General features: G+C 44.8%; 1 protein-coding gene across 1 annotated transcript; it reads right to left on the reverse strand.

Annotated features, from left to right (window-relative positions):
- Nucleotides 1–29,973: 29,973 nt before the first annotated feature.
- LOC138370006 (octapeptide-repeat protein T2-like) lies at nt 29,974–58,183 on the reverse strand. Its single transcript, XM_069333773.1, has 4 exons — nt 58,159–58,183; nt 45,429–46,109; nt 30,165–30,274; nt 29,974–30,006 (listed from the first exon to the last, which is right to left on the reverse strand). The coding sequence occupies exons 1-4, from the start codon at nt 58,181–58,183 to the stop codon at nt 29,974–29,976; spliced, it is 849 nt and encodes a 282-aa protein (XP_069189874.1).
- Between the last annotated feature and the right edge of the window lie 2,765 nt (nt 58,184–60,948).

Raw genomic sequence — 60,948 nt, forward strand, 5'->3', positions numbered from 1 at the left:
GTGGAGAAGGTATAGTAGAGGGGCAGGTATAGTGGGTGGGAAGGTATAGTAGAGGAGCAGGTACAGTGGGTGGGAAGGTATAGTAGAGGGGCAGGTACAGTGGGTGGGAAGGTATAGTAGAGGGGCAGGTACAGTGGGTGGGAAGGTATAGTAGAGGGGCAGGTACAGTGGGTGGGAAGGTATAGTAGAGGGGCAGGTATAGTGGATGGGAAGGTATAGTAGAGGGGCAGGTATAGTAGATGGGAAGGTATAGTAGAGGGGCAGGTATAGTGGATGGGAAGGTATAGTAGAGGGGCAGGTATAGTAGTGGAGAAGGTATAGTAGAGGGGCAGGTATAGTGGATGGGAAGGTATAGTAGAGGGGCAGGTATAGTAGTGGAGAAGGTATAGTAGAGGGGCAGGTATAGTAGAGGGGCAGGTATAGTGGATGGGAAGGTATAGTAGAGGGGCAGGTATAGTGGGTGGGAAGGTATAGTAGAAGAGCAGGTATAGTAGAGGGGCAGGTATAGTAGTGGAGAAGGTATAGTAGAGGGGGAGGTATAGTAGAGGGGCAGGTATAGTGGATGGGAAGGTATAGTAGAGGGGCAGGTACAGTGGGTGGGAAGGTATAGTAGAGGGGCAGGTACAGTGGGTGGGAAGGTATAGTAGAGGGGCAGGTATAGTAGATGGGAAGGTATAGTAGAGGGGCAGGTATAGTGGATGGGAAGGTATAGTAGAGGGGCAGGTACAGTAGATGGGAAGGTATAGTAGAGGGGCAGGTATAGTGGATGGGAAGGTATAGTAGAAGGGCAGGTATAGTAGTGGAGAAGGTATAGTAGAGGGGCAGGTATAGTAGTGGAGAAGGTATAGTAGAGGGGCAGGTATAGTGGATGGGAAGTTATAGTAGAGGGGCAGGTATAGTGGATGGGAAGGTATAGTAGAGGGGCAGGTATAGTGGATGGGAAGGTATAGTAGAGGGGCAGGTACAGTAGTGGAGAAGGTATAGTAGAGGGGCAGGTATAGTAGAGGGGAAGGTATAGTAGAGGGGCAGGTATAGTAGTGGAGAAGGTATAGTAGAGGGGAAGGTATAGTAGAGGGGAAGGTATAGTAGAGGGGCAGGTACAGTAGTGGAGAAGGTATAGTAGAAGGGCAGGTATAGTAGAGGGGAAGGTATAGTAGAGGGGCAGGTACAGTAGTGGAGAAGGTATAGTAGAGGGGCAGGTATAGTAGAGGGGAAGGTATAGTAGAGGGGCAGGTATAGTAGAGGGGGAAGGTATAGTAGAGGGGCAGGTACAGTAGTGGAGAAGGTATAGTAAAGGGGCAGGTATAGTAGAGGGGAAGGTATAGTAGAGGGGCAGGTATAGTAGAGGGGAAGGTATAGTAGAGGGGCAGGTACAGTAGTGGAGAAGGTATAGTAGAGGGGCAGGTATAGTAGAGGGGAAGGTATAGTAGAGGGGCAGGTATAGTAGAGGGGAAGGTATAGTAGAGGTGAAGGTATAGTAGAGGGGAAGGTATAGTAGAGGGGCAGGTTTAGTAGAGGGGAAGGTATAGTAGAGGGGAAGGTATAGTAGAGGGGAAGGTATAGTAGTGGAGAAGGTATAGTAGAGGGGCAGGTATAGTAGAGGGGAAGGTATAGTAGAGGGGAAGGTATAGTAGAGGGGAAGGTATAGTAGAGGGGCAGGTATAGTAGAGGGGCAGGTATAGTAGAGGGGAAGGTAGAGTAGAGGGGAAGGTATAGAAGAGGGGAAGGTATAGTAGTGGAGAAGGTATAGTAGAGGGGCAGGTATAGTAGAGGGGAAGGTATAGTAGAGGGGCAGGTACAGTAGTGGAGAAGGTATAGTAGAGGGGCAGGTATAGTAGAGGGGAAGGTATAGTAGATGGAAAGGTATAGTAGAGGGGCAGGTATAGTAGATGGGAAGGTATAGTAGAGGGGCAGGTATAGTAGATGGAAAGGTATAGTAGAGGGGCAGGTATAGTAGAGTTGTGTAAAAGGCCCCAATGACCGGCAATTTTGCTTTTTTCCCATGCCGGTCATTGGCGCAGGGGTTTTACTAACTTTTTTTCCCATGCCGGTCATTGGCGCAGGGGTTTTCTCGAATTTTTTCTCCATGCCGGTCATTGGCGCAGGGGTTTTACAAACTTTTTTCTCCATGCCGGTCATTGGCGCAGGGGTTTTACGAACTTTGTTTCCCATGCCGGTCATTGGCGCAGGGGTTTTACGAACTTTTTTCCCATGCCGGTCATTGGCGCAGGGGTTTTACGAACTTTTTTTCCCATGCCGGTCATTGGCGCATGGGGTTTTCTCAAATTTTTTTCCCATGCCGGTCATTGGCGCAGGGGTTTTACGAACTTTGTTTCCCATGCCGGTCATTGGTGCAGGGGTTTTCTCGATTTTTTTCTCCATGCCGGTCATTGGCGCAGGGGTTTTCTCGAATTTTTTCTCCATGCCGGTCATTGGCGCAGGGGTTTTCTCGAATTTTTTCTCCATGCCGGTCATTGGCGCAGGGGTTTTCTCGAATTTTTTCTCCATGCCGGTCATTGGCGCAGGGGTTTTCTCGAATTTTTTCTCCATGCCGGTCATTGGCGCAGTGGTTTTCTCGAATTTTTTCTCCATGCCGGTCATTGGCGCAGGGGTTTTCTCAATTTTTGTTCTACAAGTCGCTCTATGACCCCTACCATTAAGCTCAAGGGGATTAAAATGCCGGTCCCTGGCGCATCCAAATTCCGTTACCCCAGCGACCTAGCACAGGCATCGCCAATGGTCAATGACGTCACCAGCTAGCCGCTCAGCGTTCCTGCACAGGCACGTTCAAGGGGATTAAAAAGCCGGCCTGTGAGTCGTGTGTTTTGCGATACAACAGTGACCTTGAAACCTAATGTAAAATACCATCATCCCTAGTCTATTTTTAATTTCATATTTACTTCCAACCATTGCCCATTACATTTATGAAAGGGGATCATGTATGTGAGGGAAGAACATAACTTCAGCACTGCAAGAAGTTATGTGTGTATTTTTAAGTTTGTCCCCTGCTGCCTGTATTTACCCAGGTCTTTTTCCTAAATATATAACTTATCCAATTCATTCCTATTCTGTTTCATGTTTATACGTTTAATAAGTTATTAATATTCCCCTTTACTAAGACCATTCAGTCACACCTCTATCATGTCACCCCTATTTCTTCTTCGTCATCGTTCTAGAGAATGTAATTTGAGCTTTGACAATCTTTCTTAAAGGATCGTTTATTATGCATAGGGCAAAAAATAAAATGAAAAAACTGCTATCAGTCGTTTATAAAAAAAAAAAAAATAGAGGCCTGGGCATTGGTGATTTCAATGCGTGTTCAGTAGTAAACCAATATTGTCCTTAACCGCATACACGTCTGTCATTCGCTCAAAACATACCTCCCACACCTTGCTGTGGCAAATAACAAATAAAAAAAAACTCATTCAGTAAAAGCAAGCCTCTCATGTTTTAAAATAAGGCCTTCTGCGGCGCGAGGTGCGCTAAATGTGGATCCCAGGAGGTTCACACATAAGTGTGAACTCTTAATCTGGCTTAATACCTCAACTGTACTCTGTGCTTCATCAAAGTTGATATTCAGCTACAATAGCTCGTATTTTCGCTCATTTCTGTTATTCATAAACCCGATCAAACCATCCTAACCTAACCTAACCTAACATATTAAATATAACAAACAAATACATTCTACAGACCAGTTATTGTTGTTGTTTAGTGACATCGTGAAAAGCGACCTCAGGTATAGGGATAAGGTATTGCTGGCCATTAGCACATAGGTGTGAAGGTATTACAGCACCTGACTGGTCAACTATGTATGACGTCACCAGACAACCAATGCGACCTTTAGCATCCTACCTGTATATGTACTGTATTTGATGTTATTATTATTTAAAAATGACTAGAGTAACCATCCCCACCTAACCTAATCAGAGGTTTAAGAACATACATTTTAGTCATCCACAACTGTAATCATTATTCAGTGATAAGTTCAAAAGTATAACAGCAGCCCAAATGTCGTACTGCAATTTAAGCAGAATCGTACATCTAGCAGCATAGCAGGTGAGCTGAACATAAGAATAAAGGTAACTGCAGAGGTCCTATTGGCCCATACGAGGCAGCTCCTATATATTTCCACCCAATCTCACTCATGTCCACCCTATGCTGAAAACAACCAAGGGATCCCACTTAAAGCATTAGTTTACAATAATAGTTTTAATAAATAGCTCTTATTCTAGTTTTATACACAACAGCAATTATGAAACCCTATAGCTAGATATTCTACTATAATCCACAAGTAGTTACCACACATCTGGCAGTACAGCGGATTAGTGGCTGTGTTCATAGGCTAGTCAACTGTCCTCACATCCATCAAATAGCTATCCAAATGTCGCACCTCAATTCATCCATCTAGCAACTCAGCTGGATGCTAGTCACTATATTCATAGGCTAATCATTTCTACACCTCAAAAAATCCTAGATTTGCTACGCCAATCAGGTAACTTGTTTCTAAACCAACAGTCGCAAATACAAGCATACATACCTACTCATACTCCACAACCTATACATTCATAGAGAATAGCCTAGTTTTTTGCCACCATTTCCCCATTAATCAGATGCAATTTATGCCATGCACACAGAAAATACAGCATCTACACACCAAATATGCCATTTATTCACAAAATATATTATTTACACTCAAAATATTCCATCACACAAAAATATGTCATTTATAGACAAAAATATAACATTTACATGCAAAAATATGTCAGTTGGACATGAAAATGTAGCATTTACACAATATTACATGGGCACTCAGAGTATGACATTTACACAAAGTACAGTATTTTGCACAAATATATCAAAATGCTTATGCATTTAGACAATAAAAAATGCGCTTTCACTAAAATTACACAATTTCACAAACATAATTTTCACAAAATACCCACACATTGTCTCATAAACCAAAATACACTTACACCATGAATATCTATTTTATTAGATTACAGAGCTTACACAAAATACACAATTTTCACAAACAAATACAGTTGCACCAGTTCCACTTCAACAAATTAAAAACACAACTTGCATAAATGCACTATTATCACAAAAATTATTATAAAACATGGACATTTATTACACAGTTTGTGTAATTATTTTACATCTTTGCACAATTAATACAAGAAAACTTGCTATATAATTACTCAGCTTGCACAATGACAATCAATACACAAAGGTATAAATAAACAATTCGTCCATATGCAATTACACAACATGCACAATTAATACACAACTTATACAAATATCACACATCTTTCATAATTATTACACACAACTTGCACAAATGCATATCTAGCACAAATACGTACAATACATAACTACCCCAAATATGAAAATACACAACTAGCATAAATACACGATTTACACAAATACAATTGCGACATTTACACAACTAGCTCAAAAATATAATCAATACACAACTTACCAAAATATGAACAATACATAACTAGCACATATTCATTAAATACACAACTAAGCAATTTCTGCAAATGCACATACAAAAACATATACAATTAATACATACAACTTGCACAAAAAATACACAATTTATAGAAATATAATCAATACATAATTGCAATAATCATACAACTTATGCAAAATACATAATCTGCACAATTAATACACAAGTATATTAATTGTGCTATATATGTACAAACACAACCAACTAGGTCAAACAATACACAATTTGCATGATATTTTTCTGGGTATATTTAGGACATTAATTATAATATGCTGAGTTTAACCAACTCCCCAAAAGTCAGAATTTCACATATAAAAATGGTGCATATGACTTCCGATGAGCTCAATATATAACACATTCTTTTCCATTAAGATATCAACATTATTAGTGCTAAACTATTCATCTAACATATGTCCACTGTTTTTATGTCTTATTAATACCTTCCTTGTTACATTCTCTCCAATCAGACCACCATATTTATGTATTTATTCAAACCATATAACAGACTTATTTGTTCTAGCCATAGTTATGTTAGGACAGGTGGGGTTAGGTGAAGTCAGTATTTTCTATGATAATTTTAGACAAATTTGCTATATCTTATCAAAATGCATCTTGTTAAAACTTAAATTCATCTAAATCTATAAAAAAAATATACTTATACTACGCAAATTTGACTAAATTCAACCTAGCTAAACTAACTAAATATGAGCATCCCATATCCTCACATACAAGCCTATGTCGCCTCTGTCCATACATTATATGAGTCTGCCATATAGCTCGAACCCCAAATAGGAAAATTTACACTATTTCATAAACATACTAGTTCATTACCCTAAGATATTATATATGTCCTTCCCTACACGACCTCACCTAACCTGACCTGGCATAATCAAACCTAGATTTAGTTCAAGTTGGTGAAATTTAAGCTATGCCACTTTAATTCGACATAATTTATGGCAATTTCCACCAATTATACCCAATGTTGCGTAGCATAGCACTGCCAAAGCCCATTTTCTCCTATTCCATCCTACCCTACACAACCTCACCTAACCTGACCAAGCATATCCAAACCTGGATTTGGTTAAAGTTGGCGAAATTTATGCTATGCCACCTAAATATGAACTAATTTAAGGCAATTCCCACCAAATATCCCCAAATGTTGCTTATCACAGCTATGCCAAAGCCCATTTTTACCTACATTTTCTCCTATTCCATCCTACCCTACGCAAACTTACCTAACCTATCCTAGCATATCCAAACCTAGATTTGGTTAAAGTCGGCGAAATTTAAGTTATCCCATATAAATTCGACCTAATTTAAGACAATTTCCACCAAATATTCCCAAAAATGTTTTGGAACATAGCACGGCCAAAGCTCATTTTAGCTGAGTTTTCACCTATTCCAACCTGCCCTAGACAACCCTACCCATCCTCTCCTGGCATATCCAAAGTCAGATTTGATTATAGTTGGCAAAATTTATGCCTTTCCCACCTAAATTTTACCTAATTTATGCCAATTTCCACCGAATATACCCAAATGTTTTGTATCTTAGCATGGTCAAAGTTCATTTCACCCAAGTTTTTCACCTATTCCATCTTACCTTACACAGCCTTACCTAACCTGACCTAGCATATCCCAAGCTAGATTTGATTAGAGTTCGTGAAATTTATGCTTACTCACCTAAATTCAATCTAATTTAAGACAATTTCTACCCAATATACCCAAAATGTTTTGTTACATAGCTCAGCCAAAGACCATTTTAGCCGAGTTTTCACATATTCCAACCTACCCTACATAGCCTTACCTATCCCTGACCTAGCAGATTTGATTAAAGTTGGGGAAATTTAAGCTTTCGCCATCAAATTGGAGACAATTTCCACCAAATATGCCTAAATGTTGTGTATCATAGCACAGGCAAAACCTATTTTATCCACTTTTTCACCAATTCCAACTAAACCTGGACCCAACCTCTGATGCGACATATACTCAGAGAAGTGATGTTTTTTGGATATGAACCTAAATGCCCGTGCCTAACCTGCAAGAGTCTTGGAGCTTTGTTGAATATTTTATCTATTTTTCTTCGAAAACTGAAGTTTTGGATATGAACCTATCCGCACTGTGCCTAACCTGCTAGGATCTTTGTTGAACATTGTAACCATATTCATAGAAAAGTGATGTTTTGGATATGGACCTAACAGCCCCTCTCCTTTAAAACTTGGAATTGTGTTCAATATTGTAGATATAGTGTTGGGTATGTGTTTTGTTTTTACACATCAACCCAACCGTCCTGGACCTAACCTCCCTTCATCTAACTTCAAATTTATCATAAATATGAAGGAACGTGTTGTTTGTGCATCAACCCAACCGTCCTTGACCTAACCTCCATTTATCAAACTTCAAATTTATCATAAATATGGAAGGAACGTGTTATTTGTGCATCAACCCAGCCGTCCTGGGCCTAACCTCCCTTTATCTAACTTCAAATTTATTGTATATATGGGAGGAAGGTGTTGTTTATGCATCAACCCAACCTCCCTGGACCGAACCTCTGATACACGAATCTTGGTTCAACATTGCATCATACTCGTAGCATATTTTTTTTTCACATAATTCAACCATCCTCAACCTAACCTCTATTACCTGGGGGAAGGGAGGTTAATGAAAAATATGATAATAATGGGAATTTTCTCTACATCAGTTCAACTTAACCATCCTTAACCTAACCTTAGTTAGAAAGGGTTATAACTCACCAAAACTATTTAATTACCATTTACCTTATTTTCCTTTTCCTATTTCCTATTTTCCTATTTACCTGGCTCATGGGTGCACGCATACAGGCGATATATATCACATATAACGAGCAGTGATACGTTGAACAGTGAAGTGGAACGTGTAACACAACACATAAATATGTGGAAAGTGTCGGAGAATTGCACATAGAAAACGTAGAAATTTAATTGATTGTGGAACTCTGTTTAAACTCTGTTTGTGGACTTGTGTCACGAGGCATCACACTAGGCTGTGTTTACACCCACAGCCACGTGGCCTACACAGTGTAGGGGCCGTCCCTCTGTGTCAGTATACTCCCTCAGTGATAATATACTGGCAATATATATATATATATATATATATATATATATATATATAATAGGGAATGTGGATATTGGAGCTAGTAATAGCTTATGTTAATACGACTGCAAGCCGGAAAGTAAGCAGAAAATCCTTAGGATAGTACAGGCAAATAATCAGTGTTATAAATCAAGAAACTGTCAACCGGTGGCATCCAGCCCGCGACCTGGGACACAAACAACGGTCACTTGTTTATGCCCAGACGAGGCTCACCATAGCCCGTGCTACTTGCCCCGCTCCTGTGCCAGGTAAGTCCACTACGGGCTCACCATAGCCCGTGCTACTTGCCCCGCTCCTGTGCCAGGCAAGTCCACTACGGGCTCACCATAGCCCGTGCTACTTGCCCCGCTCCTGTGCCAGGTAGGTCCACTACGGGCTCACCATAGCCCGTGCTACTTGCCCCGCTCCTGTGGCAGGTAGGTCCACTACGGGCTCACCATAGCCCGTGCTACTTGTCCCGCTCCTGTGGCAGGTAGGTCCACTACGGGCTCACCATAGCCCGTGCTACTTGCCCCGCTCCTGTGGCAGGTAGGTCCACTACGGGCTCACCATAGCCCGTGCTACTTGTCCCGCTCCTGTGGCAGGTAGGTCCACTACGGGCTCACCATAGCCCGTGCTACTTGCCCCGCTCCTGTGGCAGGTAGGTCCAGTACGGGCTCACCATAGCCCGTGCTACTTGCCCCGCTCCTGTGGCAGGTAGGTCCAGTACGGGCTTACCATAGCCCGTGCTACTTGCCCCGCTCCTGTGGCAGGTAGGAGTAGGGGAAACCGGGCCATAGACCGGCTATTTTGCTTTTTTCCCAAGCCGGTCTATGGCCCGTGTTTTTTTTTCGATGCCTCAGTGGACCATTCACAGGTACGTTCAAGGGGATTAAATAGCCGGTCTATGGCCCCTGGATTTTACGAACTTTTTTTTCCCAAGCCGGTCTATGGCCCCTGGATTTTACGAACTTTTTTTCCCCAAGCCGGTCTATGGCCCGTGTTTTTTTTTTTCGATGCCTCAGTGGTCCATGCACAGGTACGTTCATGGGGATTAAATAGCCGGTCTATGGCCCCAGGGTTTTCTCAAATTTTCTTTCATAGCCGGTCTATGGCCCCATGTTTTTTCGTTACCACAGTGAGCCATGCACGGGCATTGCTAATGGTCAATGACGTCATCAACTTACCTAGGGATTAAAAGGCCGGCTCCTGGCCCCATCATATTTCGCACAGGCATTGCTAATAGTCACCCCGTATTCTTCTTCCCTGAATAAGTCTGTTTTCTGTTATAGTATGTTTATTCCCATTTTCAATATTTATAGCAAAGGGGGATTCAAATGCTACCTTCTGTCAAGCCTAATGTGCAATGGCGTTAATCATTATAAGCTCGTTTTTCTCAATAAGGTATTGCCGTACTGTTTCCCATTGTCTAAGATCATTTTATAGCTAAGATTACATAATAATAATAACATAAGAAATGACTTCAAACCCTGTTTACAGAACCAGTATTTACCCAGGTCTTTTTCCTAATTCTAAAACTTATTCCAATTTATGTCCATTGTTTCATGTTCTGTCTAGTGTTGATAATTTTAATAGTCTATTAATATTCCCCCTTTATCATGTCCATTCATTCACAGCTCTATCATGTCACCTCTATTTCTTTGCCTTTCTAGAGAATATAATTTAAGCTTTGTCAATCTTTCTTCAGAAATTGCTTATTGAGCATAGGGCAAAATAAAAATGAAAACTTACTATCTTTCATTTGTATGAAAACAGTCCCCTGCCAGGCGTAGTGACTTCAATGCGATTTCAGTACTAATCCAATATTACTGTATAAACTAACAGTACCCTGCCAGGCATGGTGACTTCAATGCGATTTCAGTACTAATCCAACATTACTGTATAAACTAACAGTCCCCTGCCAGGCATGGTAACTTCAATGAAAAGCAAGCCTCTCATGTTTTGAAATAAGGCCTTCGTTTCTGACGTCATCATCCCTAATGTGGAGCGAGGCGCGCTAAATGCGGATCCCAGGAGGTTCACACATAAGTGTGAACTCTTAATCAGGCTTAATACCTCACCTATACTCTATGCTTCATTAGAGTTGATATTCAGCTACAATAGCTCGTATTTTCGCTCATTGCTTATATTTTCTGTTATTCATAAACCCGATCAAACCTTCCTAACCTAACCTAACCTAACATATTATATATAACAAACAAATACATTCTACAGAACAGTTATTGTTGTTGTTTAGTGACATCGTGGAAAGCGACCTCAGGTATAGGGATAATGTATTGATGGTCATTAGCATATAGGTGTGAAGGTATTACAGTACCTTACTGGTCAACTATGTATGACGTCACCAGACAACCAATGCGACCTTTGGCGTCCTACTGGCATGTGTATTTGATGTTATTAATCAAAATGACTAGACTATCCATCCCCACCTAACCTAATCAGAGGACTAAGAATATACATTTTAGTCATCCACAACTGTAATCATTATTCAGTGATAAGTTCAAAAGTATAACAGAAGGCCAAATGTCGTACTGCAATTTAAGCAGAATCGTACATCTGGCAGCATAGCAGGTGAGCTGAACATAAGAATAAAGGTAACTGCAGAGGTCCTATTGGCCCATACGAGGCAGCTCCTATATATTTCCACCCAATCTCATTCATGTCCACCCTATGCTTAAAACAACCAAGGGATCAAGGGATAATAAATAGCTCTTATTCTAGTTTTATACACAACAGCAATTATGAAAACCCTATATCTAGACATTCTACTATAATCCACAAGTAGTTACCACACATCTGGCAGTACAGCGGATTAGTGGCTGTGTTCATAGGCTAGTCAACTGTCCTCACATCCATCAAATAGATATCCAAATGTCGCACCTCAATTCATCCATCTAGCAACTCAGCTGGATGTTAGCCACTATATTCATAGGCTAATCATTTCTACACCTCAAAAAATCCTAGTCTTGCTACGCAAATCAGCTAACTTGTTTCTAAACCAACACTCGCAAATACAATCATGCATACCTACACATACTTCAAAACCTATGCATTCATAGAGAATAGCCTAGTTTTTGCCACCATTTCCCCATTAATCAGATGTAATTTATGCCATACACACAGAAAATACAGCATTTACACACCAAATATGCCATTTATGCATAAAATATATTATTTACACTCAAAATATACCATCACATAAAAAAATATGAGATTTTCATACAAAATATGTCAGTTGCAAACAAAAATATACCATTTACACAATATTGCATGTACACTCAGAGTATGACATTTACACAAAGTACGGTATTTTGCACAAATATATCAAAATGCCTATGCATTTAGACAATCAAAAATTCACTTTAACTAAAATTACACAATTTCACAAACGTAATTTTCACAAATTACCCACACATTGTCTCATAAACCAAAATACACTTACACCATGAAGATCTATTTTATCAAATTACAGAGCTTACACAAAATACACAATTTTCACACACAAATACAGTTGCACCAGTTCCACTTCAACAAATTAAAAACACAACTTGCATAAATGCACTATTATCACAAAAATTATTATAAAACATGGACATTTATTACACAGTTTGTGTAATTATTTTACATCTTTGCACAATTAATACAAGAAAACTTGCTATATAATTACTCAGCTTGCACAATGACAATCAATACGCAAAGGTATAAATAAACAATTCGTCCATATGCAATTACACAACATGCGCAATTAATACACAACTTATACAATATTACACATCTTTCATAATTATTACACACAACTTGCACAAATGCATATCTAGCACAAATACGTACAATACATAACTACCCCAAATATGAAAATACACAACTAGCATAAATACACGATTTACACAAATACAATTGCGACATTTACACAACTAGCTCAAAAATATATTCAATACACAACTTACCAAAATATGAACAATACATAACTAGCACATATTCATTAAATACACAACTATGCAATTTCCGCAAATACACATACAAAAACATATACAATTAATACATACAACTTGCACAAAACAATACACAATTTATAGAAATATAATCAATACATAATTTCAATAATCATACAACTTATGCAAAATACATAATCTGCACAATTAATACACAAGTATAATAATTGTGCTATATATGTACAAACACAACCAACTGGGTCAAACAATACACAATTTGCATGATATTTTTCTGGGTATATTTAGGACATTAATTATAATATGCTGAGTTTAACCAACTCCCCAAAAGTCAGAATTTCACATATAAAAATGTTTCTTATAACTTCCAATGAGTTCAATATATAACACATTCTTTTTCCATTAAGATATCAACATTATTAGTGCTAAACTATGCATCTAACATATGTCCACTATTTTAATGTCTTATTAATACCTTCCTTGTTACATTCTCTCCAATCAGACCACCATATTTATGTATTTATTCAAACCATCTAACAGACTTATTTGTTCTAGCCTTAGTTATGTTAGGGCTGGAGGGGTTAGGTGGAGTCAGTATTTTCTATGGTAATTTTAGACAAATTTGCTATATCTTATCAAAATGCATCTTGTTAAAACTTAAATTCATCTAAATCTATCAAAAATATACTTATACTACGCAAATTTGACTAAATTCAACCTAGCTAAACTTACTAAATATGAGCATCCCATATCCTCACATACAAGCCTATGTCGCCTCTGTCCATACATTATATGAGTCTGTCATATAGCTCGAACCCCAAATAGGAAAATTTACACTATTTCTTAAATATACTAGTTCATTACCCTAAGATATTATATATGTCCTTCCCAACACAACCTCACCTAACCTGACCTAGCATATCCAAACCTGGATTTGGTTAAAGTTTGCGAAATTTATGCTATGCCACCTAAATTACGCCTAATTGAAGGCAATTTCCACCAAATATACCCAAATGTTGTGTATCATAGCACTGTCAAAGCCCATTTTTACCTACATTTTCTCCTATTCCATCCTACCCTATGCAACCTTACCTAACCTATCCTACCATATCCAAACCTAGATTTGGTTAAAGTCTGCGAAATTTAAGCTATCCCACCTAAATTCTATCTAATTTATGGCAATTCCCACCAAATATATCCAAATGTTCTGTATCACAGCACTGCCAAAGCCCATTTTTACCTACATTTTCTCCTATTCCATCCTACCCTACGCAACCTTACCTAACCTATCCTAGCATATCCAAACCTAGATTTCGTTAAAGTCGGCGAAATTTAAGTTATCCCATATAAATTTGACCTAATTTAAGACAATTTCCACCAAATATTCCCAAAAATGTTTTGGAACATAGCACGGCCAAAGCTCATTTTAGCTGAGTTTTCACCTATTCCAACCTGCCCTAGACAACCCTACCCATCCTCTCCTGGCATATCCAAAGTCAGATTTGATTATAGTTGGCAAAATTTATGCCTTTCCCACCTAAATTTTACCTAATTTATGCCAATTTCCACCGAATATACCCAAATGTTTTGTATCTTAGCATGGTCAAAGTTCATTTCACCCAAGTTTTTCACCTATTCCATCTTACCTTACACAGCCTTACCTAACCTGACCTAGCATATCCCAAGCTAGATTTGATTAGAGTTCGTGAAATTTATGCTTACTCACCTAAATTCAACCTAATTTAAGACAATTTCTACCCAAAATGATTTGTTACATAGCTCAGCCAAAGACCATTTTACCCGAGTTTTCACATATTCCAACCTACCCTACATAGCCTTACCTATCCCTGACCTAGCAGATTTGATTTAAGTAGGGGAAATTTAAGCTATCGCCATCAAATTGGAGACAATTTCCACCAAATATGCCTAAATGTTGTGTATCATAGCACAGCCAAACCCCATTTTACTCACATTTTCATCCATTCCATCTAAACCTGGACCTAGCCTCTGGTACTACATATACTCAGAGAAGTGATGTTTTTTGGATATGAACCTAAATGCCCGTGCCTAACCTGCAAGAGTCTTAGAGCTTTGTTGAATATTTTTATCTATTTTTCTTCAAAAACTGAAGTTTTGGATATGAACCTATCCGCACTGTGCCTAACCTGCTAGGTTCTTTGTTGAACATTGTAACCATATTCATAGAAAAGTGATGTTTTGGATATGGACCTAACAGCCCCTCTCCTTTAAAACTTGGAATTGTGTTCAATATTGTAGATATAGTGTTGGGTATGTGTTTTGTTTTTACACATCAACCCAACCGTCCTGGACTTAACCTCCCTTCATCTAACTTCAAATTTATCATAAATATGGAAGGAACGTGTTGTTTGTGCATCAACCCAACCGTCCTTGACCTAACCTCCATTTATCAAACTTCAAATTTATCATAAATATGGAAGGAACGTGTTATTTGTGCATCAACCCAGCCGTCCTGGGCCTAACCTCCCTTTGTCTAACTTCAAATTTATTGTATTTATGGGAAGAAGGTGTTGTTTATGCATCAACCAAACCTCCCTGGACCTAACCTCTGATACACGAATCTTGGTTCAATATTGCATTATACTCGTAGCATATTTTTTTTTTCACATAATTCGTCCATCCTCAACCTAACCTCTATTACCTGGGGGGAGGGAGGTTAATGGAAAATATGATAATAATGGGAACTTTCTCTACGTCAGTTCAACTTAACCATCCTTAACCTAACCTTAGTTAGAAAGGGATATAACTCACCAAAACTATTTAATTACCATTTACCTTATTTTCCTTATCCTAACCTATAACTAAAGGGTTTAGACCCCCCTTTACCTCGAAATTATAGTATAGGGTTAAATTAGGGAATGTTTGGTTTATATGTGAAAATATATTCCTACCTTAAATATACAGTATAATTTCGAGGTAAAGGGGGGTCTAAACCCTTTAGTTATAGGTTAGGATAAGGAAAATAAGGTAAATGGTAATTAAATAGTTTTGGTGAGTTATATCCCTTTCTAACTAAGGTTAGGTTAAGGATGGTTAAGTTGAACTGACGTAGAGAAAGTTCCCATTATTATCATATTTTCCATTAACCTCCCTCCCCCCAGGTAATAGAGGTTAGGTTGAGGATGGACGAATTATGTGAAAAAAAAAATATGCTACGAGTATAATGCAATATTGAACCAAGATTCGTGTATCAGAGGTTAGGTCCAGGGAGGTTTGGTTGATGCATAAACAACACCTTCTTCCCATAAATACAATAAATTTGAAGTTAGACAAAGGGAGGTTAGGCCCAGGACGGCTGGGTTGATGCACAAATAACACGGTCCTTCCATATTTATGATAAATTTGAAGTTTGATAAATGGAGGTTAGGTCAAGGACGGTTGGGTTGATGCACAAACAACACGTTCCTTCCATATTTATGATAAATTTGAAGTTAGATGAAGGGAGGTTAGGTCCAGGACGGTTGGGTTGATGTGTAAAAACAAAACACATACCCAACACTATATCTACAATATTAAACACAGTTCCAAGTTTTAAAGGAGAGGGGCTGTTAGGTCCATATCCAAAACATCACTTTTCTATGAATATGGTTACAATGTTCAACAAAGAACCTAGCAGGTTAGGCACAGTGCGGATAGGTTCATATCCAAAACTTCAGTTTTTGAAGAAAAATAGATAAAAATATTCAACAAAGCTCTAAGACTCTTGCAGGTTAGGCACGGGCATTTAGGTTCATATCCAAAAAACATCACTTCTCTGAGTATATGTAGTACCAGAGGCTAGGTCCAGGTTTAGATGGAATGGATGAAAATGTGAGTAAAATGGGTTTTGGCTGTGCTATGATACACAACATTTAGGCATATTTCGTGGAAATTGTCTCCAATTTGATGGCGATAGCTTAAATTTCCCCTACTTAAATCAAATCTGCTAGGTCAGGGATAGGTAAGGCTATGTAGGGTAGGTTGGAATATGTGAAAACTCGGGTAAAATGGTCTTTGGCTGAGCTATGTAACAAATCATTTTGGGTAGAAATTGTCTTAAATTAGGTTGAATTTAGGTGAGTAAGCATAAATTTCACGAACTCTAATCAAATCTAGCTTGGGATATGCTAGGTCAGGTTAGGTAAGGCTGTGTAAGGTAAGATGGAATAGGTGAAAAACTTGGGTGAAATGAACTTTGACCATGCTAAGATACAAAACATTTGGGTATATTCGGTGGAAATTGGCATAAATTAGGTAAAATTTAGGTGGGAAAGGCATAAATTTTGCCAACTATAATCAAATCTGACTTTGGATATGCCAGGAGAGGATGGGTAGGGTTGTCTAGGGCAGGTTGGAATAGGTGAAAACTCAGCTAAAATGAGCTTTGGCCGTGCTATGTTCCAAAACATTTTTGGGAATATTTGGTGGAAATTGTCTTAAATTAGGTCAAATTTATATGGGATAACTTAAATTTCGCCGACTTTAACGAAATCTAGGTTTGGATATGCTAGGATAGGTTAGGTAAGGTTGCGTAGGGTAGGATGGAATAGGAGAAAATATAGGTAAAAATGGGCTTTGGCAGTGCTGTGATACAGAACATTTGGATATATTTGGTGGGAATTGCCATAAATTAGATAGAATTTAGGTGGGATAGCTTAAATTTCGCAGACTTTAACCAAATCTAGGTTTGGATATGGTAGGATAGGTTAGGTAAGGTTGCATAGGGTAGGATGGAATAGGAGAAAATGTAGGTAAAAATGGGCTTTGACAGTGCTATGATACACAACATTTGGGTATATTTGGTGGAAATTGCCTTCAATTAGGCGTAATTTAGGTGGCATAGCATAAATTTCGCAAACTTTAACCAAATCCAGGTTTGGATATGCTAGGTCAGGTTAGGTGAGGTTGTGTAGGGAAGGACATATATAATATCTTAGGGTAATGAACTAGTATATTTAAGAAATAGTGTAAATTTTCCTATTTGGGGTTCGAGCTATATGACAGACTCATATAATGTATGGACAGAGGCGACATAGGCTTGTATGTGAGGATATGGGATGCTCATATTTAGTAAGTTTAGCTAGGTTGAATTTAGTCAAATTTGCGTAGTATAAGTATATTTTTGATAGATTTAGATGAATTTAAGCTTTAACAAGATGCATTTTGATAAGATATAGCAAATTTGTCTAAAATTACCATAGAAAATACTGACTCCACCTAACCCCTCCAGCCCTAACATAACTAAGGCTAGAATAAATAAGTCTGTTAGATGGTTTGAATAAATACATAAATATGGTGGTCTGATTGGAGAGAATGTAACAAGGAAGGTATTAATAAGACATTAAAATAGTGGACATATGTTAGATGCATAGTTTAGCACTAATAATGTTGATATCTTAATGGAAAAAGAATGTGTTATATATTGAACTCATTGGAAGTTATAAGAAACATTTTTATATGTGAAATTCTGACTTTTGGGGAGTTGGTTAAACTCAGCATATTATAATTAATGTCCTAAATATACCCAGAAAAATATCATGCAAATTGTGTATTGTTTGACCCAGTTGGTTGTGTTTGTACATATATAGCACAATTATTATACTTGTGTATTAATTGTGCAGATTATGTATTTTGCATAAGTTGTATGATTATTGAAATTATGTATTGATTATATTTCTATAAATTGTGTATTGTTTTGTGCAAGTTGTATGTATTAATTGTATATGTTTTTGTATGTGTATTTGCGGAAATTGCATAGTTGTGTATTTAATGAATATGTGCTAGTTATGTATTGTTCATATTTTGGTAAGTTGTGTATTGATTATATTTTTGAGCTAGTTGTGTAAATGTCGCAATTGTATTTGTGTAAATCGTGTATTTATGCTAGTTGTGTATTTTCATATTTGGGGTAGTTATGTATTGTACGTATTTGTGCTAGATATGCATTTGTGCAAGTTGTGTGTAATAATTATGAAAGATGTGTAATATTGTATAAGTTGTGTATTAATTGCGCATGTTGTGTAATTGCATATGGACGAATTGTTTATTTATACCTTTGCGTATTGATTGTCATTGTGCAAGCTGAGTAATTATATAGCAAGTTTTCTTGTATTAATTGTGCAAAGATGTAAAATAATTACACAAACTGTGTAATAAATGTCCATGTTTTATAATAATTTTTGTGATAATAGTGCATTTATGCAAGTTGTGTTTTTAATTTGTTGAAGTGGAACTGGTGCAACTGTATTTGTGTGTGAAAATTGTGTATTTTGTGTAAGCTCTGTAATTTGATAAAATAGATCTTCATGGTGTAAGTGTATTTTGGTTTATGAGACAATGTGTGGGTAATTTGTGAAAATTACGTTTGTGAAATTGTGTAATTTTAGTTAAAGTGAATTTTTGATTGTCTAAATGCATAGGCATTTTGATATATTTGTGCAAAATACCGTACTTTGTGTAAATGTCATACTCTGAGTGTACATGCAATATTGTGTAAATGGTATATTTTTGTTTGCAACTGACATATTTTGTATGAAAATCTCATATTTTTTTATGTGATGGTATATTTTGAGTGTAAATAATATATTTTATGCATAAATGGCATATTTGGTGTGTAAATGCTGTATTTTCTGTGTGTATGGCATAAATTACATCTGATTAATGGGGAAATGGTGGCAAAAACTAGGCTATTCTCTATGAATGCATAGGTTTTGAAGTATGTGTAGGTATGCATGATTGTATTTGCGAGTGTTGGTTTAGAAACAAGTTAGCTGATTTGCGTAGCAAGACTAGGATTTTTTGAGGTGTAGAAATGATTAGCCTATGAATATAGTGGCTAACATCCAGCTGAGTTGCTAGATGGATGAATTGAGGTGCGACATTTGGATATCTATTTGATGGATGTGAGGACAGTTGACTAGCCTATGAACACAGCCACTAATCCGCTGTACTGCCAGATGTGTGGTAACTACTTGTGGATTATAGTAGAATGTCTAGATATAGGGTTTTCATAATTGCTGTTGTGTATAAAACTAGAATAAGAGCTATTTATTAAAACTATTATTGTAAACTAAAACTTTAAGTGGGATCCCTTGGTTGTTTTAAGCATAGGGTGGACATGAATGAGATTGGGTGGAAATATATAGGAGCTGCCTCGTATGGGCCAATAGGACCTCTGCAGTTACCTTTATTCTTATGTTCAGCTCACCTGCTATGCTGCCAGATGTACGATTCTGCTTAAATTGCAGTACGACATTTGGCCTTCTGTTATACTTTTGAACTTATCACTGAATAATGATTACAGTTGTGGATGACTAAAATGTATATTCTTAGTCCTCTGATTAGGTTAGGTGGGGATGGATAGTCTAGTCATTTTTGATTAATAACATCAAATACTCAGGCCAGTAGGACGCCAAAGGGCGCATTGGTTGTCTGGTGACGTCATACATAGTTGACCAGTAAGGTACTGTAATACCTTCACACCTATATGCTAATTGCCAGCAATACCTTATCCCTATACCTGAGGTCGCTTTTCACGATGTCACTAAACAACAACAATAACTGTTCTGTAGAATGTATTTGTTTGTTATATATAATAAGTTAGGATTGGTTAGGTTAGGAAGGTTTGATCGGGTTTATGAATAACAGAAAATATAAGCAATGAGCCAAAATACGAGCTATTGTAGCTGAATATCAACTCTGATGAAGCACAGAGTATAGGTGAGGTATTAAGCTAGATTAAGAGTTCCCACTTTTGTGTGAACCTCCTGGGATTCGCATTTAGCCCGTTGATACCTCGTGCCACATTAGGGACGATGACGTCACAAAAGGTGGTAACTACAGAAGGCTTTATTTCAAAATATGAGAGGCTTGCTTTTACTGAATGAGTTTTTTTATTTGTTAAATGCTACAGTATGGTGTGGGAGGTATGTTTTGAGGGAATGTGAGACGCGCATAAGGATAGGGTCACTACTGAACACGCATTGAAATCGCCAATGCCCAGGGCTCTGTTTTTCATATAAACGACTGATAGCAGTTTTTTCATATTATTTTTTGCCCTATGCATAATAATAGATCCTTCAAGAAAGATTGTCAAAGCTCAAATTACATTCTCTAGAACGACGACGAAGAAGAAGAAATAGGGGTGACATGATAGAGGTGTGACTGAATGGGCATACTAAAGGGGAATATTAATAAGCTATTAAACGTATCAACATGAAACAGAATAGGAATGAATTGGATAAGTTATATATTTAGGAAAAAGACCTGGGTAAATACTGGTAGCAGGGGACGAACTTGAAAATACACACATAACTTCTTGCAGTGCTGCTCCCCTTTGTTTCATATGAATGGATTTCAATGGTTAATATAGGATTACTACTGAACTTGCATTGAAATTGCCAATGCCCAGGGCTCTGTTTTTTCATATATATGACTGATAGTGGTTTTCATTTTTATTTGGCCCTATGAGAAATAAACGATCCTTCAATGAAGATTGTCAAAGCTTAAATTACATTCTCTAGAAAGACGAAGAAGAAATAGGGGTGACATGATAGAGGTGTGAATGAATGGACATAGTAAATGGGGATATTAATAAGCTATTAAATGTATCAACATGAAACAGAACAGGAATGAATTGGATAAGTTTTATATTTAGGAAAAAAGACCTGGGTAAATACAGGTAGCAGGGGACGAACTTGAAAATACACACATGACTTCTTGCAGTGCTGAAGTTATGTTCTTCCCTCACATACATGATCCCCTTTGATAAATGTAATGAACGAAGGTTGGAAGTAAATATGAAATTAAAAATAGACTAGGGATGATGGTATTTTATGTTAGGTTTCAAGGACACTGTTGTATCGCAAAACACACGACTCATAGACCGGCTACAGTATGGTGTGGGAGGTATGTTTTGAGCGCATAAGGATAGGGTCACTACCGAACTCGCATTGAAATCACCAATGCCCAGGGCTCTGTTTTTTCATATAAACGACTGATAGCAGTTTTTTCATTTTATTTTTTGCCATATGCATAATAAACGATCCTTCAAGAAAGATTGTCCAAGCTCAAATTACATTCTCTAGAACGACGAAGAAGAAATAGGGGTGACATGATAGAGGTGTGACTGAATGGGCATAGTAAAGGGGAATATTAATGACCCATTATACGTATCAACATGAAACAGAACAGGAATGAATTGGATAAGTTATATATTTAGGAAAAAGACCTGGGTGAATATAGGTAACAGGGGAAGAACTCGAAAAATACACAAATAACTTCTTGCAGTGCTGCTCCCCTTTTGTTTCATGCAATGACCGATGGTTGGAAGTAAATAGGAAATTTAAAATAGACTAGGGTTGATGGTATTTTACATTAGGTTTCAGGGTTACAGTTGTATCACAAAACACACGACTCTTAGACCAGCTTTTTAATCTCCTTGATCGTGCCTGTGCAGGAACGCTCAGTGGCTAGCTGGTGACGTCATTGACCATTGACGATGCCTATGCATGGGTCAGGCCATGAAAGAAAATTCGAGAAAACCCTGGGGCCATAGACCGGCTATTTAATCCCCTTGAACGGACCTGTGCATGGACCACTGAGGCATCGAAAAAAAAAACACGGGCCATAGACCGGCTTGGGAAAAAAAAGTTCGTAAAACCCAGGGGCCATAGACCGGCTTGGGAAAAAAAAGTTCGTAAAACCCAGGGGCCATAGACCGGCTATTTAATCCCCTTGAACGTACCTGTGAATGGTCCACTGAGGCATCGAAAAAAAACACGGGCCATAGACCGGCTTGGGAAAAAAAAGTTCGTAAAACCCAGGGGCCATAGACCGGCTATTTAATCCCCTTGAACGTACCTGTGAATGGTCCACTGAGGCATCGAAAAAAAACACGGGCCATAGACCGGCTTGGGAAAAAAGCAAAATAGCCGGTCTATGGCCCGGTTTCCCCTACTGGTAGGTCCACTACGGGCTCACCATAGCCCGTGCTACTTGCCCCGCTCCTGTGCCAGGTAGGTCCACTACGGGCTCACCATAGCCCGTGCTACTTGCCCCGCTCCTGTGGCAGGTAGGTCCACTACGGGCTCACCATAGCCCGTGCTACTTGCCCCGCTCCTGTGCCAGGTAAGTCCACTACGGGCTCACCATAGCCCGTGCTACTTGTCCCGCTCCTGTGGCAGGTAGGTCCACTACGGGCTCACCATAGCCCGTGCTACTTGCCCCGCTCCTGTGCCAGGTAGGTCCACTACGGGCTCACCATAGCCCGTGCTACTTGCCCCGCTCCTGTGGCAGGTAGGTCCACTACGGGCTCACCATAGCCCGTGCTACTTGTCCCGCTCCTGTGGCAGGTAGGTCCACTACGGGATCACCATAGCCCGTGCTACTTGCCCCGCTCCTGTGGCAGGTAGGTCCACTACGGGATCACCATAGCCCGTGCTACTTGCCCCGCTCCTGTGCCAGGTAAGTCCACTACGGGCTCACCATAGCCCGTGCTACTTGCCCCGCTCCTGTGGCAGGTAGGTCCACTACGGGATCACCATAGCCCGTGCTACTTGCCCCGCTCCTGTGGCAGGTAGGTCCACTACGGGATCACCATAGCCCGTGCTACTTGCCCCGCTCCTGTGGCAGGTAGGTCCACTACGGGATCACCATAGCCCGTGCTACTTGCCCCGCTCCTGTGGCAGGTAGGTCCACTACGGGATCACCATAGCCCGTGCTACTTGCCCCGCTCCTGTGGCAGGTAGGTCCACTACGGGCTCACCATAGCCCGTGCTACTTGCCCCGCTCGTGTGGCAGGTAGGTCCACTACGGGCTCACCATAGCCCGTGCTACTTGCCCCGCTCCTGTGCCAGGTAAGTCCACTACGGGCTCACCATAGCCCGTGCTACTTGTCCCGCTCCTGTGGCAGGTAGGTCCACTACGGGCTCACCATAGCCCGTGCTACTTGCCCCGCTCCTGTGCCAGGTAGGTCCACTACGGGCTCACCATAGCTCGTGCTACTTGCCCCGCTCCTGTGGCAGGTAGGTCCACTACGGGCTCACCATAGCCCGTGCTACTTGCCCCGCTCCTGTGCCAGGTAAGTCCACTACGGGCTCACCATAGCCCGTGCTACTTGTCCCGCTCCTGTGCCAGGTAAGTCCACTACGGGCTCACCATTGCCCGTGCTACTTGCCCCGCTCCTGTGGCAGGTAAGTCCACTACGGGCTCACCATAGCCCGTGCTACTTGCCCCGCTCCTGTGGCAGGTAAGTCCACTACGGGCTCACCATAGCCCGTGCTACTTGCCCCGCTCCTGTGCCAGGTAGTCCACTACGGGCTCACCATAGCCCGTGCTACTTGCCCCGCTCCTGTGGCAGGTAAGTCCACTACGGGCTCACCATAGCCCGTGCTACTTGTCCCGCTCCTGTGGCAGGTAAGTCCACTACGGGCTCACCATAGCCCGTGCTACTTGTCCCGCTCCTGTGGCAGGTAGGTCCACTACGGGCTCACCATAGCCCGTGCTACTTGTCCCGCTCCTGTGGCAGGTAGTCCACTACGGGCTCACCATAGCCCGTGCTACTTGCCCCCTCCTGTGTCAGGTAAGTTACGGGCTCACCATAGCCCGTGCTACTTGCCCCGCTCCTGTGCCAGGTAAGTTACGGGCTCACCATAGCCCGTGCTACTTGCCCCGCTCCTGTGCCAGGTAAGTTACGGGCTCACCATAGCCCGTGCTACTTGCCCCGCTCCTGTGCCAGGTAAGTTACGGGCTCACCATAACCCGTGCTACTTGCCCCGCTCCTGTGCCAGGTAAGTTACGGGCTCACCATAGCCCGTGCTACTTGCCCCGCTCCTGTGCCAGGTAAGTTACGGGCTCACCATAGCCCGTGCTACTTGCCCCGCTCCTGTGCCAGGTAAGTTACGGGCTCACCATAGCCCGTGCTACTTGCCCCGCTCCTGTGCCAGGTAAGTTACGGGCTCACCATAGCCCGTGCTACTTGCCCCGCTCCTGTGCCAGGTAAGTTACGGGCTCACCACAGCCCGTGCTACTTGCCCCGCTCCTGTGCCAGGTAAGTTACGGGCTCACCACAGCCCGTGCTACTTGCCCCGCTCCTGTGCCAGGTAAGTTACGGCTCACCGTAGCCCGTGCTACTTGCCCCGATCCTGTGCCAGGTAAGTTACGGGCTCACCATAGCCTGTGCTATTTGCCCCGATCCTGTGCCAGGTAAGTTACGGGCTCACCATAGCCCGTGCTACTTGCCCCGCTCCTGTGCCAGGTAAGTTACGGGCTCACCATAGCCCGTGCTACTTGCCCCGCTCCTGTGCCAGGTAAGTTACGGGCTCACCATAGCCCGTGCTACTTGCCCCGCTCCTGTGCCAGGTAAGTTACGGGCTCACCATAGCCCGTGCTACTTGGAACTTGTTCCGAGTAGCTGACTCTTTAACAACAACATGTTTATCCCACTGGGACCGTTTTCACCACCATGCGATAACTACCCCCACATAATGTTGAACAAATAAACATATATAAATATGCTGTATACATATTATATATACATCTTCTTTAGGTTATCTTTAGAGGATTTCGGGGCTTTATTGTCCCCGCGGCCCGGTCCTCGACCAGGCCTCCACCCCCAGGAAGCAGCCCGTGACAGCTGACTAACACCCAGGTACCTATTTTACTCTTAGGTAAAAGGGGCATAGGGTGAAAGAAACTCTGCCCATTGTTTCTCGCCGGCGCCCGGGATCGAACCCGGGACCACAGGATCACAAGTCCAGTGTGCTGTCCGCTCGGCCGACCGGCTCCCCTCTATATATACATACATATAATATTATAATTATTTTCATATAATATTATAAATAGTAAAATTACTAAAGTCAACAAGTGATAAATCAACAATAAATGACAAATAGGGGAACAGTCGACCTCTACACCACAGACCCAACATGGAGGTGTGTGGCAGCGGCTTTAAGTCGCTTTGGAAGAGTGTTGTAAGGATGGTATGTAACATTTGTAACATAAGATTTCACCTGAGTTGTACAGGATTACCTACACAATATGCACACAGACAAGGTAACTACTGGATCTGTCTCAGTTGGTATTTCTAATGTTTCTCCTCGTGTTGTTCCTTCTTTGCCCCCGTGGAGAGTCCCCCTTCCGCAGTTTTGTACTTCCTTAACCCGCATCACTAAAGCTTTTACCCCTCCTACGGTTCTCAAACACCTTTTCCTTGAGCACTTTTCTTCTCACTCCCGCTCCGTTTCTGTCTTCACCGATGGGTCTAAGTCTGCGGACGGTGTTGGCTACTCTGTTGTTTTTCCTGATCGCCCTTATATGTGTCGCTTACCTCCGGAGACTAGCATCTTTACAGCGGAACTTTATGCTATTCTCTATGCTCTTCGTCTCCTGCTTTCTCGTTGTCAGTCTTCCTTTGTAGTTGTTGTTGACTCTCGTAGTGCCCTCATGGCTCTCGGGTCCTTTAATCCGGTTCATCTAGTAGTTGTCGAGATCCAGCATTGGCTGTTTCTTGTTCACAGTAAATTTAAGTCGGTTGAGTTTTGTTGGGTTCCCAGCCATATTGGTGTGTCTTTAAATGAGCGTGCGGATGCTGCCGCCAAGGAAGGTGTCCGCTCTTGTCCCATCTCTCGTAAAGGTATTCCTTATTCCGACTTTTACCCGGTTATCCATTCCTCCATCCTTACCCGTTGGCAGGCTTCTTGGTCGTCTGTTACTGGTAACAGACTGTGTACTCTTAAATGTTGTGTTTCCTCGTGGCCGTCATCCTACTACCGTAACCGGCGGTGGGAAACGGCACTGGCGAGGTTGCGTATTGGCCATACTCGCTTAATCCATGGTCACTTGATGGAGTGCCGCCCTGCTCCTTATTGCCCTAATTGCATTGTCCCTCTTATGGTCGTGCATATATTTGTTGAATGTCCTGACTTCCAGGACGAGCGTGTGTCTTGTTTTCCGACCGCCCCTCACGGTCGCTTATCCTTTGATAGTATTCTGGGTGACTCGGATACTTTTGATATCGTTCGCCTTATGCGTTTCTGTTCTCGTATTGGCATCCTTGGTGATATTTAGCGCCCTCTGATTATTCCGCACATTTGATGGTGCTACATAGCCTTCCCGGTTTGGTGCCTTCTTTTGATAATTACTTACTTACTTACTGGATCTGTCGCAATGATAGACGGATGTGGGAAAACATCTCCAAACTAATGAATGACATTCCTGAAGTACACAGGCTACAATTCCCACAAAAGCTACCAGAAATATATGCAGAGTATATAAAGACAGCAACAAACACTGAACACAACCCAGGGACTGAGAGTTTAGAGAGCCAAATTAGCAATGTAGAAGGACATAGTGTCGAGGTTCACAAAAATGAAGGCAATATTGTAGAGCAAACTGGTGATATGAATAAGGAGAGAAAAAATGAGAAGGACGAGAACACAAATGAGAAAGACGAAAGCAACAATGAGAAAGATAAGAGCAATACCGAGAAATAATGCGGAAACGAGAAAGTTAGAACAAAAAACACAGAGGTAGCCAAGTCATGCACAGGTACAAACAAATATAAATACAAGAACAGATGAAAATATTTGCAGATATTATGCAAAAGAACAGTGCAGATATGGGACTAGAGGCACGGCATGCACATTCATGCATCCCCGAAAATGCCGAAACTTATTAGGGAAGGGCAAATGTCGTTTTGATACAGAGTATAGATATTTCCACCCTAAGTTATGCAAACTCTCACTTAATGAAAGGAAATGCTACGATCTTCATTGCCCTGATTTCCACGTCAGAGGTACACAGCGCTATATAAGAGAGGAAGTCCAATATAATAGTCCTGGACATTTTTTTGAGGCCGGCAGAAACAGGGGGTGGAACAGACAGGCAGAAACATTGCAGGAGTACGGATGGAGAGGGAGAAATGCCCAAGACTGGACTACGGTTCGTCATCAAGTCCACATATACTACACCCCCGAACTACACAGAGACTACCACACCCCCCAACTACACAGAAACTACCACACCCCCCAACTACACAGAGACTACCACACTCCCCAGTATCACTTCCAAAACTGGACAAACCATTGCCACAACAACACACCCTGGGTCAGGGTAGAGAGGAGGGAGAACTACCAAAACCTTCCAGAAGTGACACACAACATGGACAATCATTCATATTTGCAAACATTCAAGGTTTAAACTCAAAATCAAGAAATAAAGTTAAGTTCATCAATGGTCTCCTATTAGAGTCAAACTCAATATTTGGGGCATTCACGGAATCTCATACGAATGATTACATGGATAGTGAAATCTGGATTCCAAATTATAATTTATATAGATGTGATAGAGAAACTAGGTCAAATGGCGGAGTAGGTCTGTATATTAAAGAGGACCTGGTATACACAGAGCTACTAAACTCTAAATGAGGTACTTGTAACTACTAAACTATAATGAGGTGGTAGAGGTACTTGGAATTACGGTAGAAAAAATAAACCTAATTATTATTCTAATATATAAACCGCCAGATACAACGGTTGAGGAATTCACAGAGCAGATGCACAAAATAGAGAACATCCTTGTTAAACTAGCAAACCAGCTCCAGATATTATCTTCCTTGGAGATTTCAATTTACCGAGTCTAAGATGGAGAATGGCAAACACAAATATCATAGCAGGGAATGACCCGGGAAATAACCAACCACAGGTCAGAGAACTTTTAAGATTCTGTGACAAATTCTCGCTCAGTCAACAGATCACAGAACCAACTAGAAACGAAAACGCACTAGACTTGTTATTCACAATGAAGAACTAATCAGAGATATTACAATCTTAGATACTACATACTCAGACCATAAGTTCATTGAAGTGCGAACTAGCATAAATAACGGTAGTAGGTCTAAGAGACCCAACGAGCGAGAAGGAATATTCAATCAATTTCAACAACAATAGAGGATCGACTAGGAAAAAATAAATGTAGACCTTGCAACCATTCAATGGGAGACGGTCTTAAGTGACAAAACTCCCACACAGGGAATAGCTCAACTGACAGCTGAAGCTTACAAGGTCTGCTTGAAGCACGTGCCTGTGAGGAGGGGCAGAAAGAGGACCACTCTAGAAAGAGAACGCAGACGACTGTACAGGAGAAGGAAAAAAATAACGGAAATGCTTCGGCAGACACAACTATCACAAGCAAGGAAAATAAGCCTAAACAGGGAGATCGAAGAAATAGAACAAACGTTGAAGCGATCATACGAGTCTGAGGAAATGAAATTGGAACAGAAAGTTATACAAGAGATAATGAAAAATCCAAAATATTTTTTCATATATGCAAAATCAAAATAAAAAACCTCGACCAGTATTGGACCGTTAATTACAAATGAAGGTACGTACACAGAGGACAACAACGAAATTAGTTAAATTCTAAGAAGCCAGCATGAGGCTATGTTTAGCACACCAATAAACAACATGAAAGTTGATGACCCAGACAGCTTCTTTATGAATGACATTCAAGATGCAGATAATATAACGGATATTAACACGAACTCGGAAGATTTGGAAAGAGAAATTGACACTATGCCCATACACTCAGCTCCTGGGCCTGACTCATGGAATTCAACATTCATAAAGAAATGTAAAGTACCAGTAGCGCGAGCACTCAGCATAATATGGAGAAAGAGCCTGGATACAGGGGAGATACCAGCAGCACTTAAATCTGCAGATATAGCTCCTCTGCACAAGGGAGGGAGTAAAGCCTTGGCAAAAAATTATAGACCAGTTGCACTAATATCACACATAATAAAAGATTTTGAAAGAGTGATTAGGAATCAAATTTCTATTTACATGGAAGATAATGAACTACACAACCCAGGACAACATGGGTTTAGAGCGGGAAGATCCTGTCTGTCAGTTACTCAACCACTATGACAAAATCATAGAAGCTCTAGAAGAAAAGCAAGATGCAGATGTAGTATACACAGACTTTGCAAAGGCATTCGACAAATGTGACCATGGAGTGATAGCACACAAAATGAGGTCACTGGGAATAACTCGTAAAGTAGGACGCTGGATACTCAATTTCCAGTTGAACATAACACAAAGAGTAACAGTCAATCAAATAAAATCGAGTCTAAGCGATGTTAAAAGCTCTGTACCTCAGGGTACAGTTCTTTCACCATTGCTGTTCCTAATTCTCATATCAGATATAGACAAAAATACAAGTCACAGCTTCGTATCATCCTTTGCACATGATACAAAAATCAGCATGAAAAATACCTCTGCTGAAGACATTGAAAAATGGCAAGCAGATATCAACAAAGTTTTCGATTGTGCATCAGAAAATAACATGATGTTTAGCAGTGATAAATTAAAGATACTCAGGTACGGCAAAAATGAGGATCTGAAACATAATACAGGGTACAAAACACAATCGAATCTGCCCATAGTAGGAAAACAGCATGTCAAGGATTTGTGAATAATGATGTCTGACGACCTAACGTTTAAGGAGCATAACCAAGCAAGTATTGCGTCAGCCAGAAAAATGATTGGATGTATTACGAGAACTTTCAAATCCAGGGATCCCATCACAATGGTTGTACTCTTTAAATCACTAGTGCTGTCCCGTCTCGAGTACTGCTCACTTCCCCCTTTCAGAGCAGGAGAGATTGCTGAAATAGAGGGAATATAGAGAACATATACGGCATACATAGACGCGATAAAGCACCTAAATTATTGGGAACGTCTCAAAGCTCTTCAAATGTACTCACTAGAAAGGAGACGAGAGAGATACCAAATAATATACACATGGAAAATGCTGGAGAGCCAGGTCCCAACTCTACACAGTAAAATAACAAAATACTGGAGTGAACGATATGGAAGAAAATGCAGAATAGAACCAGTGAAAGGCAGGGGTGCCATAGGCACAATCAGAGAACACTGTATAAACATCAGAGGTCCGCGATTGTTCAATGTCCGCTCAGCGAGTATAAGAAATATTGCCGGAACAACCGTGGACATCTTCAAAAGAAAACTAGAATGTTTTCTAAAAGAAGTTCCGGACCAACCGGGCTGAGGTGGGTATGTGGGCCTGCGGGCCGCTCCAAGCAACAGCCTGGTGGACCAAACTCTCACAAGTAAAGCCTGGCCTCGGGCCGAGCTTGGGGAGTAGAAGACCTCCCAGAACCCTATCAAGCTGGTATCAAGCATGGCCGGTACAGTAGAGGCAGGTACAGTAGGTGGGCAGGTACAGTAGGTGGGCAGGTACAGTAGGTGGGCAGGTACAGTAGGTGGGCAGGTACAGTAGAGGGGCAGGTACAGTAGGTGGGCAGGTGCAGTAGAGGGGCAGGTACAGTAGAGGGGCAGGTACAGTAAGTGGGCAGGTACAGTAGGTGGGCAGGTACAATAGAGGGGCAGGTAGAGTAGGTGGGCAGGTAGAGTAGGTGGGCAGATACAGTAGGTGGGCTGGAACAGTAGAGGGGCAGGTAGAGTAGGTGGGCAGGTACAGTAGAGGGGCAGGTAGAGTAGGTGGGCAGGTATAATAGAGGGGCAGGTACAGTAGTGGGGCAGGTACAGTAGGTGGGCAGGTACAATAGGTGGGCAGGTACAATAGAGGGGCAGGTACAGTAGAGGGGCAGGTACAATAGAGGGGCAGGTACAGTAGGTGGGCAGGTACAGTAGGTGGGCAGGTACAATAGAGGGGCAGGTACAGTAGGTGGGCAGGTACAGTAGGTGGGCAGGTACAGTAGGTGGCAGGTACAGTAGGTGGGCAGGTACAATAGAGGGGCAGGTACAGTAGAGGGGCAGGTACAGTAGGTGGGCAGGTACAATAGAGGGGCAGGTACAGTAGGTGGGCAGGTACAATAGAGGGGCAGGTACAGTAGAGGGGCAGGTACAGAAGGTGGGCAGGTACAGTAGAGGGGCAGGTACAGTAGGTGGGCAGGTACAGTAGGTGGGCAGGTACAATAGAGGGGCAGATACAGTAGGTGGGCAGGTACAATAGAGGGGCAGGTACAGTAGAGGGGCAGGTACAGTAGGTGGGCAGGTACAATAGAGGAGCAGGTAGAGTAGGTGGGCAGGTACAATAGAGGGGCAGGTAGAGTAGGTTGGCAGGTACAGTAGGTGGGCAGGTACAGTAGGTGGGCAGGTACAGTAGGTGGGCTGGAACAGTAAAGGGGCAGGTACAGTAGGTGGGCAGGTACAGTAGAGGGGCAGGTACAGTAGGTGGGCAGGTACAATAGAGGGGCAGGTAGAGTAGGTGGGCAGGTACAATAGAGGGGCAGGTAGAGTAGGTGGGCAGGTACAGTAGAGGGGCAGGTACAGTAGGTGGGCTGGAACAGAAGAGGGGCAGGTACAGTAGGTGGGCAGGTACATTAGAGGGGCAGGTACAGTAGGTGGGCAGGTACAATAGAGGGGCAGGTACAGTAGGTGGGCAGGTACAATAGAGGGGCAGGTACAGTAGAGGGGCAGGTACAGTAGGTGGGCAGGTACAATAGAGGGGCAGGTACAGTAGGTGGGCAGGTACAGTAGGTGGGCAGGTACAAGAGAGGGGCAGGTACAGTAGAGGGGCAGGTACAGTAGGTGGGCAGGTACAATAGAGGGGCAGGTAGAGTAGGTGGGCAGGTAGAGTAGATGGGCAGATACAGTAGGTGGGCAGGTACAGTAGGTGGGCTGGAATAGTAGAGGGTCAGGTACAGTAGGTGGGCAGATACAATAGAGGGGCAGGTAGAGTAGGTGGGCAGGTAGAGTAGGTGGGCAAGTACAGGTACAGTAGGTGGGTGGGAACAGTAGAGGGGCAGGTACAGTAGGTGGGCAGGTAGAGTAGGTGGGCAGGTACAATAGAGGGGCAGGTACAGTAGATGGGCAGGTAAAGTAGAGGGGCAGGTACAGTAGAGGGGCAGGTACAGTAGGTGGGCTGGAACAGTAGAGGGGCAGGTACAGTAGGTGGGCAGGTACAATAGAGGGGCAGGTAGAGTAGGTGGGCAGGTAGAGTAGATGGGCAGGTACAGTAGGTGGGCAGGTAGAGTAGGTGGGCAGGTACAATAGAGGGGCAGGTACAGTAGATGGGCAGGTACAGTAGGTGGGCAGGTACAGTAGGTGGGCTGGAATAGTAGAGGGTCAGGTACAGTAGGTGGGCAGGTACAGTAGAGGGGCAGGTACAGTAGAGGGGCAGGTACAGTAGGTGGGCAGGTACAATAGAGGGGCAGGTAGGGTAGGTGGGCAGGTACGGTAGAGGGGCAGGTACAGTAGGTGGGCAGGTAGAGTAGAGGGGCAGGTAGAGTAGGTGGGCAGGTACAGTAGATGGGCAGGTACAGTAGAGGGGCAGGTACAGTAGAGGGGCAGGTACAGTAGGTGGGCAGGTACAGTAGGTGGGCAGGTAGAGTAGGTGGGCAAGTACAGGTACAGTAGGTGGGTGGGAACAGTAGAGGGGCAGGTACAGTAGGTGGGCAGGTAGAGTAGGTGGGCAGGTACAATAGAGGGGCAGGTAGAGTAGGTGGGCAGGTACAGTAGGTGGGCAGGTAGAGTAGGTGGGCAGGTACAGTCGGTGGACAGGTATAGTAGGTGGGCAGGTACAGTAGATGGGCAGGTACAGTAGAGGGGCAGGTAGAGTAGGTGGGAAGGTGCAGTAGGTGGGCAGGTAGAGTAGGTGGGCAAGTACAGGTACAGTAGGTGGGTGGGAACAGTAGAGGGGCAGGTAGAGTAGGTGGGCAGGTAGAGTAGGTGGGCAGGTAGAGTAGGTGGGCAGGTAGAGTAGGTGGGCAGGTAGAGTAGGTGGGCAGGTACAGTAGGTGGGCAGGTACAGTAGGTGGGCAGGTACAGTAGGTGGGCAGGTACAGTAGGTGGGCAGGTAGAGTAGAGGGGCAGGTAGAGTAGGTGGGCAGGTACAGTAGATGGGCAGGTACAGTAGAGGGGCAGGTACAGTAGAGGGGCAGGTACAGTAGGTGGGCAGGTACAGTAGGTGGGCAGGTACGGTAGGTGGGCAGGTACAGTAGAGGGGCAGGTACAGTAGAGGGGCAGGTACAGTAGAGGGGCAGGTACAGTAGAGGGGCAGGTACAGTAGAGGGGCAGGTACAGTAGAGGGGCAGGTACAGTAGAGTGGCAGGTACAGTAGAGGGGCAGGTACAGTAGAGGGGCAGGTACAGTAGAGGGGCAGGTACAGTAGGTGGGCAGGTACAGTAGGTGGGCAGGTACAGTAGAGGGGCAGGTACAGTAGGTGGGCAGGTACAGTAGAGGGGCAGGTACAGTAGAGGGGCAGGTACAGTAGAGTGGCAGGTACAGTAGAGGGGCAGGTACAGTAGAGGGGCAGGTACAGTAGAGGGGCAGGTACAGTAGGTGGGCAGGTACAGTAGGTGGGCAGGTACAGTAGAGGGGCAGGTACAGTAGGTGGGCAGGTACAGTCGGTGGACAGGTACAGTAGGTGGGCAGGTACGGTAGGTGGGCAGGTACAGTAGAGGGGCAGGTACAGTAGAGGGGCAGGTACAGTAGAGGGGCAGGTACAGTAGAGGGGCAGGTACAGTAGAGGGGCAGGTACAGTAGAGGGGCAGGTACAGTAGAGTGGCAGGTACAGTAGAGGGGCAGGTACAGTAGAGGGGCAGGTACAGTAGAGGGGCAGGTACAGTAGGTGGGCAGGTACAGTAGGTGGGCAGGTACAGTAGAGGGGCAGGTACAGTAGGTGGGCAGGTACAGTAGAGGGGCAGGTAGAGTAGAGTGGCAGGTACAGTAGAGGGGCAGGTACAGTAGAGGGGCAGGTACAGTAGAGGGGCAGGTACAGTAGAGTGGCAGGTACAGTAGAGGGGCAGGTACAGTAGGTGGGCAGGTACAGTAGAGGGGCAGGTACAGTAGAGTGGCAGGTACAGTAGAGGGGCAGGTACAGTAGAGGGGCAGGTAGAGTAGGTGGGCAGGTACAGTAGAGGGGCAGGTACAGTAGAGGGGCAGGTACAGTAGAGGGGCAGGTACAGTAGAGGGGCAGGTACAGTAGAGGGGCAGGTACAGTAGGTGGGCAGGTACAGTAGAGGGGCAGGTACAGTAGGTGGGCAGGTACAGTAGAGGGGCAGGTACAGTAGGTGGGCAGGTACAGTAGGTGGGCAGGTACAGTAGAGGGGCAGGTACAGTAGAGGGGCAGGTACAGTAGGTGGGCAGGTACAGTAGAGGGGCAGGTACAGTAGAGGGGCAGGTACAGTAGGTGGGCAGGTACAGTAGAGGGGCAGGTACAGTAGAGGGGCAGGTACAGTAGGTGGGCAGGTACAGTAGGTGGGCAGGTACAGTAGGTGGGCAGGTACAGTATATGGGGCATGCATTAAGTGGTCATCTAATAAATACCAACTACAAAATATTAGGCGACAAGTTACAACATACAAACATGTATACACGTATTGAGTGGAGAGAGACTGAGCAAGATAGTAACTGATCACACAAAAACCACGTCAGAGTGTTGAACAGGTAAAACAGGTGAGCAAGGACATAAACTGGATCAATATGAACAGGTTCAGGTAACGACCTGCTAGACAGTTGTCTCGAACATGTACCTGGTTGATAGGGGTCCTGGGAGGTCTTCTACTTCCCAAGCTCGGCCCGAGGCCAGGCTTGACTTGTGAGAGTTTGATCTACTAGGCTGTTGCTTGGAGCGGCCCGCAGGCCCAAATACCCACCACAGCCCGGTTGGTCCGGCACTCCTTGAAGAAAACTCTTTATAAGAAGAAAACTATACTTTTCTCTTGAAGATGTCCACGGTTGTTCCAGCAATATTTCTTATACTCGCTGGGAGGGTGTTGAACAACCGCGGACCTCTGATGTTTATACAGTGTTCTCTGATTGTGCCCATGGCGCCTCTGCTCTTCCCTGGTTCTATTCTGCATTTCCTTCCATATATTTCACTCCAGTACGTTGTTATTTTACTGTCTAGATTTTGGTACTTGGCCCTCCAGTATCTTCCAGGTGTATATTACTTGATATCTCTCGTCTTCTTTCTAGTGAGAACATATGGAGAGCTTTGAGACGATCCCAATAATTTAGGTGCTTTATCGCGTCTATGTATGCCGTATATGTTCTCTGTATTCCCTCTATTTCAGCAATCTCTCCTGCTCTGAAGGGGGAAGTGAGTACCGAGCAGTACTCAAGACGGGACAACACAAGTGACTTGAAGAGTACAACCATTGTGATGGGATCCCTGGATTTGAAAGTTCTCGTAATCCATCCTATCATTTTTCTGGCTGTCGCAATATTTGCTTGGTTATGCTCCCTAAACGTTAGGTCGTCAGACATCATTATTCCCAAATCCTTGACATGCTGTTTTCCTACTATGGGCAGATTCGATTGTGTTTTGTACCCTGTATTATGTTTAAGGTCCTCATTTTTACCGTACCTGAGTACCTGGAATTTATCACTATTAAATATCATGTTATTGTTTGCTGACCAATCGAAAACTTTAGTAATATCTGCTTGTAGTTTTCTGTCTTCAACAGAGGTAATTTTCATGCTGATTTTTGTGATCTGCAAAGGATGATACGAAGCTGTGACTAGTATTTGAGTCTATATCTGATATGAGAATAAGGAAAAGCAGTGGAGCAAGGACTGTGCCCTGAGGTACAGAGATTTTAACTGCGCTTGGACTCGATTTTATATGGTTGACTGTTACTCTTTGCGTTCTGTTCGACAGGAAACTGAATATCCAGCGTCCTACTTTACCGGTTATTCCCAGTGACCTCATTTTGTGTGCTATCACTCCATGGTCACATTTGTCGAATGCCTTTGCAAAGTCCGTGAATAGAACACCTGCATTCCGTTTTTCTTCTAATGCCTCAGAGACTTTGTCGTAGTGGTGAAGTAGATGTGAGAGGCTTGATCTTCCTGCTCTAAATCCCTGTTGACCTGGGTTGTGGAGGTCATTGGTCTCCATGGAACTGGTGACCTGACACCTGATCACTCTCTCAAATACTTTTATTATGTGGGACGTTAGTGCAACTGGTCTATAATTCTTTGACAATGCTTTGCTACCTCCCTTGTGTAGAGGAGCTTTGTCTTCTGTTTTAGGCGCGTCTGGGGTCTCCCCCGTGTCCAAGCTCTTCCTCCACACTATACTGAGTGCCTGTGCTACTGGCACTTTGCATTTCTTTATAAAAATTGAAATCCATGAGTCTGGCCCCGGGACTGAGTGAACAGGCATGTTGTAAATTACCCTTTCAAAATGTACAATAGTTGTCTTGATCAGCAGGTGATCATTTTAAGCTTGGAGTGTTAGAGCATTATGCTTCCCTGGGAGGAGCATAATGATCTAGCAGGAGGACACAGACAGGGTTGAGAGAAGATGATAGACGGGTGGTATGTGGACCTGAGGGCTCCCCACAAGGCCCTTCCTGGCCCTCAACGGGTGGTATGTGGACCTGGGGACTCCCCACAGGGGCCTTCCTGGCCCTCAACGGGTGGTATGTGGACCTGAGGGCTCCCCACAGGGGCCTTCCTGGCCCTCAACAGGTGGTGTGTGGACCTGGGGGCTCCCCACAGGGGCCTTCCTGGCCCTCAACGGGTGGTGTGTGGACCTGAGGGCTCCCCACAGGGCCCTCAACAGGTGGTGTGTGGCAAGGAACACTCTCAGGGTTACATAGAGCCACAAGGGCGACAGGTCCCCCGCCTGCCCGCTGGCGCCCCCCGGGAAACTGGAGCTGCTCTGCAAGTTTGCGCTGTTCCTCTCTGTCATGCTTGCTGCCTAAGTTTTACTGAAGGTCAACTTAGATAAAAGATTAAGCTAGGCTCTTTTTTTTAGCAGGGCATAGCTCCCAGCAAGGGCAAACTGCTCGCTCAAAGTCACAGCGGTAGAACAGGAATGATATTTACAAGTCATCCAATTACTAGGTTTCCAACCCCCAGTCATAGTCAGGTTGAAGAATGTCCCCTTCAGTTATGTGGATGATAGGGTTATTAAGGGCCTATTAGCCTAGAGGGGGGGGGGTTACTAAGGTCTAACAACCTTTGTAGGGTTGTTAAAGACCTATCAACATTTGTTTTTTTGAAGAACATAAATACGAGTAATATGATATGGAATCATTTATTACTAGAAGATTGGAACACGGACCTGTATTAATCACTCTACCATGTGTTGTATCCACGAAATTCCGGCAAGTTAATGTGTTCTTGAGATGTATCTATTGAAGAACATAACCAAGTTGATTTATCCCTTGTATTTATTGCATTTATTGTAAGCCTTGTATTTTATTGTATTTATTGTCCTTGTATGTATATAGGTGAAATAGAGAGCTTTGAGCACTTACTTCAGACTGTTGACATTCCTGAGCTCCAGCTGCAGGACGACTGACCCTTGAATATTAGGGTTGAAGAATGGGAAACATCGGATTGCTGTAAGTGAACGTTTTAAGGCGTTAATGACTCGTAGCTTGGGACCACACTCCCCGCCACCGTGGTGGAGTATTATATATTCTGGTCGCGATAAATCAATGGGGGCACAGAGAGCCAAACAGAAATATAACGTATAATTCTTTACGAATTAACATATTATTCAGATGTTTGAATGATGTTGGGCTTCAGGTCTATCAACCGTCTCAAGCGTTATTAAGGACAAAGTTACTGACTATTCAACAATTGTACTTTAATCCTGAAACAATTTTTTTGTGAATAATATATACAGAGGAGTTGTTTTTGTTGTTGTTGATTTATGGGCGGCGACGATCGTGGGATCGGATGCGCCGATCCGATCGGCGCTCGGATACGATCCGATCCGATCCGGGATCGGATACCCTAACCCGTGTAGGGTTAAACATGAAGCCCCGAAAGGTGAAACGCCAAGCCTAATCCCGAAAAGAATGGCGACAATCACTGGATACTAATATGCCTCGCCTCGGAGAAACGGAGACAGGCGGATGATTGGGGAGCCCCAGGAGTCCCTCAGGGTGACAAGCACTGGTCCCACCATACACGGTGGTGGAGGCTGACTCCATACACAGTTTCAAGTGTAGATATGATAGAGCCCAGTAGGCTCAGGAACCTGTCCACCAGTTGATTGACAGTTGAGAGGCGGGACCAAAGAGCCAGAACTCAACCCCCGCAAGCACAACTAGGTAAGTACAACTAGGTAAGTACAGAGAACACTGGGTAGCAAAACCAAATCTCGGCCACCAACTTAAACGCAAAAGTCATAACAGTGTCCTCCAGCAGAGCACAAGCCGTCCACCACGACTGAGGGCTCACCAGGAGCCCACCAAGACTCACCAATCCCCGGCACCTCTCGGCCAAGCCGGCCCCCGAACACCGTCACCCCGCCGGGAGAACCAGCCAGAACACGTCAAAAAGAAAACCTACCAACCATCCCGTAACCCACTGTGACATGTGCGCCAGGCGTCGTACAACAGGACCGTTGAATAGGGATGCCAAACGGCAGTAACAAAGCCAAACCGCAAGACTAAACATGACCCGACGGCCCCCGGGTGGAGGAGGCCTTCAGACGTCCGCTCGGCGTCAAGGCTAAAGCAGGAGTCCACAGTGAAGGAGGGTATACCCCTTCGTGTATATGTTCTGCTGGACATAAAATATGTCATTGGAAGTATGAAATACACGGTAAAGAGTTTATGAGAGTTAATACAGTCTGTTAAATTATCACGATACTTGATAATGACTATTTTGGGTAGTTTACATATTTAATGAAATAGTGAACGGGAGTCAAGTTTATTTAACACGTGAACAACATATTTCCATCCGTAAGAGCCAGCTGACACCCGCCCGTGCGAGTTGGTCATTGTGGACCTTGTCTGTGGGGTGCTTGCTTACAGGAAGGTGTTCTGTATGCATCCCAATAACTCCACTCCTTGCACTACAATTTCCTGCTCTCTCCTCTTTCATAGCTCTCTCACTTCACTCTCTCTCTCTCTCTCTCTCTCTCTCTCTCTCTCTCTCTCTCTCTCTCTCTCTCTCTCTCTCTCTCTCTCTCTCTCTCTCTCTCTCTCCCTCTCCCTCTCTCCCTTTTCTTTCTGTCTCCCTCACAGGTTACGCACCCAACACCAATTATTTGGAAAATTGAGAGAAGCTAGCCCCAAATGTCTGGTCTCCAATACTTTATCTCCAACTATGCATAGAATATATACATATATATATATATATATATATATATATATATATATATATATATATATATATATATATATATATATATATATATATATATATATATAACTGAAAACTCACACCCCAGAAGTGACTCGAACCCATACTGCCAGGAGCAACGCAACTGGTATGTACAGGGACGCCTTAATCCGCTTGACCATCACGACCAGACATAAGGAAGTGATAGCCGAGGCTATTTGACCCACTTCCCCGCTGGCACTCGGATGGTAATCTTGGGCATAGCATTTTATCAAATCACCTCATTTTTGGGGCAACACGTGAGGAACACAAATGCGAACAAGCCTGAATGGTCCCCAGGACAATATGCAACTGAAATTGCATATAGTTTCAGTTGCATATTGTCCTGGGGACCATTCAGGCTTGTTCGCATATATATATATATATATATATATATATATATATATATATATATATATATATATATATATATATATATATATATATATATATATATATTTATATATATATATATATATATATATATATATATATATATATATATATATATATATATATATATATATATATATATATATATTTATATATATATATATATATATATATATATATATATATATATATATATATATATATATATATATATATTTTGGTAGCAGTCTTTCCTGTAGACATATATTATTAAATATGACCGAAAAAGTAAGATTAATAATTCTAACACGAATTTTCTCGATCTTTCTTACGTTTCTTTTCACTGCTGATGGTAATTCAAAGATCAATTCTCCAAAATTCATTTTTATTTCTAGTCTGACGCGACACTTGAGCGCGTTTCGTAAAACTTATTACATTTTTAAAGACTTTAGTTTACAAACACACAACTGAAACTGAATAGAGCTTACACATCTTCGATTTTATATCTACATTTGGGTGAGGTGGATGAGGTGAAAACAAACTTTCAACAATGGGTATTGAATGGGTATTAAATTCAAACACAAGACAGAACACGAAACAATGGGTATTGAATGGAAGTAATTGTAGAAAGCCTATTGGTCCATATTTCTTGATGCTTCTATATTGGAGCGGAGTCTTGAAGTGGGTAGAATATAGTTGTGCATTAAATGGCTGTTGATTGCTGGTGTTTACTTCTTAATGTGTAGTGCCTCGCAGATATCAAGCCGCCTGCTATCGCTGTATCTATCGATGATTTCCGTGTTTTTTGTTAAGACTTCTCTGGTGATGGTCTGGTTGTGGGAAGAGATTATATGTTCCTTAAAGGAGCCCTGTTGCTTATGCATCGTTAATCACCTGGAAAGAGATGTTGTTGTCTTGCCTATATACTGAGTTCTTTGAGGCTTACAGTCCCCAAGTCGGCATTTGAAGGCATAGACGACGTTGGTCTCTTTTAAAGCCTTCTGCTTTGTGTCTGGAGAGTTTCTCATGAGTAGGTTGGCCGTTTTCTTGGTTTTATAGTAAATCGTCAATTGTATCTTCTGATTTTTGTCTGTAGGGATAACGTTTCTATTAACAATATCTTTCAGGACCCTTTCCTCCGTTTTATGAGCTGTGGAAAAGAAGTTCCTGTAAAATAGTCTAATAGGGGGTACAGGTGTTGTGTTAGTTGTCTCATCAGAGGTTGCATGGCATTTCACCTTCCTTCTTATGATGTCTTCAACGAAACCATTGGAGAAGCCGTTGTTGACTAGGACCTGCTTTACCCTACAGAGTTCTTCATCGACTTGCTTCCATCCTGAGCTATTGGAGCGGAGTCTTGAGGTGGGTAGAATACAGTTGTGCAATAATTGGCTGCCAATACAGCCAATTATTGCACAACTATATTCTACCCACCTCAAGACTCCGCTCCAATATAGAAGCATCAAGAAATATGGACCAATAGGCTTTCTACAAACACTTCTATTCAATATCCATTGTTTCGTGTTCTGTCTTGTGTTGATGAAATTAATACCCTATTAATACTCTTGTTCTGTCTTGTGTTGATGAAATTAATACCCTATTAATACCACACTTTGTTCTGTCTTGTGTTAATGCCACATCACCCCTTCCACCTCACTCAAATGTAGATATAAAATCGGAGATACGTAAGTTCTATTCAGTTGTGTATTTGTGAACTAAAGTCTTTGAAAATGTAATAAGTTTTACGAAACGCGCCTGTGTCGCGTCAGACTAGAAATAAAAATGAATTTTGGAGAATTGATTTTTGATTTACCTCCAACAGTGAAGCGTAATGTACGAAAGATTGAGAAAATTCGTGTTAGAATTATTAATCTTACTTTTTCGGTCATATTTAATAATATATGTCTACAGGAAAGACTGCTACCAAAATATACTAATATATATATATATATATATATATATATATATATATATATATATATATATATTTATTCCAAACTGGGACATTGTACGTCTGCTCTCCGTCAGTCTGTGTCTCTATCTCGGTTGTTCTGTATGTCGTACTGTGTACGTGATTCGACCTGTCTGTGTTTCCCTGTCCCTCAGCCATCCCTGCCCCCCCCCCAGCCCTGCCACCAGTCCTCCCCCTCCCCCAAGCCACCCTGCACCAGTGTAACAAGTGCCAGCTGCGTTTATAGGTCGTTCCCAAACTCGGAACAACATGGACGTTACATTGTTCTGGTTCGCAAATTATTTTGGTGGAGTTGCAGGTCTTGGAGAGCGTGGGAGCGGCTGGTGGAGGTGTTGTTGGGGGAGTATGATGTCTGCTGACCTCAGCTGACAGTGCCTCCCCCTCCCCTCCTAGCTGATGGAGGCGTCGTGGCAAGTCTCCCGGGTTGACAATTGGTATCTAACTGACGGAAAGGAGGGGACGGGGTCCACCGAGCTGACGGTGGAGTAAGGGATATCTGCTGGGCTGACAGTGGCTACACTACAGACAGCTGGAGGTGACGTCCTCTGGGCTGACAGTGGCTACACTACAGGCAGCTGGAGGTGACGTCCTCTGGGCCGACAGTGGCTACACTACACACGGCTGGAAGTGACGTCCTCTGGGCTGACAGTGGCTACACTACAGACAGCTGGAGGTGACGTCCTCTGGGCTGACAGTGGCTACACTACAGACAGCTGGAGGTGACGTTCTCTGGGCTGACAGTGGCTACACTACAGACAGCTGGAGGTGACGTCCTCTGGGCCGACAGTGGCTACACTACACACAGCTGGAGGTGACGTCCTCTGGGCTGACAGTAGCTACACTACACACAGCTGGAGGTGACGTCCTCTGGGCTGACAGTGGCTACACTACAGACAGCTGGAGGTGACGTCCTCTGGGCTGACAGTGGCTACACTACAGACAGCTGGAGGTGACGTCCTCTGGGCTGACAGTGGCTACACTACAGACAGCTGGAGGTGACGTCCTCTGGGCTGACAGTGGATACACTACACACAGCTGGAGGTGACGTCCTCTGGGCTGACAGTGGTTACACTACACACAGCTGGAGGTGACGTCCTCTGGGCTGACAGTAGCTACACTACACACAGCTGGAGGTGACGTCCTCTGGGCTGACAGTGGCTACACTACACACAGCTGGAGGTGACGTCCTCTGGGCTGACAGTGGCTACACTACACACAGCTGGAGGTGACGTCCTCTGGGCTGACAGTGACAACACTACACACAGCTGGAGGTGACGTCCTCTGGGCTTACAGTGGCTACACTACACACAGCTGGAGGTGACGTCCTCTGGGCCGACAGTGGCTACACTACACACGGCTGGAGGTGACGTCCTCTGGGCTGACAGTAACTACACTACACACAGCTGGAGGTGACGTCCTCTGGGCTGACAGTAACTACACTACACACAGCTGGAGGTGACGTCCTCTGGGCTGACAGTGGCTACACTACACACAGCTGGAGGTGACGTCCTCTGGGCTGACAGTGGCTACACTACACACAGCTGGTGGTGACGTCCTCTGGGCTGACAGTAACTACACTACACACAGCTGGAGGTGACGTCCTCTGGGCTGACAGTGGCTACACTACACACAGCTGGAGGTGAAGTCCTCTGGGCTGACAGTAACTACACTACACACAGCTGGAGGTGACGTCCTCTGGGCTGACAGTGGCTACACTATACACAGCTGGAGGTGACGTCCTCTGGGCTGACAGTGGCTACACTACACACAGCTGGAGGTGACGTCCTCTGGGCTGACAGTGGCTACACTACACACAGCTGGAGGTGACGTCCTCTGGGCTGACAGTGACAACACTACATACAGCTGGAGGTGACGTCCTCTGGGCCGACAGTGGCTACACTACACACAGCTGGAGGTGACGTCCTCTGGGCTGACAGTGGCTTCACTACACACTGCTGGAGGTGACGTCCTCTGGGCTGACAGTGGCTACACTACAGACAGCTAGAGGTGACGTCCTCTGGGCTGACAGTGGCTACACTACACACGGCTGGAGGTGACGTCCTCTGGGCTGACAGTGGCTACACTACACACTGCTGGAGGTGACGTCCTCTGGGCTGACAGTAGCTACACTACAGACAGCTGGAGGTGACGTCCTCTGGGCTGACAGTGGCTACACTACAGACAGCTGGAGGTGACGTCCTCTGGGCTGACAGTGGCTACACTACAGACAGCTGGAGGTGACGTCCTCTGGGCTGACAGTGGCTACACTACACACAGCTGGAGGTGACGTCCTCTGGGCTGACAGTGGCTACACTACACACAGCTGGAGGTGACGTCCTCTGGGCTGACAGTAGCTACACTACAGACAGCTGGAGGTGACGTCCTCTGGGCTGACAGTGGCTACACTACAGACAGCTGGAGGTGACGTCCTCTGGGCTGACAGTGGCTACACTACACACAGCTGGAAGTGACGTCCTCTGGGCTGACAGTGGCTACACTACACACAGCTGGAGGTGACGTCCTCTGGGCTGACAGTGGCTACACTACACACAGCTGGAGGTGACGTCCTCTGGGCTGACAGTGGCTACACTACACACAGCTGGAGGTGACGTCCTCTGGGCCGACAGTGGCTACACTACACACAGCTGGAGGTGACGTCCTCTGGGCCGACAGTGGCTACACTACACACAGCTGGAGGTGACGTCCTCTGGGCTGACAGTGGCTACACTACACACAGCTGGAGGTGACGTCCTCTGGGCTGACAGTGGCTACACTACACACAGCTGGAGGTGACGTCCTCTGGGCTGACAGTGGCTACACTACACACAGCTGGAGGTGACGTCCTCTGGGCTGACAGTGGCTACACTACACACAGCTGGAGGTGACGTCCTCTGGGCCGACAGTGGCTACACTACACACAGCTGGAGGTGACGTCCTCTGGGCCGACAGTGGCTACACTACACACAGCTGGAGGTGACGTCCTCTGGGCCGACAGTGGCTACACTACACACAGCTGGAGGTGACGTCCTCTGGGCTGACAGTGGCTACACTACACACAGCTGGAGGTGACGTCCTCTGGGCTGACAGTGGCTACACTACACACAGCTGGAGGTGACGTCCTCTGGGCTGACAGTGGCTACACTACACACAGCTGGAGGTGACGTCCTCTGGGCTGACAGTGGCTACACTACACACAGCTGGAGGTGACGTCCTCTGGGCTGACAGTGGCTACACTACACACAGCTGGAGGTGACGTCCTCTGGGCTGACAGTGGCTACACTACAGACAGCTGGAGGTGACGTCCTCTGACAGTGGCTACACTACACACAGCTGGAGGTGACGTCCTCTGGGCTGACAGTGGCCAGACCAATTTAACTCGCTGCAACTCCGCACTTCTGGACTAATGCGGCTGACGGCAAGATTTTCTTCTCTAACTTTCTGGTCATTTTTGATGACACACTTTGCCGTTTTGGTGTTGCGATGTCTCCCGTTGTCTCCCGTTGTCTCCCGTTGTCTCCTGTTGTGTCCCGTTGTCGCCCGTTGTCTCCTGTTGTCTCCCGTTGTCTCCTGTTGTGTCCCGTTGTCGCCCGTTGTCTCCTGTTGTCTCCCGTTGTCGCCCGTTGTCTCCTGTTGTCTCCCGTTGTCTCCCGTTGTCTCCCGTTGTCTCCCGTTGTCTCCTGTTGTCGGCCGTTGTCTCCTGTTGTCTCCCGTTGTCTCCCGTTGTCTCCTGTTGTCTCCCGTTGTCTCCTTTTGTCTCCTGTTGTCTCCCGTTGTCTCCCGTTGTCTCCCGTTGTCTCCCGTTGTCTCCTGTTGTCTCCCGTTGTCTCCCGTTGTCTCCCGTTGTCTCCCGTTGTCTCCTGTTGTCTCCCGTTGTCTCCCGTTGTCTCCCGTTGTCTCCCGTTGTCTCCCGTTGTCTCCCGTTGTCGCCCGTTGTCTCCCGTTGTCTCCCGTTGTCTCCCGTTGTCTCCCGTTGTCGCCCGTTGTCTCCCGTTGTCTCCCGTTGTCTCCCGTTGTCTCCCGTTGGCTGTTATCGCTTACTGTTCTCCCACTTCACTTTCTTATAATACTATTTAGAGAAGAGTATATAAAGCAATGAGCGTGTAGCTATGGCAGGTGTAATAAGACTATGGCAGGTGTAATAAGACTATGGCAGGTGTAATAAGACTATGGCAGGTGTAATAAAACTATGGCAGGTGTAATAAGACTATGGCAGGTGTAATAAGATTATGGCAGGTGTAATAAGACTATGGCAGGTGTAATAAGACTATGGCAGGTGTAATACGACTATGGCAGGTGTAATAAGACTATGGCAGGTGTAATAAGACTATGGCAGGTGTAATAAGACTATGGCAGGTGTAATAAGACTATGGCAGGTGTAATACGACTATGGCAGGTGTAATAAGACTATGGCAGGTGTAATAAAACTATGGCAGGTGTAATAAGACTATGGCAGGTGTAATAAGACTATGGCAGGTGTAATAAGACTATGGCAGGTGTAATAAGACTATGGCAGGTGTAATAAGACTATGGCAGGTGTAATAAGACTATGGCAGGAGTAATAAGACTATGGCAGGTGTAATAAGACTATGGCAGGTGTAATAAGACTATGGCAGGTGTAATAAGACTATGGCAGGTGTAATAAGACTATGGCAGGAGTAATAAGACTATGGCAGGTGTAATAAGACTATGGCAGGTGTAATAAGACTATGGCAGGTGTCATACGACTATGGCAGGTGTAATAAGACTATGGCAGGTGTAATAAGACTATGGCAGGTGTAATACGACTATGGCAGGTGTAATAAGACTATGGCAGGTGTAATAAGACTATGGCAGGTGTAATAAGACTATGGCAGGTGTAATACGACTATGGCAGGTGTAATAAGACTATGGTAGGTGTAATACGACTATGATAGGTGTAATAAGACTATGGCAGGTGTAATAAGACTATGGCAGGTGTAATACGACTATGGCAGGTGTAATAAGACTATGGCAGGTGTAATAAGACTATGGCAGGTGTCATACGACTATGGCAGGTGTAATAAGACTATGGCAGGAGTAATAAGACTATGGCAGGTGTAATAAGACTATGGCAGGTGTAATAAGACTATGGCAGGTGTAATAAGACTATGGCAGGTGTAATAAGACTATGGCAGGTGTAATAAGACTATGGCAGGTGTAATAAGACTATGGCAGGAGTAATAAGACTATGGCAGGTGTAATAAGACTATGGCAGGTGTAATAAGACTATGGCAGGTGTCATACGACTATGGCAGGTGTAATAAGACTATGGCAGGTGTAATAAGACTATGGCAGGTGTAATAAGACTATGGCAGGTGTAATAAGACTATGGCAGGTGTCATACGACTATGGCAGGTGTAATAAGACTATGGCAGGTGTAATAAGACTATGGCAGGTATAATACGACTATGGCAGGTGTAATAAGACTATGGCAGGTGTAATAAGACTATGGCAGGTGTAATAAGACTATGGCAGGTGTAATAAGACTATGGCAGGAGTAATAAGACTATGGCAGGTGTAATAAGACTATGGCAGGTGTAATAAGACTATGGCAGGTGTCATACGACTATGGCAGGTGTAATAAGACTATGGCAGGTGTAATAAGACTATGGCAGGTGTCATACGACTATGGCAGGTGTAATAAGACTATGGCAGGTGTAATACGACTATGGCAGGTGTAATAAGACTATGGCAGGTGTAATAAGACTATGGCAGGTGTAATACGACTATGGCAGGTGTAATAAGACTATGGCAGGTGTAATAAGACTATGGCAGATGAAATAAGACTATGGCAGGTGTAATAAGACTATGGCAGGTGTAATAAGACTATGGCAGGTGTAATAAGACTATGGCAGGTGTAATAAGACTATGGCAGGTGTAATAAGACTATGGCAGGTGTAATAAGACTATGGCAGGTGTAATAAGACTATGGCAGGTGTAATAAGACTATGGTAGGTGTAATAAGACTATGGCAGGTGTAATACGACTATGGCAGGTGTAATAAGACTATGGCAGGTGTAATAAGACTATGGCAGGTGTAATAACTTCAAAAGTGGTCGGGTTATATATATTTGTACTCCACTTACACTTAACTGTACACGGTGCTCCACTTACACTTAACTGTACACGGTGCTCCACTTACACTTAACTGTACACGGTGCTCCACTTACACTTAACTGTACACGGTGCTCCACTTACACTTAACTGTACACGGTGCTCCACTTACACTTAACTGTACACGGTGCTCCACTTACACTTAACTGTACACGGTGCTCCACTTACACATAACTGTACACGGTGCTCCACTTACACTTAACTGTACACGGTGCTCCACTTACACTTAACTGTACACGGTGCTCCACTTACACTTAACTGTACACGGTGCTCCACTTACACTTAACTGTACACGGTGCTCCACTTACACTTAACAGTACACGGTGCTCCACTTACACGTAACTGTACACGGTGCTCCACTTACACTTAACTGTACACGGTGCTCCACTTACACTTAACTGTACACGGTGCTCCACTTACACTTAACAGTACACGGTGCTCCACTTACACGTAACTGTACACGGTGCTCCACTTACACTTAACTGTACACGGTGCTCCACTTACACTTAACTGTACACGGTGCTCCACTTACACTTAACTGTACACGGTGCTCCACTTACACTAAACTGTACACGGTGCTCCACTTACACTTAACTGTACACGGTGCTCCACTTACACTTAACTGTACACGGTGCTCCACTTACACTTAACTGTACACGGTGCTCCACTTACACTTAACTGTACACGGTGTTCCACTTACACTTAACTGTACACGGTGTTCCACTTACACTTAACTGTTCACGGTGCTCCACTTACACTTAACTGTTCACGGTGCTCCACTTACACTTAACTGTTCACGGTGCTCCACTTACAGTTAACTGTACACGGTGCTCCACTTACACTTAACTGTACACGGAGCTCCACTTACACTAAACTGTACACGGTGCTCCACTTACACTTAACTGTACACGGTGCTCCACTTACACTTAACTGTACACGGTGCTCCACTTACACTTAACTGTACACGGTGCTCCACTTACACTTAACTGTACACGGGCCTCCACTTACACTTAACTGTACACGGTGCTCCACTTACACTTAACTGTACACGGTGCCCCACTTACACTTAACTGTACAGGTGCTCCACTTACACTTAACTGTACACGGAGCTCCACTTACACTTAACTGTACACGGTGCTCCACTTACACTTAACTGTACACGGTGCTCCACTTACACTTAACTGTACACGGTGCTCCACTTACACTTAACTGTAAACGGTGCTCCACTTACACTTAACTGTACACGGTGCCCCACTTACACTTAACTGTACAGGTGCTCCACTTACACTTAACTGTACACGGAGCTCCACTTACACTTAACTGTACACGGTGCTCCACTTACACTTAACTGTACACGGTGCTCCACTTACACTTAACTGTACACGGTGATCCACTTACACTTAACTGTACACGGTGCTCCACTTACACTTAACTGTACACGGTGCTCCACTTACACTTAACTGTACACGGTGCTCCACTTACACTTAACTGTACACGGTGCTCCACTTACACTTAACTGTACACGGAGCTCCACTTACACTTAACTGTACACGGTGCTCCACTTACACTTAACTGTACACGGTGCTCCACTTACACTTAACTGTACACGGTGCTCCACTTACACTTAACTGTACACGGTGCTCCACTTACACTTAACTGTACACGGAGCTCCACTTACACTTAACTGTACACGGTGCTCCACTTACACTTAACTGTACACGGTGCTCCACTTACACTTAACTGTACACGGTGCTCCACTTACACTTGACTGTACACGGTGCTCCACTTACACTTATTTGTACACGGTGCTCCACTTACACTTAACTGTACACGGTGCTCCACTTACACTTAACTGTACACGGTGCTCCACTTACACTTAACTGTACACGGAGCTCCACTTACACTTAACTGTACACGGTGCTCCACTTACACTTAACTGTACACGGTGCTCCACTTACACTTAACTGTACACGGTGCTCCACTTACACTTAACTGTAAACGGTGCTCCACTTACACTTAACTGTACACGGTGCTCCACTTACACTTAACTGTACACGGAGCTCCACTTACACTTAACTGTACACGGTGCTCCACTTACACTTAACTGTACACGGTGCTCCACTTACACTTAACTGTACACGGTGCTCCACTTACACTTAACTGTACACGGTGCTCCACTTACACTTAACTGTACACGGTGCTCCACTTACACTTAACTGTACACGGTGCTCCTCATACACTTAACTGTACACGGTGCTCCACTTACACTTAACTGTACACAGAGCTCCACTTACACTTATGCACTGTGTTCCTCAGCCACTCCTGCTACAGCCCGTCCTCCTAATTCATCAAAACATAAAGAAAACGGGTAATTTAAAGTGTCCCCTCCTAACCTAACAGAGTAAGCCAGAGGACCTAAAACAGAAAACGGGAAAGTCTGTCACTTTCCGCGAGCCGTTGTAGGGGGACAGGTTGTAGGGGGACAGGTTGTAAGAGGCCAGGTTGTAGGGGGACCGGTTGTAGGAGGACGGGTTGTAAGAGGACGGGTTGTAGGAGGACAGATTGTAGGAGGACAGGTTGTAGAAGGACAGGTTGTAGGACAGGTTGTAGGAGGACAGGTTGCAGGAGGACAGGCTGTAGGAGGACAGGTTGTAGGAGGACAGGTTGTAGAAGGACAGGTTGTAGGAGGACAGGTTGTAGGAGGACAGGTTGTAGGAGGACAGGTTGTAGGAGGACAGGTTGTAGGAGGGCCGGTTGTAGGAGGACCGGTTGTAAAAGGACAGTTTGTAGGAGGACAGATTGCAATAGGACAGGTAGTAGGAGGACAGGTTGTAGGAGGACAGGTTGTAGGACAGGATGTAGGAGAACAGGTTGCAGGAGGACAGGTTGCAGGAGGACAGGCTGTAGGAGGACAGGTTGTAGGAGGACAGGTTGTAGAAGGACAGGTTGTAGGAGGACAGGTTGTAGGAGGACAAGTTGTAGGAGGACCGGTTGTAGGAGGACAGGTTGTAGGAGGACAAGTTATAGGAGGACAGGTTGTAGGTGGACAGGTTGTAGGAGGACAGGCTGTAGAAGGACAGGTTGTAATAGGACAGGTTGTAGGAGGACAGGTTGTAGGAGGACAGGTTGTAGGAGGACAGGTTGTAGGAGGACAGGTTGTAGGAGGATAGGTTGCAAGAGGTCAGGTTGTAGAGGGGCAGTTTGTAGGACAGGTTGTAGGAGGACAGGTTGTAGGAGGACAAGTTGTAGGAGGATAGGTTGCAGGAGGACAGGTTGTAGAAGGACAGGTTGTAGGAGGACAGGTTGTAGGAGGACACGTTGCAGGAGGACAGGTTGTAGGAGGACAGGTTGCAGGAGGACAGGTTGTAGAAGGACAGGTTGTAGAAGGACAGGTTGTAGGAGGACAGGTTGTAGGAGGACAGGTTGTAGGAGGACAGGTTGTAGGAGGACAGGTTTTAGGACAGGTGGTAGGAGGACAGGTTGTAGGAGGACAAGTTGTAAGAGGACAGGTTGTAGGACAGGTTGTAGGACAGGTTGTAGGAGAACAGGTTGTAAGAGGACAGGTTGTAGGAAGACAGGTTATAGGACAGGTTGTAGAGGACAAGTTGAAGGAGGACAGGTTGTAGGAGGACAGGTTGTAGGAGGACAGGTTGTGGGAGGGCAGGTTGTAAGAGGACAGGATGTAGGAGGACAGGTTGTAGGAGGACAGATTGTAGGAGGACAGATTGTAGGAGGACAGGATGTAGGAGGACAAGTTGTAGGAGGACAGGTTGTAAGAGGACAAGTTGTAGGAGGACAGGTTGTAAGAGGACAGGTTGTAGGAGGACAGGTTTTAGGACAGGTGGTAGGAGGACAGGTTGTAGGAGGACAAGTTGTAAGAGGACAGGTTGTAGGACAGGTTGTAGGAGAACAGGTTGTAAGAGGACAGGTTGTAGGAAGACAGGTTATAGGACAGGTTGTAGAGGACAAGTTGTAGGAGGACAGGTTGTAGGAGGACAGGTTGTAGGAGGACAGGTTGTGGGAGGGCAGGTTGTAAGAGGACAGGATGTAGGAGAACAGGTTGTAGGAGGACAGGTTGCAGGAGGACAGGCTGTAGGAGGACAGGTTGTAGGAGGACAGGTTGTAGAAGGACAGGTTGTAGGAGGACAGGTTGTAGGAGGACAAGTTGTAGGAGGACCGGTTGTAGGAGGACAGGTTGTAGGAGGACAAGTTATAGGAGGACAGGTTGTAGGTGGACAGGTTGTAGGAGGACAGGCTGTAGAAGGACAGGTTGTAATAGGACAGGTTGTAGGAGGACAGGTTGTAGGAGGACAGGTTGTAGGAGGACAGGTTGTAGGAGGACAGGTTGTAGGAGGATAGGTTGCAAGAGGTCAGGTTGTAGAGGGGCAGTTTGTAGGACAGGTTGTAGGAGGACAGGTTGTAGGAGGACAAGTTGTAGGAGGATTGGTTGCAGGAGGACAGGTTGTAGAAGGACAGGTTGTAGGAGGACAGGTTGTAGGAGGACACGTTGCAGGAGGACAGGTTGTAGGAGGACAGGTTGCAGGAGGACAGGTTGTAGAAGGACAGGTTGTAGAAGGACAGGTTGTAGGAGGACAGGTTGTAGGAGGACAGGTTGTAGGAGGACAGGTTGTAGGAGGACAGGTTTTAGGACAGGTGGTAGGAGGACAGGTTGTAGGAGGACAAGTTGTAAGAGGACAGGTTGTAGGACAGGTTGTAGGACAGGTTGTAGGAGAACAGGTTGTAAGAGGACAGGTTGTAGGAGGACAGGTTGTGGGAGGGCAGGTTGTAAGAGGACAGGATGTAGGAGGACAGGTTGTAGGAGGACAGATTGTAGGAGGACAGATTGTAGGAGGACAGCATGTAGGAGGACAAGTTGTAGGAGGACAGGTTGTAAGAGGACAAGTTGTAGGAGGACAGGTTGTAAGAGGACAGGTTGTAGGAGGACAGGTTTTAGGACAGGTGGTAGGAGGACAGGTTGTAGGAGGACAAGTTGTAAGAGGACAGGTTGTAGGACAGGTTGTAGGAGAACAGGTTGTAAGAGGACAGGTTGTAGGAAGACAGGTTATAGGACAGGTTGTAGAGGACAAGTTGTAGGAGGACAGGTTGTAGGAGGACAGGTTGTAGGAGGACGGGTTGTGGGAGGGCAGGTTGTAAGAGGACAGGATGTAGGAGGACAGGTTGTAGGAGGACAGATTGTAGGAGGACTGATTGTAGGAGGACAGGATGTAGGAGGACAAGTTGTAGGAGGACAGGTTGTAAGAGGACAAGTTGTAGGAGGTCAGGTTGTAGCAGGACAGGTTGTAGGAGGACAGATTGTAGGAGGACAGGTTGTACGAGGACAGGCTGTAGGAGGGCAGGTTGTAGGAGGACAGGTTGTAAGAGGACAGGTTGTAGGAGGACAGGTTGTAAGAGGACAGGTTGTTGGAGGACAGGTTGTAAGAGGGCAGGTTGTCGGAGGACAGGTTGTAGAAGGACAGGTTGGAGAACAGGTTATAAGAGGACAGGTTGTAGAAGGACAGGTTGGAGAACAGGTTATAAGAGGACAGGTTGTAGGAGGACAGGTTGTAAAAGGACAGGTTGTAGGAGGACAGGTTGTAGGAAGACAGGTTGTAGGAGGACAGGTTGTAGGAGGACAGGTTGTAGAAGGACAGGTTGTAGGAGGACAGGTTGTAGGAGGACACGTTGCAGGAGGACAGGTTGTAGGAGGACAGGTTGCAGGAGGACAGGTTGTAGAAGGACAGGTTGTAGAAGGACAGGTTGTAGAAGGACAGGTTGTAGGAGGACAGGTTGTAGGAGGACAGGTTGTAGGAGGACAGGTTGTAGGAGGACAGGTTTTAGGACAGGTGGTAGGAGGACAGGTTGTAGGAGGACAAGTTGTAAGAGGACAGGTTGTAGGACAGGTTGTAGGACAGGTTGTAGGAGAACAGGTTGTAAGAGGACAGGTTGTAGGAGGACAGGTTGTGGGAGGGCAGGTTGTAAGAGGACAGGATGTAGGAGGACAGGTTGTAGGAGGACAGATTGTAGGAGGACAGATTGTAGGAGGACAGCATGTAGGAGGACAAGTTGTAGGAGGACAGGTTGTAAGAGGACAAGTTGTAGGAGGACAGGTTGTAAGAGGACAGGTTGTAGGAGGACAGGTTTTAGGACAGGTGGTAGGAGGACAGGTTGTAGGAGGACAAGTTGTAAGAGGACAGGTTGTAGGACAGGTTGTAGGAGAACAGGTTGTAAGAGGACAGGTTGTAGGAAGACAGGTTATAGGACAGGTTGTAGAGGACAAGTTGTAGGAGGACAGGTTGTAGGAGGACAGGTTGTAGGAGGACGGGTTGTGGGAGGGCAGGTTGTAAGAGGACAGGATGTAGGAGGACAGGTTGTAGGAGGACAGATTGTAGGAGGACAGATTGTAGGAGGACAGGATGTAGGAGGACAAGTTGTAGGAGGACAGGTTGTAAGAGGACAAGTTGTAGGAGGTCAGGTTGTAGCAGGACAGGTTGTAGGAGGACAGATTGTAGGAGGACAGGTTGTACGAGGACAGGCTGTAGGAGGGCAGGTTGTAGGAGGACAGGTTGTAAGAGGACAGGTTGTAGGAGGACAGGTTGTAAGAGGACAGGTTGTTGGAGGACAGGTTGTAAGAGGGCAGGTTGTCGGAGGACAGGTTGTAGAAGGACAGGTTGGAGAACAGGTTATAAGAGGACAGGTTGTAGAAGGACAGGTTGGAGAACAGGTTATAAGAGGACAGGTTGTAGAAGGACAGGTTGGAGAACAGGTTATAAGAGGACAGGTTGTAGGAGGACAGGTTGTAAAAGGACAGGTTGTAGGAGGACAGGTTGTAGGAAGACAGGTTGTAGGAGGACAGGTTGTAGGAGGACAGGTTGTAGGAGGACAGGTTGTAGGAGGACAGGTTGTAGGAGGACAGGTTGTAGGAGGACAGGCTGTGGGAGGATAGGTTGTAGGAGGGCAGGTTGTAGGAGGACAGGTTGTAGGAGGACAGGTTGTAGGAGGACAGGTTGTAAGAGGACAGGTTGTAGGAGGACAGGTTGTAAGAGGACAGGTTGTAGGAGGACAGGTTGTAAGAGGACAGGTTGTAGGAGGACAGGTTGTAGGGGGTCAGGTTGTAAGAGGACAGGTTGTAGGAGGACAGGTTGTAAGAGGACAGGTTGTAAGAGGACAAGTTGTAGGAGGCCAGGTTGTAGGAGGACAGGTTGTAAGAGGACAGGTTGTAAGAGGACAGGTTGTAGGAAAGCAGGTTGTAGGAGGACAGGTTGTAGGAGGACAGGTTGTAAGAGGACAGGTTGTAAGAGGACAGGTTGTAGGAGGACAGGTTGTCAGAGGACAGGTTGTAAGAGGACAGGTTGTAAGAGGACAGGTTTTAAGAGGACAGGTTGTAAGAGGACAGGTTGTAAGAGGACAGGTTGTAAGAGGACAGGTTGTAGGAGGACAGGTTGTAGGAGGACAGGTTATAGGAGGACCGGTTGTAGGAGGACAGGTTGTAGGAGGAGAGGTTATAGGAGGACAGGTTGTAGGTGGACAGGTTGTAGGAGGACAGGCTGTAGGAGGACATGTTGTAATAGGACAGGTTTTAAGAGGACAGGTTGTAGGAGGACAGGTTGTAGGATAGGTTGCAGGAGGTCAGGTTGTAGAGGGGCAGTTTGTAGGACAGGTTGTAGGAGGACAGGTTATAGGAGGACAAGTTGTAGGAGGATAGGTTGCAGGAGGACAGGTTGTAGAAGGACAGGTTGTAGGAGGACAGGTTGTAGAAGGACAGGTTGTAGGAGGACCGGTTGTAGGAGGACAGGTTGTAGGAGGACAGGTTGTAGGACAGGTTGTAGAAGGACAGGTTGTAGGACAGGTTGTAGGAGGACAGGTTTTAGGACAGGTGGTAGGAAAACAGGTTGTAGGATTAAAAGTTGTAAGAAGACAGGTTGTAGGAGGACAAGTTGTAGGAGGACAGGTTGTAGGAGAACAGGTTGTAAGAGGACAGGTTGTATGAGGACAGGTTATAGGACAGGTTGTAGAGGACAAGATGTAGGAGGACAGGTTGTAGGAGGACAGGTGGTAGGAGGACAGGTTGTAGGAGGACAGGTTGTAAGAGGACAGGATGTAGGAGGACAAGTTGAAGGAGGACAGGTTGTAAGAGGACAAGTTGTAGTAGGACAGGTTGTAGCAGGACAGGTTGTAGGAGGACAGGTTGTAGGAGGACAGGTTGTACGAAGACAGGCTGTTGGAGGGCAGGTTGTAGGAGGACAGGTTGTAAGAGGACGGGTTGTTGGAGGACAGGTTGTAGGAGGGCAGGTTGTAGGAGGACAGGTTGTAGAAGGACAGGTTGTAGGAGAACAGGTTGTAAGAGGACAGGTTGTAGGAGGACAGGTTGTAAAAGGACAGGTTGTAGGAGGACAGGTTGTAGGAAGACAGGTTGTAGGATGACAGGTTGTAGGAGGACAGGTTGTAGGAGGACAGGTTGTAGGAGGACAGGTTGTAGGAGGGCAGGTTGTAGGAGGATAGGTTGTAGGAGGACAAGTTGTAGGAGGACAGGTTGTAGGAGGACAGCTTGTAGGACAGGTTGTAGGAGGACAGGTTGTAGGAGGGCAGGTTGTAGGAGGACATGTTGTAGGAGGACAGGTTGTAGGAGGACAGGTTGTAAGAGGATAGGTTGTAGGAGGACAGGTTGTAGGAGGACAGGTTGTAAGAGGACAGGTTGTAGGAGGACAGGTTGTAGGGGGCCAGGTTGTAAGAGGACGGGTTGTAGGAGGACAGGTTGTAAGAGGACAGGTTGTAAGAGGACAAGTTGTAGGAGGCCAGGTTGTAGGAGGACAGGTTGTAAGAGGACAGGTTGTAAGAGGACAGGTTGTTGGAGGGCAGGTTTTGGAGGACAGGTTGTAGGAGTACAGGTTGTAAGAGGACAGGTTGTAAGAGGACAGGTTGTAGGAGGACAGGTTGTAAGAGGACAGGTTGTAAGAGGACAGGTTGTAGGAGGACAGGTTGTAAGAGGACAGGTTGTAAGAGGACGGGTTGTAGGAGGACAGGTTGTAATAGAACAGGTTGTAGGAGGACAGGTTGTAGGAGGACAGGTTGTAGGAGGACAGGTTGTAAGAGGACAGGTTGTAGGAGGACAGGTTGTAAGAGGACAGGTTGTAAGAGGACAGGTTGTAGGAGGACAGGTTGTAAGAGGACAGGTTGTAAGAGGACAGGTTGTAGGAGGACAGGTTGTAAGAGAACAGGTTGTAGGAGGACAGGTTGTAGGAGGACAGGTTGTAGGAGGACCGGTTGTAAGAGGACAGGTTGTAAGATGGCAGGTTGTAAGAGGACATTTTGTAGGAAGATAGGTTGTAGGAGGACAGGTTGTAGGAGGACAGGTTGTAGGAGGACAGGTTGTAAGAGGGCAGGTTGCAGGAGGACAGGCTATAGGAGGACAGGCTGTAGGAGGACAGGTTGTAGGAGGACAGGTTGTAGGAGGACAGGTTGCAGGAGGACAGGTTGTAGGAGGACAGGTTGCAGGAGGACAGGTTGTAGGAGGACAGGTTGTAGGAGGACAGGCTGTAGGAGGACAGGCTGTAGGAGGACAGGCTGTAGGAGGACAGGCTGTAGGAGGACAGGCTGTAGGAGGACAAGTTGTAGGAGGACAGGCTGTAGGAGGACAAGTTGTAGGAGGACAGGCTGTAGGAGGACAGGCTGTAGGAGGACAAGTTGTAGGAGGACAAGTTGTAGGAGGACAGGTTGTAGGAGGATAGGCTGTAGGAGGACAAGTTGTAGGAGGACAGGTTGTAGGAGGACAGGTCCCAATAGTTCCAACCTACGAACCTCTCGGACGTAGATTCGAACCTTCGTCACGGCCCTTGGGGATTTGTTCATTGTCCTGATAGGTTCAGCGTCGACTTCGTGCTCTCAATGACTGGTTCTGGCAAGTACAGGTGTCGACACCTACACCTACACCGACACCAACACCTACACCAGACTGACAGTCTGGTGTAGGTGTTGGTGTCATGCTTGCAGGCAGGTGTTTGTGTGCTGCGTGCAGGCAGGTGTTTGTGTCATGCTTGCAGGCAGGTGTTTGTGTCATGCTTGCAGGCAGGTGTTTGTGTGTTGCGTGCAGGCAGGTGTTTGTGTCATGCTTGCAGGCAGGTGTTTGTGTGTTGCGTGCAGGCAGGTGTTTGTGTCATGCTTGCAGGCAGGTGTTTGTGTCATGCTTGCAGGCAGGTGTTTGTGTGTTGCGTGCAGGCAGGTGTTTGCGTCATGCTCGCAGGCAGGTGTTTGTGTGATGTGTGCAGGCAGGTGTTTGTGTGATGTGTGCAGGCAGGTGTTTGTGTGTTGCGTGCAGGCAGGTGTTTGTGTGTTGCGTGCAGGCAGGTGTTTGTGTCATGCTTGCAGGCAGGTGTTTGTGTCATGCTTGCAGGCAGGTGTTTGTGTGTTGCGTGCAGGCAGGTGTTTGTGCCATGCTTGCAGGCAGGTGTTTGTGTGTTGCGTGCAGGCAGGTGTTTGTATGCTTAGAGCAGCTAAGTGGTCATAGTGTGTGTACACACTCAAGTGGTCGTGGTGTGTACACACTCAAGTGGTCGTGGTGAGTGTACACACTCAAGTGGTCGTGGTGAGTGTACACACTCAAGTGGTCGTGGTGAGTGTACACACTCAAGTGGTCGTGGTGAGTGTACACACTCAAGTGGTCGTGGTGTGTGTACACACTCAAGTGGTCGTGGTGTGTGTACACACTCAAGTGGTCGTGGTGTGTGTACACACTCAAGTGGTCGTCTCCCACAGTGACGTCTCCCACAGTGACGTCACCCACAGTGACGTCTCCCACAGTGACGTCACCCACAGTGACGTCACCCATAGTGACGTCTCCCACAGTGACGTCACACACTCCAGCTCACTGACGTACACCACACGTCGAGTAGGCCAGTGGTGACGTCTCCCACAGTGACGTCACCCACAGTGACGTCACCCACAGTGACGTCTCCCACTGACCAGTTCTCCCAAATGCAGAAACTTTCCCCTGGAAGCAGTATTAACAATGAAAGTAGAAGTGGCCAAGTTTGCGGGAGAGAGTGTGGTCAGTACCGTGAAGAACGTCAACAATACGCTGGCAGAAGAAAACTTTGAGACTTACCACGAGGCAAGAAAGTTTTGAATTCACCCTCAGTGAGGAGTCCAAGACTGCTGGTGCAGTGGTGGGATTCAAAGACTTTAAAAAGACACATAAAACCAGCTATGATGTTCAGAAATAATGAGACACACACACACTACTCAGCTTCAATGTCTCTCATTTTGAAGCACACTAAATCTGTTTTCCTCACGAGGAAAACAAATAAGTATTTTGAATTGATTTTTAATTACAAATGCAACTTAAAACCAATTCTTGTAATGTATTTCTTTCCCCCAATTGAAAAAGAAAAACTTTCGTGGAGTTCGAGAGGAAGTTGACAGAGTGGAAATATTTTACCGATAATGACAATATGTGAGATTCGAAGCCCGAGTGAGGCCTCGAGCCATGAGATGCCACTTGACGAGTAATTCCAGGATTCGTGGCCGGCCCATCAGAATTTATGGCAGAAATTCTCAACATCATAAATGTATCTGTTTCCGGTGCCTAAGTTGATGCCATCACAGATGCTGCGGACCCGTTGGACAAAGGTACAGACAACTATTTTCATCTTTGACATCTGTACGAGCGACAAGAAGAGCTTCAACCTAACGATTCCTCTGACTACAATCGACTTGAGAATGGTCCAGGACGGACCGAAACGTCGTCGTCCCTTCACTTTCTACTGTGTGGTTTGGTCAACATTCCTCTGATTAGTAAAAAAAAATTACCGTACTTCTAAAACAAACCCTTACAGAAATATTGCATATGTCCTTTGAGGTGTAAAAGTGTTCAACAAGGCCTTCAGTATAATGTAAATCTTAACAGTCTTTGTTTACATGATGGTAGTAATTTACAATGTGACGGGGCATCATTTTCCTCACCAACACCGCCTGTGTTCCTCCACCACTTTCGATGTGCTCCCAAATATGTCAGTAAGAGCATTTTGGACGAAAATGATGGCATCCAGTACAGACTTTGGGAAGGTACCGAGGACTGCCTGCCCAACCACTGTAAACTCATCCAGCAAACCCTGGCCAGCCTCTGTAACTCATCCAGTACAGACTAGGCAACCTCTGTAACCTTACCTAGGAGTATCCATACAACCACTGTAAACATACCTGGGAGTATCCATACAACCACTGTAAACATATCTGGGAGTATCCACACACATTGTAAACTTACCTGGGAGTATCCATACGCACTGTAAACTTACCTGGGAGTATCCATACACACTGTAAACTCAACACAACACTGTAAATGACGCGATAAACTCATCTGTGAAAATATGTACCTCCACAAATGAGTTCAAAAGTTGTTGTAGTGTAAGTTTCATGGTAATGTGCTCACTGTATGATCAAAGTTATTCACGCCGCGAAACATTCATTCTGAAGGTAAAAAAGAAACACACACATCCCAAGCAACCCACCTAACCATACTAACCCAAACATAGAAAATGTGGATATTTGTGAGCCGCTACTTTTCATAGTAATTTGTATGTTTGGAGGGGCCACAACGTGCCGAGAAAAACTCACCTATATTCTCTCATGCCGATGCTACATGTGCATTCATCCGAGCCTTCTTTTAGTATCTGAGATGATAGTTTATTCTTTAGATGCTCTTTCGTCAAGTTACGACACACATGCTTCCATACGTCATCTCTCGTGGGCTCA

The sequence above is a fragment of the Procambarus clarkii genome, chromosome 30 (assembly GCF_040958095.1).
Source record: "Procambarus clarkii isolate CNS0578487 chromosome 30, FALCON_Pclarkii_2.0, whole genome shotgun sequence".
In the NCBI taxonomy this organism is placed as follows: domain Eukaryota; kingdom Metazoa; phylum Arthropoda; class Malacostraca; order Decapoda; family Cambaridae; genus Procambarus; species Procambarus clarkii.

Excerpts from the sequence above, each read along its gene's own strand:
- LOC138370006 (XM_069333773.1), bottom strand. The coding sequence starts at position 58,183 with ATGACACCAACACCTACACCAGACT. Across the intron at positions 46,110-58,158 it reads ACCAACACCTACACCAGACT|TAAGCGATAACAGCCAACGG; the intron begins GTCAGTCTGGTG and ends GTGGGAGAACAG. Across the intron at positions 30,275-45,428 it reads GTTAAATTGGTCTGGCCACT|CAATCTCTCCTGCTCTGAAA; the intron begins GTCAGCCCAGAG and ends CCTCTATTTCAG.